General features: G+C 41.1%; 1 protein-coding gene and 1 pseudogene across 1 annotated transcript; one reads left to right on the forward strand and one right to left on the reverse strand.

Annotated features, from left to right (window-relative positions):
• The first annotated feature begins 3,500 nt into the window (after positions 1–3,500).
• On the forward strand, positions 3,501–34,501 carry LOC148162637 (uncharacterized). The gene is made up of 5 exons (XM_088017497.1): positions 3,501–3,582; positions 13,240–13,497; positions 16,701–16,738; positions 20,143–20,248; positions 32,216–34,501. The coding sequence occupies exons 1-4, from the start codon at positions 3,501–3,503 to the stop codon at positions 20,197–20,199; spliced, it is 435 nt and encodes a 144-aa protein (XP_087873623.1). The 3' UTR covers positions 20,200–20,248; positions 32,216–34,501.
• A 32,102-nt stretch (positions 34,502–66,603) lies between these two features.
• Positions 66,604–68,443, reverse strand: LOC114219386 (WW domain-binding protein 2 pseudogene; annotated as a pseudogene).
• Positions 68,444–72,089: the final 3,646 nt, after the last annotated feature.

Genomic DNA, 72,089 nt, shown 5'->3' on the forward strand with positions numbered 1-72,089 from the left:
TATTTAATCCTCATACTTGCTCTTTTCTGGAAGATTATGAAACTCTACATACCCTGAAAGTGAATCTTTTCTTTTTTTTTTTAAGATTTATTTATTTTAGAGAAAGTGTGCATTAAAGATTTATTTATTTATTTATTTTAGAGCGAGAGCTCATGTTTGAGGCGGGTGGGTGGCAGCTGGTGCAGAGGGAGAGGGAGAGAATCTCAAGCTGACTCCGTGCTGAACCGGACTTGGGGCTCAACCCTGGGATCATGACGTGAGCCAAAACCAAGAGTTGGATGCTCAACCAACTGAGCCACCTAGGCATCCCAAACTTTTTCTTTATTTTTTTAAATGTTTTATTTATTTATTCATGAGAGTCAGAGAGAGAGAGAGCGAGAGGAAGAGGCAGAGGGAGAGGCAGGCTGCCCCCCCTAGCAGGGAGCCCAGTGCGGGACTCGATCCCAGGACCCTGGGATCATGACCTGAGCTGAAGGCAGACGCTCAACAATCTGAGCCACCCAGGTGCCCCCCAAACTTTTTCTTTAAAAAGATAAATAGCAGTTGTTATTCCTTTTCTCCTCCTCTTCTTCTTCCTCCCTCTTTTTATAGAGTAGGTAGGGTTTTTTTGTTGTTGTTGATGTTGTTGTTTGTTTTTTTGTTTTGCATAACATCATCTAAATTTGTCTATCAAGACCTTTCGATAGACCAATACACGTGAGTAAAGGAATAATTTCTCATTGGTTTACACGAGACCTCTAGTAGAAAACCAATGAAATGAACACTTTTTGTTAGTTGTTGATAGACTTTTCTACATGCATAGGTAATTAGGCCATTTTTTAATTTAAAGTTTTTTCAGGATCTTCAACTATGATCTCATTTTGTCAATAATCAAATGTATTGGATTCCTGCTGTGTATCACGTCACTGTTGTTTATGAGGAATCATAAATTCTTAGCCAGATTCAATGTCTCATTTGATTTAACTACAAAAACTTCAAAATTTATTATGTGTGTGAGCATTATAATCATGTAAGTCTCTTTGGAAGATAAAACATAAGAAATAAAACTTAGAAAGTAGATTATAAAATAGATAAGAAAATGTGATGAAAAGAGAAGAAAATGAGCAAGGGTCGTATATCATAATAAATTAATCTTCACTAAATATCCCTAAGGTGCTTGACACTGTGATAGATGCTTAAAAGAGCATAAAGTCAGTGTGGTGGCTGATTTCCTGCATAATTGAATAAAGAAGATTAAAAATGATGGAGCATGTAGGAGCTTTATATCTGAAAATGTACCCTGAAATTCAATTCAACAGGTATTTATTGAGAGTCTTTTGATAAGGCATATTGCCAGGAACTGTGCCAGATAGATGAACAGGAATGTTCTCTACTCTTAGGGAATTTACAATCTAGTTAGATCAGCATTATCCAATATGTGAGTTAGGAGAAGGTGCCTCTAGGTTTACAGCCTGGTGAACAGTGCTTGGGCTAGTCTCCAGCCTCCATCCACCCTCCAGTGGGCACCTGTGTGCATTTCACAACATGCACACTCACGTGTGGAAGCCCCAGCCATAATTGAAACAAATGTTTCAGGGTGCATGGGTGGCTCAGTTGGTTAAGCGACTGCCTTCGGCTCAGGTCATGATCCTGGAGTCCCGGGATCGAGTCCCACATCGGGCTCCCTGCTCGGCAGGGAGTCTGCTTCTCCCTCTGACCCTCTTCCCTTTCATGCTCTCTATCTCTCATTCTCTCTCTCAAATAAATAAATAAAATCTTTAAAAAAAAGTTATAGATCTTTCATATATTTCATAAATATATGAAAGATCTATAACTAAAGTCCTGAGTATGTAGAGAAGTGGGTTCTGGCAAGATCTGACATTTGAGCCTCGGATAACTGGAAAGATGTGTAATAGTGAGGAAAAGGGGTCCCTTTTGGGGCACATGCCTAATGCAATGGCCAAGACTCAACCAAATACTGACAGCCCAATAGAGACACTCTGGAGAAGAGATTGGTGGAAAGCAAAAGTAACCTGGGAATTCTAAGAGCTGGAGAAGAGGGTCACAAACATCATGGAAGATCCTAAATGCCATGCTAAGCAGTCAGGCAATTTAGGGTTGATAGCAGAGACATTAGAAGTAAATTTTGTTCTTCAAATTTTCCTTATAAAATGTTTCATGGTAGTCTGACAAATTCCAACACTATTTGAATCTAAAGGTAATAAGTGGAAATTTTAACACATTTCTTGATATAATCTCAGTTCCCCAAAGTAACCACAACAATTTGGAGTGCAAGGTTCTGAACCCTGATAGAAAGTTGTTTAGCTATCCGTTAATCTCTGGGGGAGTGGCCTCCAAATTGTTCTGACCTGGTGCTTATTTAAGAAAGCACTGACACATATCAATTTATTTATTTATTAATTCAACACATGCCCTACTATTATTGGCTGGTATCCCCAGATGTAATAAACAAAGAAAAGTTCATCATTAAGGATAATGAATACAAATCTATATTTCAAATACCTTCTTGATAGTTTCATTAAAATTTGTTTGACTGTCACACTGGTCAAAACTTTAACTTCCTGAGATGTATGACTGAGGTGTTGTACCAAGAGGAAGAGAAGTGTTTGCTCTGCCATTTTCTTGTTTCCTTTCCTTATAAGGAGTGTCATTTGTACTTAAAAGCCCTGAGCAGAGACAGGCTGCCTGGGCTGGATTAAGAACTAGAAACTTAAACTCTCTATGGCCCAGGTTCCTCATGTTTAAAATGGGAATAGAAGGGGGCACCTGGGTGCCTCCATCGGTTAAGCCTTGGACTCTTGATCTCAGCTCAGGTTTTGATCTCAGGGTTGTGAGTTCAAGCCCTGCATTGGGTTCTCCACTGCGTGGAGCCTACTTAAAAAAAGGGGCGGGGTAGTAAAAATAATCCCTTCCTCATTGGGTTTTTGTGAAGGTTAAATGAATTAATAGAGACAATGCACTTAGCACAATGACTGGTGTGTAGTAAACGCCATGTAAGTATTCCATGTATCATTGGCATTATGTTCCAACTGTCGTTTTTTGGATAAGAATCTTTTAAAGCCACCTTTTTATTTTGTGAGGGCAAGTTAGTTAAAACCAGATAACGGAATCTGTAAATCTACTTCACCAAACCCTCAGTGACCCTGTCTTTCCTGCGGAAACACCTCTTACCCCTTTCCCTTAACGTGGCCTGGGTACAGTATGCACTGAGAGGCCATCAGACCTGCATGCCTGGTGTGGGTGCTGGTGTCAAGCCACATATACAATGTAAGTAAAGCTTAACTTTTCCTTTTTTTTTTTAATAAAAAGTGTGTGTGTGTATGTATTCTAATATTGTCTTCTCATACCTCAGTGGATTTCTAGGGTACTTGCTGTGATGTGCCCACCCCACCTGGGAGGCCCAAGTGCTGGAATGCACTGTTGGGAATCGAGCCACGGTCTGCCGTGGAGAACTGACTGACAGCTGTGGAAGCAGGACCTGAGCAAGCCTGAGCTGTGCGATGGAAAAGAAACCCCCGGGGGCGAGAAAGGGCAGGAAGAGCAAAGTAAACCTGGCTAGAGCCCATGAGTCGGATTTTAGCTGTAGGTGAATCCTGCTCTGAGGGCTCTTCCTGGGCAAGTCAGTGAGGTTGTGGGGTTACAGCTCCAGTGCATTCCCACAGTGTAGAGCTGTTCAGCCAGTGTGCACAGGGCACCGAGCGCCGCCCAGCACTGTGCTATGGGTCTGAGAGGAAGTGGTCACTTCTGCAAGGACTTTATAGTCTGACTGAGATGACTAACACCAATATCAAATTTCACTGATATGTCTATTTATTTGTCTATTAATTTGTAAGCATACATATGATTTATGAATAAATCTCATAGCACAGAATGCTATAACTTACAGAAGAAGGAACTACTTTGCGCTACTTGAGTCTTCAGAGGAATGGGCTCCTGAAGGAAGGAGATGCTGCCTGTGATGATAAGTGTTGAAAGAACAAACTTTCTCTGACTAGTGTTAAAAAAAGAAACAAAAAACATCTTCCTTTAACTGCTTACTAAAGATACCAGAGTTTGAATAGAGCCACTGCCAACACTAGTATGTAAATCCCATGAGGATGTTTGTCTGCTTATGTTCATTACTGTGTGCCTGATGCCTACAGTAATACTTGGCACACAGTGGTTCTCATTTGTCAGGTGAATTAATGATTAGAGAAACCAGGGGCACCTGGGTGGCTCAGTTGGTTAAGTGGCTGCCTTCAGCTCGGGTCATGATTCCAGGGTCCTGGGATTGAGCCCCACATCGGGCTCCCTGCTCAGCCAGGAGCCTGCTTCTCCCTCCCCAACACTTGTGCTCTCTTGCATTCTTTCTTTCTCTCTCTCTCTCAAGTAATAAATAAATAAAATCTTTAAAAAATGATGAGAGAAACCATATCTGTGAACTATTAGGTAGGAGACTTTGTAGTCTCCCTTTCAATCATAGAACGAGTACTATGGGGATTCCAGATGCAATCTAGTTCAAATTCTCCTTCTGAAAACCCAAGGCTCAAAGAGTCAAGTAATCCGCTCAAGGCAATCCAGGAAGCCAGGCCTAGAATGGGAGGTAGAGCTCCTATTTCCTAACTCCTCATTCACCCAGCGTTTTCTTCACTATCCAATGGCATCTTGCCAGAAGTACCAGATGGCCACAACTCATCTCTCACTCGTCAGACCTTCTCAAGTGCCAGGAATGAATCTGATTCCAGAAGGTTGAAAGAAATGGAGATGCTAGGGATTTTTCTCTCTAACTGCTGTATCTGTGTCTGGCTTCCCTGGGAACCCATTATTTTAGTTGTTACAGGTCCTTCTTCTTCAAGGAATGAGGAAGAAACGAAGTAGCAATAAATATGCAAATACAATTTAAAATATGTAATATAAACACATTCTCTATTTCCATTATTTCTCAACTACACTAATCAGGCTGAGTATCCCAATCACTGTAGCCCAATGTTCAAAAGAAATGTGACCGGAACATCTCAGAGTTCCTCATTGTTCGTAAGGGTACATTTTGAATACACAGATATTCATAAATACAATATGTATATGTATACATATAATATATGAATATTTACGAAATAAATGTATAATATGTAAATTAATACACTTTATGTGACATAAAGGATAGATAGATCCAACAACCCTGAATTTTAGGTTTTAGGCATAAAATCTGACTGCCATAACACGCCCTCGTCTTTGCATAAATGTTATTATCTCAAAATAAACTTTGCCACCCTTTCTAAATAAGAACATTCCTCAACCTTACTAAGCTTTTTCCCTTTTTAAACTTAAATTCATGTCTACTAGTTTGAAGTTTCAGGCCCTAGTTGTTTGTGAATTCTACCTCCTAAACACATCTCAGAACTGCCCAATTTTCTCCATCTCTACTGCCACAAGTTAGGCCAACCCAGTATCACCTCCTAGTTAAGACTAATGAAATAACTGCTTAATTCTATTTCCTCCCTCCAATACTTTTCCCACACAGCAGTTAGAATCATCTCTTAAGAAAAGAATCATATTGCTTTTTTGCTTACAGTCTTCCAATTCTTCCCATAGCTCATAAGGTAAAGACTTATGGTGTGTTCAAGGCCCCTCGGGATCTGGCTTCTGCCAGTTCACCAGCTTCCTCTTGGGCAAGCTCCTCCTGAATCTTTGCATTTCAGTCACATTCATTCAGTTCCTGAGAGTCATCATTGTTTCCCTTCCCCAGGGCCTTTGTACCTGTTGTTTCAACTTCCTGCAGTGTTCTCTAGTATGGTGCTTTCCTCCACTCCACACATATCCTTTGCCCAGTTATTTTCTACCTACCCCTCAGAGTTCAACTCAATCAGCACCCCCTCTGGGAAGCCTTTCTCCCTCTTTGGATAAGGCAGGTGCCTTGTCATACCCTCTCTCAGCAATTCACTTTCCTCTTTTTTAGCACTTAACATAATTGTAATTTAAAGAATTTAAAGTATTAGTTCTTCGACGTTTTTTCTAACCCAATAGAATACAAGTTCTATTAGAGCTGGCTTATTCATCACTGTGACAGCATTGGCAGGAATAAATCTCTCTTGAATGAATAAAGAAAACAAGAATAATTCCTTAAACCAAAGGGGTTTGTTACAAAAGGGAAAAGTCAATCAGGAGAGTGAGTTCACCTTTTTTAAGCAAACGTAAATATATACTGAGAAACAGTATGAGACACTGACCTAAATGAAAATCCACACACAGACACACATCCTCACACTCATATTCGGTACCTCTCAAAAAAAGGATAAAAGGAAAATATCTGCAGCTCTAATGAGACAAATCTTGCTAGAGCAGGAAGGAAGCAAGAGGTCTCAGATCAGGTGACTGGTAGTTGAGGGCTTGGTCACCAACTGAGGGAGTCACAGGCTTTTCCTAGCCAGGCGCACTGGGGCTCACCTCCTCTGGAGGGTCTTTCATGCTGCTTCTCAGTGAACTTGGCTGATGCCAGAGAGGCAAAGAGGCAGATAAAGCTTCCTGGGGCCCACAGGGTCCTCGGGCTAAAGACAGGTAAAAGGAAGCCTGAGGTTCTCTCTAGATTAGGTACATGGGTGGGGAAGGAGTGATTTCAGCAGCTGAGCCTCAATCAGAGGCCCAGGATTCGGCCTCAGAGTAGCACTGTGCTGTGGAGGAGGTGGCCGTGGACTTCAGGCAAACGCAACTTGTGGTGTCTTTGGTGGTTGTCAGTGCCCGGGGGCAGAGCAAGCAAAGTGCAGGAAACACCCTTCCCTCAACTCCTAGTAGTTCATCAAGAAGCTCAATGGATTAGTGAGGTAGAACCTTTAGCCCCAAGCTCCTCTGATGCTCTTGGTTTTCTAGAGCTTATAGCCATTACACTCAGGATGGTGGCTTTGGAGGACCTAATCTAATCCCACTGAAAATATTTCAAAAATTTATAGCTATATTATAAGCTATTATGTATATTTATTATCTATAGGATATTGGAAATTATATGATAGAAAAGTATATGGGTAATTATTTATTAGGAATTCACATCTAAAAAATACCAACTATCTTTTCTATGGTATTTGATGTCATTTTTTTTTAAAGATTTTTATTTATTTATTTGACAGAGAGAGACACAGTGAGAGAGGGAACACAAGCAGGGGGAGTAGGAGAGGGAGAAGGTTTCTCACCGAGCAAGGAGCCCGATGTGGGGCTCGATCCCAGGACCCCGGGATCATGACCTGAGCCAAAGGCAGCTGCTTAACGACTGAGGCACCCAGGCACCCCTGATGTCATTTTTTTAAACTTGTGATAGAAGAGGGTTCATCTGTTTGGGTAGATTTGTAACTCGACTTCGGGTTAACAGTGCATACTCATCCTGATTGTGCTAACATCTGCACAACTACACAAAATAAAAGATTGGTTACAGAGAAGATTCTTGACCAAAGACAAGTAGGTATTCATAGGAACGTGAGAATTTATTGTTTGTAAGTTAAAAATTAATTAAAGGATATCCACAATAGCTGATTTACCACAAAGCATCCCATCCTCCCCTCTATGCACCACCTTATGCATTTCAGTGTGGGGGGGGAGGGGTGCAGTGGAGCTGGTGGGAGCTGGAGAGCCCTCTCTAGGGGTTCAATGCAGGAAGATGAACAAAGAGGAAGGAAAGAAGACTAGATCTTGGAGAAACCACAAGATGCCTTTTGACAACTTGCAAAATGATTAGGAAGGATCTAAGCGGGGCTCAATTTTAGAGAGTATGGGTGGGAGCAGGGGGGAGGGCTAAATCAAGTAATATATTGCTCTGGATTATGTAATTTTGTAGGTTTTTGTTCTGTTTTATTTTTCATTTTTTGCTTTACTGATGTGACCTGAAAAAGACAAGCTAGCTAAACTTATATTCCCCGATGAGTATGGTTAGGCACGTAGGTGCTCTCTGCATGTTCACTGACTTGAAATCAATTAATCACAGAAAGTTGCTGTCTAGAATGTTTAAGCATATATTCAAAACAATAGCTCCTATTAACTGAACTACATGTTGCACATTATGCTACCTGCTTCACATTTAATCCTCATAACTAACCTCAGATGAATGTTTTTGAGTTCCTGTTTTATAGAGAAGGTTACTGAGGCTCAGAGAGGTTAAGTCACTTGTCTAAGTCACAGTCAGTAAAAGTGGCAAAGCCAAGGATCAAATCAAGAATTGACTGATTCCATAGCTTGTGTTCCACTTTCCCATGCTACTCTTTTTCTGTATTACTGAATAATCAGAACTAAGATACTTTTCCCACGTGACATTAACCCGATTTCCCGTGGAATCATTATTCATATGTATCTATTCTCTGCTAATGTGTGAATTCCTAGCGTAGGGAGAACTGTCTAATTCATTATTGTGTCCCAACTACTTAGCACAATGACTGATACATAATAAAAATAGCATTCATTGAGTATTAGGTGTTAAGCACAGTTCAAAGGGCTTTATGTATATTAACTTAATCCTCACAATAACTTTATAAGCTATACAGTATTATTATCTTTCTTCTACACATAAAGAAATAGAGCCACAAAGAGGTTAAGCAATTTGCCTAAGTTGTCATAGAGGCTTTTAGTGCTCATCCTTCTCCTCGGTGCCCTCTCTTTCTAAGCATGCAGGAGGGTAAGTTTCTTACCTTCTTGCAGTTAGGTTGTCTTGTGGCTAGTAAGGGTCAATAAGCTATGAGTAGAATTGATATGTGTCACTTCTGTGCTATGGATCACTTCTCTGCTGAAGCATTTAATTGCTGGTATGAGACCCTCCAGTGCTCAAAAAGCTGGCGTGGGCATTTACTGCTAAACGATGCGAGAGTCTCCATCATCCTGGATATGTGAGTGATTATGGGGGGCACAGCTCTCTCCCACAGAGTGGAAATGTAGCTTGAGTGAGAAATAAATCAAGGTGTTTTAAGTCACTGAGATTTTGGTTGTCATCTGTTACACATGCTATAGATGGAAATTTATAGCTTCTCCCCCAAATTCAATTAGTTGAAACCTAATCCCCAGTGTGATGATATTTGGAGGTAAGGGACTTTGGGCAGTGATTAGATCATGAGGGCAGATCCCTCTCATGAATGGATTGGCACCTTTATAAAAGAGACCCGGGGAGCTCCCTTGCCCTTCTCTCATGGAGGACACAGTAACACACTGGACAGTCTTGATATTTATAGTGAGATGAATGTATCCAGTCCCCCCAACATTCATCTTGACCTTGTCTTTTGAAGGTATTGAGCTGAATTAGCTTTCAGATCTCATTAAAATGGCAACATTTGGTTGTTTCAATTTAGTCATTTTTGACTGTGTATTTAAAATGACAGCACTATCAATCAAATGAAACTTTAATCAGAATTGGAATCTTCAATAACTAACAAAAGGCACAATTTGGTAATAAGAGACAGTTCTCCATAGGTGCTTTTGAATTTGTTTTCAAAATTGTAAATAATAAAAAAGGCTATCTAGCAACATATCAGAGAATAAAATTTAGGCAAAAGTAACTCATATTTCAACCACCTATTACTGCTACTTTCATTTTTACGTTATCTTTATTGGTTTCTTTTAGGTCATTATAATCAGAGTATGTCTTTTTAATTTTAATTTTTTACTTAATATTATGTCAAGTATTTTTCAAAATTTCTTAAAATAGGAGTTCATAGTTATGTAGTCAAAGCACCATAATTTAATTAATCAGTCTCATATTTTGGGATATCTATGTAGCTACCTTGCTTTTCCTTTTTAACTTATTAAAAACAGACTGACATGAGCAGGCTTACCATATAGTTTGTTAAAGAAAACAGATGACTTTAGTGAATGACATTGAAGCAGAGTCAACTTTATTTATTTGTTTGCAGTATATAGGACAGGTAAAAATATTTAATTAGAACTTATTGTCTTCTTTTTTAAAAATATTTTATTTATTTATTTGACAGAGAGACATAGCGAGAGAGGGAACACAAGCAGGGGGAGTGGGAGAGGGAGAAGCAGGCCTCTTGCCGAGCAGGGAGCCCTGGATCGATCCCAAGACCCTGGGATTATGACCTGAGCCGAAGGCAGACGCTTAACAGCTGAGCCACCCAGGCACCCCAAAACTTATTGTCTTCTATACTGACAAGTCATGAAAGGAGATATAGAGCTAGGATCAGACCCAGTTTTCCTGATACTAACTTGCAATTTGCATACTGTGTTCTCATGTCTTCTGGGTGACAGCATTTGTTATGTCAAAGTGTGTATTAGTCAGTGTGGACTGCCATAACAAAATACCATCGACTAGGTAGCTTAAATAATAGAAATTAATTTTTTCACAGTTCTGGAAGCTGGAAGGTTGAGATCAGGTGCCAGCACGGTCAGACTCTGGTGAGAGCTCTCTTCTTCGCTTGCCTTCTTGCTGTGTCCTCACATGGTAGAGAGAGAGAGATCTCTCTTCCTCTTCTTATAAGGGCACAGTCCTTTGGGATTAGGCCCTACCTTTATTACCTCATTTAACTTTAATTACTTCCTAAAGACCCTACACAGATACAGTCATATTGGGGGTTAGGGTTTCAAAATATTTTTTGAGGGGAGGGAATACAATTCAGCTCATAGCAAAGTGTCACTAAAGAGCCACAGTCTAATGGTCAAAGAGAATGGGACATGGTTCAAGGTTAACAGGTTTCTAAAATTTAATGGTTAGCTTTCCTGGGGGACCCCACCCACATTTTCTCTTTTCTTTTTACACTCATGTCAGGTTACCAAGTTTCCCTTTGAGCTTCAATACCAGGGAGCCCAGATCTCTGACCTTATCCCAGTGACTACAATGGCACCTATTATTAGAATAGTTGTAGTCTGCCTTTTTTTCTGTGATTATTTTCCCATTACTGCATTTGTCTTTTTGTTAGCCAATTCATATTTTTTTCAGGAAGATATAAAGTAGAAATTAAAGAAACAGACAATGATTCCAGCAGTCATGAGCTTTTGGTTTCCTTTTTTTTTTAAATATACTATTAGCTTATACTGGTAGCGTATGTATTTTTCACTGGAACATATTGTACTTAATAACAAAGAAACAGTGGCTGAACAATGTTTCTTCCTTCAGGGGCTTAATATTTTCCCCATATAATATGTATTACTCTGTGTCTGAGGATTTCCTCTCTTCTAACATTTAAATAACCTTAGGGACTGATTAAGTTTTATCCAACTTAAGACATTCATATCCTTTGAGTAGGAAGCCATTATGAATATAATCAATTTGCCAAAAGCGAATGTTGAACTAAGTTAAGTTGCAAGGTCCTGAGTATAATGAAAATATCTCCTTAACCATGACTTCAGTGGTTAAAATTTAATGCAACATTAACGGTGAAGTATGGCCCTTTTAATGGTCTCTGCTCCTGCTTTCTAAAAGCTAAGGGAGGATTTATGTTACAAACAGGACTCTATATTCATGGAAATATGCAGCTTGGTTTTTAAATATCTCCAGTACATAAAAAGGCCATTTGCTCTGTTTTATGTTTTCATGTATTTATTAGTTTGTAATAATAACCGTGACCTCTGGAGGCTGGACATTTTCTGGGAGCTAATGATCTGTCAGGGTTAGAGGCCCAAAGCTTCATGCTGAGGACATTAATCAGCCCACAAGCCTTTAACTTAACAGGCAACACCCTCTTCCATCAGTCACTGTGACACGGGTCCTGCAAGTCGGAGCATGAGGTTTGGAAAGCCTCCGCTTGTGGGCTGGCTTCGCTGAATACCACAACACACTGCTAATCATACATGTGTAAACCATTGTCAGAAAATTCACACTGCAGGGGACACATCTTCTATGATTCTCACTCTTCTAAAGCCTGGAGTCTGTATTTCAAAAGTTCAACGTTCAGAACATGGGACAGATCATCATTAACTACCTTTTCAAGCCACTGGCCAAGCAGCATTAAAAATACTGTAAAATGTTTTCATGTAATTGAACCCAATTAAAAATAAGTACTTTTAATAATTTTAAAACAATGGATTTTATAAAGAGGAGAATCACAAATGAGCCCAATATTTCATTAGTTTTGTTTACAACTGCATTATGATTAACTGAACTGTATTTAGAACAGGTGGTCTGCTGATAGCATTCCATACTCCTCCATCTCTCTCCCTGGAGTCTTTTCAGAACACTGATGCAGGAAAAAACCAAGGCTGCTCTCTCTGGTTCTAGCTCAACCCTCAGGGGCCTCTTTAGAGATCTCACTGTCAACAACCTCTCTGTGGCATGTTGACCACTTCCTCCCTCTAGATGCTGCTCACTTAGTCATTCAACAAGAATTTATTTGGCATCCACAATGCACCAGGCACTAGTCTCTCCACTTGGCTTCGGGGCCATCTCTCTTTCTTCTCACATCTCTCCTACTTTTCTCCACCTTTCCTGTTTCCTCTCTATCCTTGGTGTTATCCAGAGTTCTTTTTTTGTCCCTCTTTCTTCTTTTTCTCTCTTTTTTTTTTGCAGTGTTTTGAGGTACATTTTACATACCACAAAGACCACCCATTTGAAGCGTACAGCTTGATACATTTGGGTAAGTGTACATAGCTGTACAACCACCATCACGATAAAGTTTTGTAACATATCCATCATCCCCAAAAGTTCCTTCCTGCCCCATCTCTGGCCCAGGCAACCACTGGTCTGCTTATTGTCGCTATTGATTTGCCTTGTCTAGAATTTCATGTGCATGGAATTATTGTGTTTTCTTTTGTGTCTGGGTTCTTTCTCTTAGCACGATGTTTTTGGGATTCATCCATGTTCTGGAACATATCAGCAGTTGGCTCCTTTTTACTGCTCAGTAATATTCCATTGTATGGATATGCCACTTTCCCATTTATCCATCAGTCTTAAACTTTTTAATCAACCTGTACCTCAGTCTTCCAATTTGTAAAATGGGCACAATACTGGTAACTTACTTGGAACAGATCCTGGCACTTACTACGTTCTCTGTTAGCTCATATTATTACATTTAATTGTCCACTCTTGGGTGGTACGAATGCTTACCGCATGGGGGCTCAAACCGAGAGCATCTAGGACGGAATCTGACTTGCCAGTGGGTACTGCCCTAACGGTGGGGTCTCCGCGCCCCTCTGGGCGGGGCCTGGAAGCGGGAGCGGAGGGCGGAAGTGCGCAGTCCCGGAGGAGTGCGGGGCGGTGCGGGGAGGGAGAGGCACACGGCCTGGGAGGAAGGGGGTAAGGGCGGAAGGGTGGAAGAACCCGATGGCCGAGTGAGGAGGGAACAGGGCGGGCGCGCGCGCAGGCGGGGGCCTGGGGGCGTGGCCCGGGGCGTGCTGCGGGACGCGGCGCGGGCCTCTCGGTCTCCCGGCTCCGGCTCAGCCTCCACCGGCGTGGGCTGCTGCCCAGGTCCGCTTCCTCCGCGGGGCAGAAGGCACGGAGCCCAGGCCGCCTGCGGGTCCCCGCGCGTGCCGCGGGTGGAGTCCGAACCCCGCAGATCACCCGGGAGCGAGAGCTCCCCCCTCTTCCGGGGAAGGCCCGGCCGGGTAAGCGGGGGCGGGGCCTGGCCGCTGCAGCTGTGCTGCAGCTTTGCCCCACCCCTCTCTTCGGCCTGGTGCTGGGGCTTGTGAGCCCGGGCCGTGCTTGGAAGGCCTTCAGGAGCGAAAATCCAGGACAGCCAAGTTCTGCGCTTCGAATCCTCGCCCTCTGCCGGAGGAACTGTGGGAGACCAGCGCTCTGACCAGCTCTTTGATAGGCAGTTAGCCCCGAGGCGACATTATCTTTTGTACAGTGTGGTGGGCGTTGAGTTTTTAGACTTCTTTCTTAAAATATTAAGAGGATGAGCTAGAGTCACATCCACTTCTAGGCTGATTCTTCAAATTAACAGGAAGTGTTTAGATTTTAAAAACGACCTCCCTCGGAAGGAGCCCTGAGCCGGAAAATCAAGATAGTATACACGCTATCACGAGGGTCCCTCTGTTACCTCAAAGGGGTCAGTTAACTTTCTGGGCTTCCCTCATTTGGTCAGCTGTAGAACGAATGAGCTCCAGGGCTTTCAGTTCTGGATTCTATAAAAGTCTGGTATAGCTGAACAGCCTCAGTATGTGGGTCCTTACTGGTGGCTGCGAACAGTGACGAGGGCAAAGAGAATGCAAGGTGTTGGGGACTCTGATAGGTAGACAAGCCCTGTGCTCAGGACCTGCCAGTCTGCGGGAACTGGGGGAGTCCACCTCAGGGTCAGGGAGAATGAATAATACATGTGTAGTATCAGGGGATCTGGGCCGACGAAGGAGGAGAAGGCTGTGTTTTGAGAAGAGGCGAGAGCTCTCAGACCGGGAAGAGCGGGTACAGTGTACAAGAGCTAGGCTGGTGTGATGAGAGTGTCAATGGGACCAGTGATGCAAGCATATTAAATACTTCTGTGGTCCAAGGGAACAGACGTTAACACCTTTTCAGTGGGGTCAAGTCAAGCTCATCTTTCTGCAAGGGTCTTTAGCCCCAACCAGGTGCTCTGACATGGATGAGTAATTCAAGCCTGCCTCATCAAAAAGACCTGTGTGATTGTGATTTGCATGAAGAGGAGGGGATAAGGGGCAGAAGCTGGGTTTGTGGGATTCTTTCAGGGCTGTATCTTCTTCATTTGTTTTTCCAAAAATCCCTAGCAGAGAGCACTGCACACAGCTGCTTCTCGTTGGTGTGGTAACATCTAATTCCCAAATCACAGAATGAAAAGCATGGCGAACTCTCTTTCCCACCTTCCTGCCACCCACCCCCCAGTCTGATAATAATAGAAACCCTTTTCTTGTTCATTCTATCCTTGGTGCCTGCAGTTATTTTAATGGCAGATAAAGGCTTTCATTCCATATTTAGGCCATTCCTACAATATTTTCTTTCATTCTGGGCAAGAGGGACTCCCCGCAATATTGTCTTCCATACTTTTGAAGAGGGACTTTGTTGAACGGCAGCATGTCCAAGAGAGGTTGGGTAACATGGTTAGGAGTCTATAAATCATGTCATATGAAGAGCAGTTGGGTATATTTGAACTGCAGGGACATGGTACTCAGTGGGGGAGGTGACAGATGTCTTCAAATAAAGTGAAGGGCTGCCAGGAAGAGAAGGACTTGTTTTATATTTCTCAAGTGAGGAGAAACTGTAGGGAGCTAATTTTGTTTAGTATGACTGAAAACCTCTTAATGGTTAGAACAGTCCAGAAATGGAATGGGCTCTCCCCAGGAAGCCTTGATTTACAATCAGGGGAGGTGTTTACTCGGACTGGATTCCATGTGTGGAGATTATTATAGGAGAATTGATGCAGAGAGTGAAAAATTAAGGAAAAGAGACTTCTAAGGTCACTTCCAGACATCTGATATTATATGTTAAATTTTGGTTAAGAATATCTGACCTCATCCCACTCACACTGAAGCTTTTTTCTTGTTTCCAAGGCTGGAGAGTGGAGGGTTGGGGAGTATGACTGTCAGGTGGGAGGACTGATAAATTGTAATAGGGAGGTAGTAGACAAGGTGAGAAATAGCCCAAGAAAGGGGGCACTCCTAAAGGAAGACTGCCCTAGCCACTTCACAGTTTTTTTTTCTGGGGTCATTATGTTTAGCTTTGGAGAAGTGCCATGTGGTTAGTGAGTATACTGGTGCATAGCTTTTTCTCTCTTTCCTACTAGGTCCTTTCTGTAAACCATACTCTATTTCCTTGTTGCCAACCCTAATCAGTCAAAGTGGCAGATTTAAAGATGAAATGACGAGCAGTTTAAATTAACCAGTGGAATCTAGACCTGCGTTCTATTTTTGTTCCTTCCCTGTTGTTGTGTAGGTCTGTAGGTAGGTGTTTGATTCACATACCCAGTGTGCTTCTCTTGCCTTGGCTTTTAGGTGGTTTTGTCAGCCTTACTTGTTTTTGTTTTGATTGGAGCCCAGCTTCATAGTCTGGAGTTTATCTTCACATAATACAATGTACAAAAGACAAAGCTATCGTGCCTGCAACCACTGCCTAGTGGTCCAGATGTTTTCCCTCTTAGTTTACATTACAGCTGTATACGGCACATCACATAACATCCTTTTTCATTAAATTGTTGATAGGGGATGTGAAAACATTTTGAAAGCAGAAACAGCGTACAAGTGTAAATTACTATTCTAGATAATATGCTAGTCTTAGGGGGGACTTTATGTAGATATTTGCTAGTACCTTCCAGCAGAACATGGCTCTGTTGGTTTTATGACATGTTATTAGATGAATACAGCTGCTATTGTAAATTGGCATCTTTAATTTTTGGTGATTTGATGTGTCTGGTTTTAAAATGTTTCTTCTAGATGCGTGATCCCCAGTTGAAGTTTCATCTTTGATCCTCTGCTTTCTTACTCAAAACATCACATACCTCTTTGATACAGTTTATCAAACAGAAATATTCTCCTCTTTAAACTTCACTAAATTGGCAAGTTGGAAACAAACTTTTTTTTTCTGCTTAAAAATCAATTCACAACCTGTACTTTGTTTAGGGAGCACATGCTCAGGAAAGTAATCATTTCTACCTAAAGTACATCAAGTCACTGAATTATCTTACAGTGTTGCTAAACATATCCAATACTACTTGTATTGAAATCAAAGCATTGTAATATGTACTACCTGTAATATTACTAAAAGAATATTTATTGCATAGTTACTCTTAGATATAACCATCTTCGGTCTTACCACCTATTATGGACTTGCTCATATAGTGGCTTAATTTTTTTCTTTTCAGGGACCTATATCTTCCCTTCTCCAATGAACCTTCTTGAGGTATGACCATAGATAACACCTAGTGTTGGTTTGTGTGCAGATAGTGATGACTTAAATGTTTATTATGTGGAGGAATTGAGCTTACTCTTGTATGTCTTAAGTATCATCAGTTGTAACCAGATGAGCACCAGTTTGAAAACTCTGATGGTTATAAAGGAAAATTCAGAACACATCATTTTGGAGTATTTTGAAAAACATCTCATGTATTTTCATACCTTGTCTTATAGAAAGAATAAAATTCCTAAAAACAAACATTCTAAACATGACAAAAGGGTGTAGGCAATATCAAGTCAACCAAAGACGACACTTATCGGGATCAAGCCTTTTCTCTTTCATCTTCATTCTTGTCAATTATTGACAAAAGGAAAGAAGACAAAAACACATCTAAAAAGTCTTTGGCAAGACCCATTGTCAGACATAACTTATAAAAGATTTTACAGAAACCTTCTCTCTCCCCAGGAAAGTAAATCAAGATGAGACCAGGAGAGTTGTGTAAGTATATATGTGTGCTTGTCAAGATGAACACAGCAAACACCAGATAGCTAGTACTTCTAGAGAGAATTGCAATGAAGATCTTAAAACAGCTTCCTACTATTTTGATGATAGGATCCTAGCAGATTCCGAAAAACAGAAAAGGGCACACAAAGGCAATCATTGTTGGCCTTGTATTAGGAGTTGCCATCCCTGAAATAAACAGCTGTCCTCATAGCATAGAGCTTCCTTTGTCATCCAGTCCATCTGTGCTGGAATGAAAACATGTAACTCAGAAGATGAATTTTGGGTGGAGAGTCTGAAAGATAAGCGGGTTTCTCAAACGGCCACAGCAAGCACTAGAAAAATAGGCAATAGTTTTGATCATAGTCAAGAGATATTTCTGACTCAGAAGACTTTTTTTTTTTTTAAAGATTTTATTTATTTATTTGACAGAGACAGCCAGAGAGGGAACACAAGCAGGGGGAGAGTGAGAGGGGGAAGCAGGCTCCCCACGGAGCAGGGAGCCCGACACAGGGCTCGATCCCAGGACCCTGGGATTATGACCTGAGCCAAGGGCAGACGCTTAATTGACTGAGCCACCCAGGATCCCCAGAAGTCTTTTTTTTTTTTTTTAATTGAGACTTTTCCCCAGTTATCATAGTAGTCACTGCAGTTATTTGTCTTTAGCAAGTCCCAAACGTTTTAGGGACGGAAGTAGGGAAGGCAGAAGTAGGGAAGGGAGTCACCATTTTGTGATTCTGCAGAAGTTTAGCAGAGATCTTTAAGTGGAGAAAAGTTCAAGAGTGCAGCCACTTCACTCAGAGCAACTTAAGATCCTCTAAGAGAATCAGAAGTCACGTGGGCACCCAAGAGGGGTCCAGTCAGATTTCTTGCGTTCTTCAGCCATAGCTACTTCCTTGCTCTTCAGAAAGAAAGTAGATTTGGAGGAAAGCCTCTGGATTCGAGTTGGACTGGAGGAAGCAGGACTTGATTAAAAGGGGCTGAGTGTATTTTGTAACATGTTGGATGCTTGTGATGGAGTATGCAGGACTCCTAAAAATGTTTTGGAGACCGTGGGCCTTATAGAAAATAATCATGAAGACTCAGGTATAATGACTTAATGGCAAGATGGAATTAATCATTTTTCTTAAAAGTGACCATGATACAAACATTCCTAGAAAGCTGTTAGTGAAAATAACTAAGACAAAAGTTTAAGCCTAGAAATTGTGCAGGAATATGAGCAAATCCAAATTTAAAGCAGAGTTTTTTTGTTTTTATGTTTCGGTGTTCTTTTTTTTATTAAGAAAATTAAAAATCTAGGGGTGGCTGGGTGGCTCAGTCCGTTAAGTCTCTGATTCTTGATTTCGGCTCAGGTCATGATCTCAGGGTCATTAGATCAAGCTGTGAGTCAGCTCTGTGCTGGGTGTGGAGCCTGATGCCTGCTTAAGATTCTCTCTCCCTCTCCCTCTGCCCCTTCCTGCCTGCTATCTCTCTCTCTCTCTCAAAAAAGAATAAAAAAAAGAAAAAATTTTAGCATGATACACACACGTGCACACATACATACATACGTGAATTTGAATTTTAGCATTTTTTTTATTGCTGTAAATTGAAGAAAATGGGCTGGAGAAGTGGGGCAACAGTAATTTCTTGGGATGTTAACATCGAGTTACCAACAAATACATAAAGCAAGTTATTTGACCTCCATTTTGAGTAAGAATACGAAATAGTAGTGTTAGTTGTGCACCTTTCCAGAAAAAAAAGTTTAAAAAAAATGTAGTTATCCTCAGTGGAACTATATTTATAGGAAACAGCTGAATAGTAAAAAATTTGGTCACTGACGGTTTATAAAGAGGGATTTTTGGCAAATGTAAAAGTGACCATATTTTAATTTTTTCCCCCAGAAGTTTTGATGTCTTGTAAACAGACTTTGTTTAGGTTTCCTTACCATATGAGAAATACTTATTTAAACAAAACCTAGAGTTTGATCCTTAGCTATTAAATTAAAACTGTGCTTATTCAAAAACACTCAGTATAGAAATATGAGTACTTTTGTGCAAATAGGTGACTGCTTAAATTCCCAATTACATCACCTAGTCTTTTTTTGCTATTGTTTAAGCAGTAAAATTTATATTACTCCAAATACTATTTTTAAGGTTCAAAGCTTATTATTTGGGAACTCGGGATCTTAAATATTATTTGTATGTTGTTCCTGTGTTGTAATAAAGTCACGCTATATAATATTTTATAGATACTTTTGACCAGTGTGAGAATAGATATGACATCATAGTATATGGTGCAACCGTTGAAAGGTTATTTGTACTTTTAAAATACTGTTTTTATGTTTCCCACAATATACAATATTTTTCTCAGTTTGCATGTATAAATGCTGAGACAATTTAGAGGCGTGTGCAAATGTTCCTTGTCTGAGCTTACTGAAAACTGACTTAAGTGTTTTCAATTTGTAGAATATATTACTTGCCTGATGTTTTTGGTTCTTCATACAATTTAGAAGCAACTCTCTGGTTATGCTAACTATTAATTTACAAAAATTGGCAAATGACTTTAGTTGTCATACCTCATTTGAAATCAAGCTGGTGAAAGAAATAAACTTGTAGATCCTGCCTTTTTCTTTACAGTCATTCCAAGATCGAAATACTTCGTATGTCTGGATTTCTACTTATACACAGAATCTTTGATCCCTTTGATATATGTAAAAATTCAATGGCTGCAATCAGTGTAGAGCATTTTAGAAGGGGGTACTTGGTTATGTGTGTTTGTGCCATAAACACTGTGAACAGTAGCATCAAGACACTCTATGCATAGTTAGTTGACCAGCGCCACCCCCCCCAAAAAAAGTAATGCTACACTCTTCAAAGCCCCTCTTCCCTTTGTGAGATGATTAGGTCTTATCCTTCTCTTTTGTTTTGCAGGCAGGGGCCATCCACATAACTGCCACAAGGAATCTTCAATATGCAAGGACAAGATAAACACCTGTTCCTCATCAGGCCCTGGGACACCCTCTGGCTATATACTCAGGTGAGTGGTCATTGGGATTGCCCGATCTGGAGCACTGCTGCAATGATGCCCTGATTGCATTCCCCTATCTGGAGATTGGAATGAGGACTTTGAAGCTTTTCCTCCAATCATTCCCAGAGACTTGCTGAATGGCCTGGCTTCAGGGACATGCTGGAGCCTCCTAGTGGTGGCCTCTGGGCATGGGAATGCTCATAACAACAGGGTGAATGGGACCTGCCAAGTTCAAAGTACTTTGGCAAGAGTTACTATCACTGCAGAGGGGTTTAGGCACCTACCCAGCATCTCGTAGACTGAAACATGAAGGATAATGACATATTCTGACCTTTCAGGGTGTGGTGGGAGTGATGAGAAAAGGGCTTTGGTGCCAGTGGATGGTGTAGCCTGGAGTGTTCCACAGGAACAAAAAAGCAGGATTGCTGTGCATAATGACAACCTTTGACAGGATGAGAATGGGACTCAGGTGAATCAGGTCTCCTGGCGATTTTGGTGATTTGAATCTACTTTCAAGGTTTTGCTGCCCTGAGCTCTGTGGATTTCAAATGGTTTAATAGTCACTTTGGCTAATACATTAATTTACTTAGAGACTTTACAAAGTAAGCCAGTCACTACCTGCTAAGCACCTAACATATGCTATGTAGTGTGTAAGCGCTGTGGCAAATTCTGAGACGAATCACAGTTCCTACCCTGTAGGAGCTCATAGTTTGGTGGGGGATATAAGACATGTAGACCAATCACTGGAACAGAGGGTGGGAGGTGGTAATGATTCAAGATGACTAGAAATAGACAATAAAGCGAGTTCAGAGGCGATTTGGGGGCTGGTTCAGGCAGGAAAGGGGCTTCGAAGAGTGTAGCATTACTACAAGTGGGCAACTTAGTTCTGGAGTAGAATGAACACAACTGGACTATAAACTGATTATAAAAAGGGGCCAGGGGCAGAGAGAATAAAAAATGCTATCATGTTTCTAAGCATGGGTAGCAGAGGAGATTGTGGAATCAACGGGGGGTGCAGAAGGCGAAGCATATTTGGAGGGATATGGGAGGGGTTCAGTTTTGGACAAGAGGAGTTCAAGGTGGAAATTCAGACTTGGAGTATGGGAGGGGAAATGGCTCTGGAGATACAGAATACAGGCTCATTTGCATTGGAAAGAAAACCAAGCAGCAGAATTCTGTAAGGGTTCAGAGGACAGGTAGGGAGAGATCTGTTCTCTGTGGAGAAAGAGTGAGAGACAATATGGGAGTGAGCCTGTGTTCAGGAGTCAGACAGGCCTGAGTTTGAATTTCAGCTCTGCCACATACTGTTTGTGGCTGTGGGCAAGTTACCGAGCCTCTCTAAGCCTCAGTTTCCTCATCTACAAAATGAGAGAGAAAATAGCATTTTTCTCAGAGTAGATGTGAGGATTCAGTAAGATGGTATATGTAAAATATTTAGGATGACGCCTGGCATATGCTCAATATAAAAGCGAATTATTTCAAAAAATATATTACCAGTAATAATAGAAATGACTGTGGACAGAAACTTGGGGGTACTGACATTTTGGAGGGTTGGAGGAAGAGAAATCAGAGAAGATGAGAAAAATCAACCGAAGAGGATCAACGACTATGGTTTTGCAGTGTTAGGAGAGAATTTTACAAGGTTGTGGTGACCACCGTTATCAGTTAAAGTGATAAGTTAATGTGGATGAGTGTAGATCAAATACCATTACATTTGGGGAATATGTTAGTTTGTTAGGGCTTCCATAACAAAGTACCACAGATTGGGTGATTTAAACAACAGGCAGGTATTGTCTCACACTTCTGGAGGCTAGGAGTCCGAGATCAAGGTGTCAGCAGAGTTGGTTCCTTCAGAGAGTATGAGGATGAATATGTTCCATGCCTCTCCCCTAGCTTATGGTGGTTTGCTGGCCATCTTGGCATTCCTTGGCATGTTCCGATCCCTGCCTTTGTAAATCACATGGCACTCTCCTTGTATGTATGTCTGTGCCAAATTTCCTCTTCGTAATAAGGACACCAGTCATATTGGATTGGGGGCCCTCCCTACTCCAGTATGACTTCATCTTAACTAATTTTATCTGCAGTGGCTCTATTTCCAAATTTCCAAATAATGTCACATACTGAGGTACTGGGGTTAGGACCTCAACATATGAATTTTGTTGGGATGCAATTAAACTCAGAACAGGGAAGGTAGATGGAAGAATCGTTTAGGCACAGATCAGATTATACAGACAGCAAGAAAATAAGAAAGTGGAATTCTAAGATGGAAGTAAAACAGAGGAACATGGGACAAATTGAAGTATACTGACCATGAGGGCAGAGAAGATGTTTAAAATGAGGAGAAAGCAAGATGGATGGATGAATAATAGTCTGAGTCTATATCTAAGTCCAGAGGATGGTCTTTTCTGTACCCTTCTGCCAGGCCCTATGCTCTTTTCTTTTGTTTTTGCCTGAATTATATGGAGAATTGGTTTATCTCTCCAGTTTTCTCATGAAAAAAACAGTTGTTAGGAAATTGTCATCAAGAGAGAAAGAAAGGAACACATGCAAGCGGCCCTAATTGATATTGTACTATAGAAATATAATGAGGGAGGGAGGAAGGGAGTCCTCCTTTGGATACAACCAGAGTGTATCTATCTGTAGAATTTCAGGATTTCTTAAAAAAAATTTTTTTTTGAAAAGAAGATATGTAGCTTAGAATGAAGAACATTTCCTTTGAGAAAAAGCTTTAAAGATAGTAATAATCTTAATTAAATAGTGTTTCATATTCAGAAGGGAACAAAATTGTAAATGTACATACAACTTTCTCAACCATATGTTCTTTTTAATGATATTAATATATCCCTAGAGATAATAGTAAAGCTTCTTCCTAATTAGGTAGTATTTTATTAAACTGAAAGAAATCTCATGTTAGTTTGAGTACCATTTTCAAGAATTAAGTAACATTTATAGTCTTAGATAAAGAGGATTTTGCTTTCTTCCATGGAAATTATTGGTGCTGGTTAAAAACCAATTTTAGAATGAAGGAAAACAAGAGGTCTGCTTGCTAATTGAAGACAATTCAAATTCTCCCAAGATTTTGCAAAGCATGAATATATTATTGCTGATTCTATTTGTGCCAAGATAGCTATTTTAAGGAAAAATTAGGATAATGTAAACTTCATAAAAATCTGATTTCTGCAGTTGACTAATCTCTTTGATCGAATCAGTCAAAATGATTTACATTTATAGATTCAGCCTAAATTAACCTTAAGGGTATATAGTATGGAACAAGGTCATGAGCCCTGGGGCTGGAAATAGAAAGACTAGAGTTCAAACCCTGGTTCTATGATTAAAGAAAAAACTGGGAGAACAGAAAGTATTTAAGATTGAAATGACAGAGATTAAACTAATTGTAAGGAATACTACATGTACCTCTATGGCAGTATGTTTGAAAACAGAAAAAAAAAAGGGTTGATTTCCCCCCAAAATATAATCCCCCAAGGGAATAAGCTGATGTGGAAAATATGAATGTACTAGTTACTGTACAACATGTTGGAAAGGTGATTAAAAGGCTATGATTGAAGAAGACAACAGGCCCAGACAGAGTCACAATTGTTTTTCTCATTTTTAAAAGGACAGTTCAAATGTTTATAATTAGGTCATAGACAGTGATCACATATGAATATAGGTGCAACATTTCTAAATAAAACATTAACAAATAGATTCTAATAATGTATTTAGGAGTAGTAAAACAAGTATAGTTTATTTCAAGAATACAACTACTGGAAACCTATCAACATGATCCATTCATCAATAAATTAAGGGGGAAAAATATATCAACATATCAGTTTGAAAGACATCTGACTAAATTAGGGACTATTCCTAAGAAAAACTTCCCCCCGAATAAAGATTATCTACCAAAATGAACAGCAAATATTATCCTAAATGGTAAAATAGTAAAACCATTGGGTTTAATTCAAAGCAAGAACTAGACAAAATGCCTATCCTCAACATTATTATTTAACATTGTCTTGGAGATTTGTGCAAATATAATGAATAAGTAAAATAATTGGTAAAAAAATACTGAGAAAGAGGAGAAAAATAAGCTCTTTTTCTGACCATGTGACTATATGCATGGAAAATCCAGGAGGCCAGGGCACCTGGGTGGCTCAGGCAGTTAAGCGTGTGCCTTCAGCTCAGGTCCTGATCTGGGATCGAGCCCCACATTGGGCTCCCTGCTCAGTGGAGAGTCTGCTTCTTCCCCTTCCTCTGCCTCCCCTGCCCCTCACCGCTCTCTTTCACTCTGCTCTCTCTCTCAAAAAAATAAAATCTTTAAAAAAAAATTCAGGAAGCCATAGTAAAAACTTCTTAGAGTTAATAAGGTAACTTGGGTAGATTTCTAGATGCGAGATAAATATATTAATATCAGCAGTTTTTATCTACAAAAATAAAGAGCTACAAATGGAAATGTTAGCAACTGCTTAATAACAAAATTATAAAATAGGAATAAATTTAATATGGAACAAATAAATCATTAGGAGTTATATGTCTTATAGAAGGTTATAAAACAAGATATAAGCAAATAAAAACACCATGTTTTTGGATGGGAAGACAAGTTAAAATGGTCAGTTCTTCTAAAATTAATATGTAAAGTTAATGTGATTCTTATTAGGATCCCAGTGGGTTTGGGGTGGGGAGAATACAGAAGCATCAATGCCCAAAGATGCCTCAGAAAAATATAAGAAGACTAGTGAGAGAGGGTTTATAAGATGTCAGAGCATACTATAAATTAAATATTACATTGACATAAGAATAGGTAACTAGATCAGTAAAACAGAATAAAGATTCTGGAGATAGATCCTGGACTATATAAGCATCTTCTACATTAGAAAGTTGGTAGTTTAGCTCAGTGGGAAAGGATATATTCTATAATGAATGGTCTTGGCAAAACTGGCTATCTATTTGGAAGAAAAACTTGGACCCTTGTCTTACGTTTATTCAAAAAAATTAAGTATAAGGACTAAATATAAAAAATTATACAATAATGTCTTGCAAGATAATCTGGGAGGCTACATTCCCAGATTTCCTAAGAATTGGGAATGCTGGGGAAATACCCCTTTAACCAGAAGTTTAATCATATTTATTTATATAAAAACCCACACTTCTGTATGGCAGAGTTCATCAGCAGAGTCAATAGACAAATGACTGATTTGGAAAAAAAATGATTGTCATGCAGATGATAGGTATATAATTTGTAGTGAAAATATACCAAGAACTCTTACAAATGGAAGCAAAAGACAAACTACCCAGTAAAAAATGGCCAAGTCATATAAACAGGCATTTTGTGGAAGAGCAAAGCTTTTTGCCAGCAAACATATGAAGAGGTGCCCAAATTCATTAGAAGTTAGAGAAATGCAAATTAAAGTAATAATGAGATTAATCCTTACCTCTACCAGACTGGTGGAAAGAAGGAGTAATGATGACTGCTGGTGGGTTATAGAGAAAGAGGTACTAGCATACTTTGCTAAAGGAAAGGTGAATTATTTCAGTCCTTCTGCAAAGTAATCTGGCAACTCCTTTTAAAAATAAAAATATATCTTTCCTTCAACCTGGCAATTCCTCTCATTGACTTTTTTCCCCTAAAGATTTATTTATTTAAGAGAGAGAGAAAGCTTGAGCAGGGGGATGGGCAGAAGGAGAGGGAGACAAGCAGACTCCCCGATGAGTGGGGAGCCTGAATTGGGGCTGGATCCCAGGACCCTGAGATCATGACCTGAGCCAAAATCAAGAGTCAGAAGCTCACCAACTGAGCCACCCAGGCACCCCTCATTGATTTTTTTTTTTATACAAATGAACCCATTCTGATTTGAAAGGATCTTTTATTTATTTATTATTGTTTTTTAAAATTTTATTATGTTAGTCACCATACATCAGTTTTTGATGTAGTGATCCACGATTCATTGTTGAAAGGATCTTTTAAATATATATATATTTTTTATTAAAGATTTTTATTTATTTGAGAGAGAATGAGAGAAAGAGAGCACAAGCAGGGGGAGGGGCAGAGGGAGAAGCAGCCTCCCTGCTGAGCAGGGAGCCTGATGCGGGACTTGATACTGGGACTCCAGGATCATGACCTGAGCCGAAGGCAGTCACTTAACCAACTGAGCCACCCAGGCACCCTTAAATATATTGCTAAATGAGAAAAACAAGATGCCAGGAAATGTATATAATATGATTCGGTTTTTATAAGACAAAGAATGAAAAGGCTTTGCCAATGTGAATATGAGTATGTGAGATTATAATATGGAGAAATACATAGAAATATATAGAAGAATACTAGGCTATCAGCATGGGTTTTCTATGGTATTGGAGAGAGGGCAGATAGTTAAGCCAATATAATTTTTCAGCAATTTCCTATACAACACATTTACTTATTTTTTCCAATTAAAATTTTTATTTTACTGAAAAATTTTTATTAAGGTGGATTTTTTCCATCAACATTTTTTTTCCATCAACATTTTTTGACAAAGACTTGATAATTAGCATTTTCTTCCTATCTAGCTGGACTGACTATAACTTATGTTATTGTGAATTTTCTTTTTGGCCTTATTTTTAACAAGTATGATTTGCTTGGTAGTTACTAATTATTATTACATGAAGGTATAAATCAATCTTACTCTATGTAGCCGTCTTATTCTGTGCAAGTCTTTGTGATTGGGATTTAGGGAGAAAGTAATCTGAAAATCCACATTTTAAGGTGAAACCTGATATTTAAGCATTGGTGGTTAATTTGAATTTTATGAACCACAGTGTGGGCCAACATTATGTAGGTTCAGTGAAACGTGTCTGCAGGCTGCATACTATTTTTTGACTTCTGGTGCAGGTCAGCTCTTGGCTGTCCTAATGTTTCTAATGCTGGAAATGTGTGACCTACTAGGAAAATGTCATCCTCTGTCTGAAAAGTCCCTCCTGTCATGGAAATATGGCTGTAACCCCAGGACCCGATAAGTCAGGTATGCCCATGTTTCAGATCTGAACCATGGCAACGGAGATAAGTGTGCTGGGGAGGGATGGTATAGATGCACCCCATATGGTCCCTCATGTTTCAGTGCATCCCTTGGAAATAGCAGCATGGGATGCTGGCTCTCCAGCAGCAGGTGGCAGCATTAGAACAGAGATTGGTCATGTTAGGGCCTGTGGTACTCCCAATGTCTTCCTCATTTATATATGAATTAGGGAAGGAACAGATTACTCCAGATCAGTTTTAGATGGAAGAAAATTATTTGCCATACCCTTTCAATTAAAAAAAGTATTTAAGCCCCTACTATGTGCCACCCACTGTGCTGTGCATTTTGTTTCTAAATTCATTTTTATTAAATTTATTTTTTTGAGTATACTTGCCACACGAGGTTATGTTAGCTTTAGGTGTACAACACAGTGATTTGTCGAGTTGACACATTATGATATATTCACCACAAGTGTTGTGCTGTTTATTTTAACAGTCGTGTTGTTTAATCTTCACAACCTGTGATGCAGACAACTATTTCTCTTATTTTAAAGATGAGGAAATTGAGTTTTCGAAGGCTAAAGGAATCTGCCTGAGGCTGTCCTGTTTCTGATAGGCAGAGTTGGGTCTGGAGCTGCTAGATCTTTAACTGTTTTCCTGGAATCATACCTGTCATAGCAGCCTACAATTGAGTTTCTGTCTCAGTTCTCCTGACGTTCTGCCTGATTAATGTTGTTGAGAAACTCGGGCTGTACTTAGGGACAGAAGAAGCCCGCATGGCAGAGGACATTCGCCCCAGATACTGGTCAGGTGGTGGTGCCCTAGAGCTGGTGATTGAGGGAAGATGGATGCTATTGCCGAGGAAAACCATGCTTTCAGTCTGGAGAATGGATGTGGAAATTTGATGCATTTTTCCTTTTTTGTATAATAATTCCTGTGACAAGAACAGATTACCTTTTTCCTGATTTCTTACTATTCAAAGTATTGGCATAGAAAATAAGTTATATAAGAAGTTTAATGCTTCTTGTGATAAATGTGAGGGGCTGACCATTTGGTAATTAAAGTTGCAGGATGTTTGCATGACAGACCTATCCTTGGCTATTTCATACTGTGTCAGACTCTATTTGATTAAGAATGACTAATCTCATGATTTTATATAAATGGCTCAAATCTGTTAAGACAGTTTGCTAAATAAATGAGATTAGCCAGCAAATTTCACAGTTTCTTCCAGTAAGGCCAGTGTTGGGTAGAGAGCAGATTCAAGACTATTCTCTGCCTGTGTGATCTTGTGTAAGTAGCTCATTCTTTATCTGTAAAAGAGGGGATGGACTGGATGACACCAGAAGTTTCTTCCTGCTCTGCTAGCCTCTGATTTTCTAGAGTCCTGTGGATCTGTATGTGAACAGAACCAACCCCCTTCCGTGCAGAGGAGTTCCGGAGGGGGCCACAGAGATTAGATAAGCCCTTGTATCTTCATAGAAATGATCCCAAGTCACTGGCAAGTTAGGAACCAACTAAAAAGGATATAATTATATGGCACCAAAAGAGCATGGGTTTGGAGTCAGTCCTGATCCAAATCTTGGCTGCACTGATGATTAACTGTATAATCTTGGGCAAGTCACTATGACTCCCTGAATCTCAGTTTTCTTGGTGGATACCTTAAGATTTGCTCTGGGTTTTTAAGAGTCAGAGTTTATCTTGTGTTTGACACATGATAGTTGCCCAGTAAATGGTAACTCTTTTCACTAGTGATTGTACGGGTTGAATTATGTCACTTGAAAATTCATATGTTGAAGTCCTAACTCTTAGTACCTCAGAACGTGATCTTATTTGGAAGAGGTAATCTTATTTCAGGGGTAATCAATTAAAATGAGGTCATTAAGAGATTGTCTTTTTTACATTGGATATTCTTTCCTGCTTTGTCAAAGATTAGTTGACCATATAATTGAAGCTCCACTTCTGGGTTCTCTGTTCTGCTCCATTGATCTGTGTGTCTGTTTTCGTGCCAATACCATACTGTCTTGATGATGACAGCTTTGTAATACAGCTTGAAGTCCAGGAATTGTGATGCCTCCAGCTTTGGTTTTCTTTTTCAACATTACTTTGGCTATTTGGGGGTCTTTTCTGGTTCCATACAAATTTTAGAATTCTTTGATCTAGCTCTGTGAAAAATGCTGGTGTTATTTTGATAGGGATTGCATTGAATGTGTAGATTGCTTTGGGTAGTATAGACATTTTAACAATCTCTGTTCTTCCGATCCATGAACGTGGAATGTTTTTCCACTTCTTTGTGTCTTCCTCAATTTCTTTCATAAATGATCTGTAGTTTTCAGAGTACAAATCATTTACCTTTTTGGTTAGGTTTATTCCTAGGTATCTTACGGTTTTTGGTGCAATTGTAAATGGGATTGATTCCTTGATTTCGCTCTCTTTTTTTTTTTAAGGTTTATTTTGCTCTTTTATAGCTCCTTTTAAAACAATTTGTTTCAGGGGTACAGGTCTGTGATTCCTCAGTCTTACATAACACCTAGTGCTCATCAGAACACATACCCTCCCCAATGTCCATCACCCAGCCACCTTATCCCCCACCTCCCTCTCCTCCAGCAACCCTCAGTTTGTTTCCCAAGATTAAGAGTCTCTTATGGTTTGTCACCCTCTCTGGTTTCATGTTGTTTCATTTTTTTCTCTCTTCCCCTATGATCCTCTGCCTTGTTTCTTGAATTCCGCATATCAGTGAGATCATATGATAATTGTCTTTCTCTGATTGACTTATTTCGCTTAGCATAATACCCTCTAGTTCCATCCACATCATTGCAAATGTCAAGATTGCATTTTTTTAATGGCACCTGCACCCCAGTGTTTATAGCAGCAGTGTCCACAATAGCCAAACAAAGAAAGAGCCCAGATATCCATTTACAGATGAATGGATAAAGAAGATGCAGTATAAATATATATATACAATGGAATATTACACAGCCATCCTTGATTTCTCTTTCTGCTGCTTCATTATTGGTGTATAGAAATGCAGCAGACTTCTGGGCATTGATTTGGATATAGGATATATCCTGTGACTTTGCCAAATTCTTGTATTAGTTCTAGCAATTTTTTGGTGAAGTCTTTCGGGTTTTCTACATAGAATATCATGTCATCTGTTAAGCCTGAAAGTTTGACTTCTTCCTTGCCGATTGGATGCTTTTTATTTCTTTTAGTTGTCTGATTGCTGGGGCTAGGACTTCTAGTACTATGTTGAACAATAGTGGTGAGAGTAGACCTCCCTGTTGTGTTCCTGACCTTCGGGGAAAAGCTCTCAGTTTTTCCCCATTGAGGATGATAATAGCTGTGGGTCTTTTATATATGGCCTTTATGATGTTGAGATATGTTTCTTCTAGCCCTACTTTTTTGAGGGTTTTTATCAAAGGATGTTGTATTTTGTCAAATGCTTTTTTTGCATCTATTGAGAGGATCATATGGTTTTTATCCTTTCTTTTATTAATGTGTATCACATTGATTGATTTGCAGTTGTTGAACCACCCCTGCAGCCCGGGAATAAATCCCACTTGTCATGGTGAATAATCCTTCTAATGTACTGTTGGATCTGATTAGCTAGTATATTGTTGAGAATTTTTGCATCCATGTTCATCAGGGATATTGGTCTGTAATTTTCCTTTTTAATGGGTCTTTGGTTTTGGAATCAAGGTAAATCTGGCCTCATAGAAATACTGATTTGAAGGGACATATGCACCGCAATGTTTTTAGCAGCAATGTCTACAATAGCCAACATATGGAAAGAACCAGATGTTCATTGACTGATGAATGGATAAAGAAGATGTGGTGTGCACACACACACACACACACACACACACACACACACACACACACAGAGAGGAATATTACTCAGCCATCAAAAAGAATGACATCTTGCCATTTGCAATGACGTGGATGGAACTGAAGAAATTATGCTAGGCGAGATAAGTCAGAGAAAGACAAATACCGTATGATTTTCACTCATATGTGGAATTTAAGAAACAAAACAGATGAGCATAGATGAAGAGAAGGAAAAATAAGGTAAAATAAAAACAGACAGGGAGGCAAACCATAAGAGAATCTTAACTATAGGGAACAAACTGAGGTTTGTTGGAGGGGAGGTAGGTAGGGGGAGGGCACTTGATGTAATGAGCACTGGGTGTTATATGCAACTGATGAATCACTAAATTCTATCCCTGAAACTAATATGTTAACTAACTTGAATGTAAATAAAATCTAAAAAGAAAATTGTCAACTCCCAAGACCGCACTAGCAGTTTTCAGATAATGGTTGTTTACTGTTTTTTTATATTTTTCTTATTTTACTTATAGTTATAAACATAAACATATAATATAAAAAAATGAGGTCATTAAGGTGGGCCCAATCAAATATGGTGCCCTTACAAAAAGGGGGATTTGAACACAGAAACATACACAGAGGGAAGATGATGTGGATAAATAAAGGGAGAAGATAGCCATCTAGGCCAATGAGAGAGGCCTGGAACAAATCCTTCCCTCACAGCTCTCCCAAGGAACCAACCCTGCTGACACCTTGATCTTGGACTTCCAGCCTCCAGAACCGAGAGATAATATGTTTCTGTTGCTTAACCTACCTAGTCTGTGGTGCTTTAATCTTACAGTCCTAGCAAACTAATATAGCTGTTTTTGCTCAGATTGCTATTCTACTGTCACCTTGCCCCACTCTGAATGCACCTTGTGTAGCACCTATACAAGAACAGGTCTTGTTGTGGCTTTATGTTCAATGCCTCAGCTGTTTCCAAGTGGTCAGCCGGCCTTTGGGATGGTATTAAAATAGTTCACATTCATTGGTACCATTTTATATACCAGGAAATTGAGGCACAGATATGTTTTGCAACATACCTCAAGGTCACATACCTATGAACTCGTAGATTTGGATGGACCCAGACACTCTAACCCCAGAATCCTTGCCCTTAATTCTCACAGTGACATCTTAACCACCATGCAGAGGAGCTTGGAGATGACTGGAGTTGAAAGAAGAGAAATGAATGGCCATTTCTTATTAGCAGGACAGAACTGACAGCTCTGTGTCCTCAGTACTGGCTTCCATGTATCTCTCTCATCACATCACTGGAACATGCTAGACAATGGTGCCCACTGCCTGCAGATCACTCAGCTTGCTAAGGAGTTCCATTGGCCGGAGTCCAGAGCTGTTGCTCTCATTTTAGGTCCTGGTCCCTTCATCTTTCAGGCTTTCCCAGAGCTGCCATTGATGAATTTTTGGGCTTCTGTCCAAGGATCTGATGCAGAAAAGCACTATGGAGAGGCAGAATGTCATAGCGGTTAAGGGTGCAGGCTCTATGTCAGATGCCTGGGTTTGGATACTGGCTCTATATGTGACTTAGTTAGCCTCAGATATTCATCTATGAAGTGTGGATAACAGTAGTACTTATTTCATAGTGTTGTTTTGGTGAGGAATACTAATTAACACATGCTCACTTTTTTTTTAAATTTAGTTTTATTGTGTTATGTTAGTTACCATACATTACATCATTAGTTTTTGATGTAGTGTTCCATGATTCATTGTTGGCATATAACACCCAGTGCTCCATTCAATACGTGCCCTCCTTAATACCCATCACCAGGCTAACCCATCCTCCCACCCTCCTCCCCTCCAACACCCTGTTTGTTTCTCAGAGTCCATAGTCTCTCATGGTTTGTCCGCCCCTCCAATTTCTGCCCCCTTCATTTTTCCCTTCCTACTATCTTTTTTTTTTTTTAACATAATAACACATGCTCACTTCTTAGATCAACACTTGGTGAGTACTTAATACATGTTGGCTGTTATAACATGTCAGTGGGATGGACTATAGTACTCTAGCGGTAACTACCTAGGAAAGCATCTCTTCCAGGAAAAAGACTGAACTATATCCAGTCTATAGTAATAAATTCGTAAAATTTCAATAACCTGTCATCCATATTGCAATAGAAATACAGAGCTTGATGTATATGCAAGTTATTTCAGAATTGTGCAATTTAGTAGAAAATGTTTATAGCACATAATAAATATTTGTTGAATGAATAAATGAAATGTGAGGTGAGGCCCTGGTGCTGTGGGAAGGAGGGGAATGCAGGCTGGCAGAGGGTTGCCTGGGCAACTATGATAAAAAAGCAGTAAATTGTCCAATTCTAGAGGATGAGGTGAATTCTGATCCAAGACAACGGGTGGAGAAGTGAGAGGGCAGTGGGCATCTCAAGGCCCTTACCATGGCCATCAGTGGTGGAGATGTTGGGGCTAAGGCTGGGCCAAGCAAGAGGCAGCAGGCCTGGGAGCAGGGGCAGAGAGGAGTTCCATTCCAGGCTGGGGAAAGCCAGGGAGAACAGAAGCCTGTCAGACAGGCAGAAGGACTGTTCTGTGGGAATTAGAGATGGTCTCTGTCTCTTGCTGACTCACTGGATCTCTGGAGAAAGGCCTGGGGGCAGCAGAAGTACTGCAGACCCTGATGGCCACATGAGCTAAGCCTGATTCCTGAACACTGAGGACAAGTCTTTACTTCTGGCAGCCGGGAGGTGCTAGAAACCCGGGCTGAGAGAGTGTCAAGGACTGGATTCCAGCTTCCATGTTGCAAGGCACCGGGACAATGCTGAAGCCCAGTGAGAATGAGCGCTCCCATTCTGAACCTGAAACTTGCAATATTACCTGAACTTTTAAAGTGGAATCAATTGAGGGCTTTCCAGAAGCAACAGAAAGATTTTATTGCATTTGTCATTAAGAAGGTAAATTGTTATAATCTTTTTGGAGAGTGATTTTGCAACATTATCAGAATTTAAAGGATGTTAATTGCAGTGTTGTTTGTAACAGTGAAAAAGTGGAAATGATCTAAATGCCATCAACAGAGGGCTGGTTAAATAAGTAATAGTGCTTCTGTACTATGGAATAATATATTTCAATCAAAGATGATGAAGTAAACATGTACAGACATGGAAAAGTTACCACATTATATCATATGGAAAAAGTGTGCTTCAGAAGAATGAATCAGTAATATTCTATGTGTGTGTAAAAAAAAGAATTATATGTATATAATACGTGTGTTTGAGAAATGCGTGGAACATACCTGAAAGGACACAAACCAAATGAATAGTGGCTAATTCCAGAAAAAGGGCTTGAAGGGAGATGGGAGGAAAAGGAAAGGGAAGAGAGTATTTCACTTTAAACTTAATAGATTTCTGTACTATTTGCTTATATTGTTCTGTTTTACAAGTATTTATTACATGCTGTTTTTAAAACAATGTAAAAAAGAATCTCAAAATAAAACTAAAGTTTGTTACCTTGGTATTTGGGGTTTTATATTTTCTTGTGTGTCTTCAGATTTGGAACAGATTGCTTGTTGTTGTTTTTTCCATTTGACCTCAAACTTTCTTTTTTATTTTCAAAGATTTTATTTTTTTTGACAGAGAGATGGACAGAGCCAGAGAGCGTAAGTGGAGGGAATGACAGAGGGAGAGGGAGAAACAGGCTCTGCACTGAGCAGGGAGCCTGACATGGGGCTCGATTCCAGGGCCCTGGAATCATGACCTGAGCCGAAGGCAGATGCTTAACCATCTGAGCCACCCAGGCACCCCCATCTTTTTTTTTTTTTAATTATGTTCAGTTAGCCAGCATATAGTACATCATAAGTTTTTGTTGTAGTGTTCAATGATTCATTAGTTGCATATATCACCCAGTTGTTGTTTTTTTAAAAAAATGATATTATGTGGCTTTTTAAAGACCATAGGGGCCTGTGGAGAGGCTGGCAGTGGGGTTGCGGTCACCCGGAGGCCAGAGAGGGTAGGCATAGGACACTGCCAAGGGAGGTTATGGGCAGGAGAGAAACTTCCTCTCTGAAGGCCATTCACTGGGTACCATGCAGGCCATCAAATGAGCACTTGTTGGGCACTAGGCATTATATTTAGCACCGTGTTGGACAGTGTCGCTGGGCACAGCTCAGCACTTCAAGGGGAATTTTGCAGAGCATGGCCTAGAACTTGACAGATACTACCTTTGGGATGGCTGAGGTCATTTCACTGGCTTTGCCCTGGTTGTAGCACGTTATACCCCACTGGGCTCAGGGCAGTCACTGGGCACTGGATGGAATTCTGTGTGTGCCACTCCATTGAACACTCCATAGAACTCTTACTGGACTCCACACAGAATGTAACTTTCAGCATCATAGTGGGCATCATGCAAAGCTCTGAGCTGATCCCCAGGAAACACATCTTACTGGGTACCCCAACAATGGGTATGAACGAGGAGATGAAGAGTTTGATTTTTGCTAAGAACAGAGGCTGTGCTAGGAGGAAACAGAGTTATAGACTCACCAGGGCAACCATGTCCCCTCTGCCAGGGCTCCCTGAACTGACCGTGGCCATAAGGAAGGTAGACCAGAGACTGGGGAAGGGCAAGGGAACAGTTGAGCCCACTTGCCAACTCCTTCTCACTACAAGAAAGGCTCCAAGGGTTTGAAAGGGTCAGTTTGCTGTGTGAAACTCCAAATAAACAAACAGAAGCCCCCATCACTAATACAGATACTTCTGAGAGTAGTGCAAGTTGAAGGCAAACATTTCCGAAAGAGCCTGGAAGGAGAATGAAGCTCTGAGAGAAGTTCCGTGTCCAAGTTCACTGCTGCTTGGATGGCAGCCCTTTGTCTGCCTTCATAAGCCCCCATTTTCATGGCACCTATAATTTCCCACATAAAAGGCAGTAAAACCAAATATATTTTTTTAAGATTTTATTTATTTATTTAATAGAGAGACAGTGAGATAGGGGGAGTGGGAGAGGGAGAAGCAGGCTTCCCAGTGAGCAGGGAGCCTGATGTGGGGCTCGATCCCAGGACTGTGGGATCATGACCTGAGCTGAAAGCAGACGCTTAACTGACTGAGCCATCCAGGTGCCCCAAACCAAAGTAAATACCTCCTGTGACCCCTCGGATCTTTCATGAGAGTTTCTGTACCCTCAATGCCAAGAATAAAGCCCAGTTGAGATGGGATGCTGGGTAGCTGGCTAGGCACCTCCATTAGCTAAGAGATTATTCCATACATTTCAGATTCACAGAGATTCGAAGTTGCTACTAAGCAGCCAAGAAATGACCACATGTAGAGTTATTTGAGAATGACCAAAAGAATTTTGTGTCTTCTTAACTTAGGAGGATCCACAGCAGGGGTGGGCTTCACTCCTCATAAATGCTCTCAGGGGCATTTTGGACAATCTTGGGGAAGCTCCTTCTGTTGTGATTCAGAAACAGATGTATGTGCCTGGGAACTCTCACTCTCAGCTAAACAGTGATACACCTTTATTGAAAGTCTTCCCTTGAGTTGAGAAGAGAATGTTGGCTCATCATGCTGCTAGACTTAACTCAGGCACCTCACTGTCCCCCAAATATACTGAGGGAACCCTCTTGAAATTCCCTTCTCTCCCCAGGCCCTGGAAAACATTAGGTTTTTTGTCAATAGTTTTACTTATTCTGGATGTTACACATAAATGGAGTCATACAATATGTGACCTTTTGTGCCTGGCTTCTTTCACTTAGCTTAATGTTTTTTTTTTTTAGGTTCATCCACTTGGTACTAATAGCTTTTTAGGGACACTGTGTGGTGTGAAAAGAATTTAGTCTTTGCAGTCGGACAGATCTGGGTTATAGTTCTGGTCCAGGCACTTAATAGCCATGTCCTAGGAAACTTATTTACTCTTTCTGAGCTTCAGTCCTCATTCATGAAATGAGGATAATAATCCCTACCTCAAATGTAGTTGTGAGGATTAACAGATCATGTATACAAAATCACTTGGTGTTGTAGCTGGCACGGAGTAGGCTCTCCCTAATTGTCAGAAGAAAAGAAATTAAGTTAAATGTGAGAATATGTGGTGCAGAGCATGCTAATTCCTTGCCTTTGCCCCCTCTTTCATGCCCTTCTTGTATGAGCCTCATTACACAGTGGCAGCTTTTTTCTCTGAATTCCTACAACCTCCCTTCCCCTTACCTAAAAAATTTGCCTTGCCACAGAAGCATACACTTCTGTGTCCCTTTGTCAAGTAGGTTCTTTTCTTTTTTTTTCAGTGTGTGTATTTTATCCCCCACCCCCTGCCCCAGCTGGACTTCATCTTTTCATGAGGTGAGAGGCTGTTTTCTTCTTCTAGGGAACATATGTTCCAAATTCTCTAGGCCAGTCCCACTTGTAAATATTCTGTTAAGTAGTCCTTATAAACCACTGGGATATCACAGAGCATCCAGTAGTTTGGCATCCTAGCCACGTCTCCGAGATGGTCCTGGCAGGCAAAAGTGGTACAAACTCCTTCTTCAGCCTCGGTTTGGACAATATGATCCCTTTCAACGTTTGGTGAAAGCGTCTGTTGACCAGAAATGCCACATCTGTCCCCTAACACCCACACAGAAATGGAACTGGCAGCAGGCGAGCCTCCATCCTAATTATCTGGCCGTAATTGAAAGGTGCAAGTTGGCATTCTCAGGAAGGTGCTTCCTCAAAGGCACTTGCTGCAGAAGCTAAACTCCAAATTAAAATTGATTCACATTCTCATAGATGCATCAGCTATTAGAGAGTAGGTTCTGGAATGGAGTGTGTTACCAGAGAATGAGGTCAGATACGGGCAGGGAAAATGTCTTTCAGAGTTTCAGCATATTAGACTCAGCTGAATTTATATGTTGGGTTTTTACTACAAATAAAATATAATAATGTTCCAGGACCCATTTAATGACTTTGACCCTGTCTTTTTTTTTTTTTATAGGAAGTTAGTACTTAGAGAAGGAATAAAAACAGAAACCAAGAGTCAGAAACATTTATGAAGGTGACAAATTTCTAGAGCAGTTCTTAACCGTTTTTTGGGTCACAGGTCCCCTTAAGGATGTGATAAAAGCTGTAGGCCCTCTGTAACAGAAAGGTGCCTGTGTGCACAGACAAAACATTCTTTATATAATTTTGGGGAGACTTGCAGACTCCGTTGTAACCCACCTAGGGCCACCAGGTTAAGACTTCTACTAAAATGAGAGCCATTTGTCTTTAACACTAAGGCCACAAAGATGAATAAGACATGGTTCCTGCCCTCAAGGGATTTGCACTCTGGTGAGGGGGATCAAACATATATCAGCCAGTGATATTTCAGCTAGTCAGTTGCAGAAACCTACTGATTCTTTCTGTGCCTTCTCTCCTTTTGCTTTGTACTACCCTTGCCCTGGTTTTGTCTCTCAGCCCTAGGGCAGGAACGGTAGCTTGTAAGTGGTAGCATGTTAGTTTCTTCATCCTTCATGTGGGTGAGCAGTGATCCTTCTAAACCTTACTCATCTGAGGAAGAATTTGCTCACTGCTGCCATGGTGTTTTTCTAACCCTTCCAGAATAAAGACCCAATTCCTTACAGCAGCACTCAAGGCATTGTGATTGGATGCCATTATACATTTCAGCTTCATGTTCTCTACAGCCTGGTCTGAATCCTACTCTTTATTAGTACCAGACCCCTCATTTTTCCCTAAGTAAAGCATTTTCAAGCTTCCCTGACTGGCTCATTTTCACCCCCATCCTGGAATACTATTTCCCTTATTATCTATTAAATCCTTCTTATCCTCAAAGAACCAGATCAAATACCTCCTCTGCAAAACTGGCCTCAATTCACCAACTCAGAATGAATGAGGGCTTTTTTGAACCTGTGTTTAGCACTCACTCTATCCTACCTTATAGGAATGTAATGGCCCATGCCTGATTCCTTCAAATGACCACAATATTTTGAGGCAGAGGTGGCATCAGATTTATCTCTGGGGTGTGGAATCCCTACCAGAGGGGTGGTCCTTGACATCACTAAAGATAGATTTTGTTAAAAGAGGAGGTGTCGCGTGGTTGAAGGAAAGGGGCATAACAAAATCCCATGGATGAGAGTTCAAAATGAAAGTTGCTCAGCTCTTGAAGACAAGCCCCAGGAGGGAAGAGGATGGTGATTCTGGGTCCAAGAGGTGGGGGACCCCAGAACAGATCTCATTCCCAAACTGGGCTTCCAACTGAAAGATGTACTGTAAAGGAACTGTTCTGGGCTGGGTTGAAGCAGAAGACCTTCAACCTCAGCCTCTTCAGGAGAGGGCACTTGGGCAGCATGGACAGCACTTTGCCACTCTGGAGGTCCACCTCTGCCAAGCCTCTGGGCTCACCCCATGCCCAGAGCTAGAACTTTCCTTCGTCATGGCTTCCACATACATGTAGTGTCTGGAAATTGGAAAAGATTAGCATGAGGGTCCTGTGGGTTGGGCTTGGCCCTTTAGGTTAGCTTTGGGTGGAGAGGACACACCTGAAAATGCACAGCTGCTACTGGAGCTGAGGACTCGAAAGCACTTTTGTGGTTTGAAAGCAACACCCCAACGGGAAGTTGTGCTCAGTCACTGCTGCCCCTCCCTAAAGTTAGAACAATGAGCCAGAGCCAAGGTGGTCTAGACTTCTAAGCTCTAAGTACTGCTAGGCACATTACCAGAAGGATATTGTTATGGAATTTATGCTATTGTTGTCAGACCTCAAACAGGATGGAGGCTACATCTGTATCTGCCACATCTGTATCTCTAGCACTGGGGACCTTGTCCACAGTGGAGCATAATAAATACTCGAAGAATTGAAACCCAAGTGCTTCTTAGTTGGCTCTGAATATTGATTCTGCTATGCAAATATTTCTTCCCATTCTCCACAATACCAAACGCCACTGTTTTGGTCCCTCTCCAAGGTCTCTGTCTCTAAGCTCTTAATTAGAAAAGGGAAGCAGTAATTATTAAAATTATTAAAATATGGAATATTGCAAAGGAGCAGATTAGAAGTCTTCATGCTAATCCAAACAAATCGTGCTAATATTACTTTGATTCTAGCAGACTCAAACCCACAGAGGAAGATAAAAGCTAGGGCTTGTTTCCTAAGTGGTGAGTTTAGCCTATTCGCTAAGCCAGGATTCATCAGGCATTCACTGGGAGCTGCAAAGGAGAAGCAGGAGGAGATGAAGAAAGATGTGAACACGATAGAAAAGATGAGGTGGGTAGGGAGGACAGCTGTGTCAAGAGAGTCAACCTGATAGCTGTGATTCATCAAGCTCTAGCCACGAGCTCTTTCCTCTGCTGGGAGCTATAGGGTACAAGGAGTACCTTTTCCACAAAATGACTTCAGTGACTGCATTTATGAAGATGACTGCTCAGATCCTCTGCCCCATTCAGACACATCTGCTGGTCTGATTCCTACTGGACAGGGCCACTTGTTAGAAAAACATACACCAGCCAGTATGGTCCCCAGAGCTCCAACAGAGTTACACTTTGGATGCATCTTTGGGAAGCTGCCTTGGCCTGGAATGTCCCTACATGCATCTCAAATTCAACACATGCTACACTGAGCTGAAAACTTACTCCCTTGCCTGTTCTTCCTACTGGGACTCCTTCTCAGTCAGTGGAGCCATCACCTACTGAGTCCTCCAGGCTGAACTTGAGAGCTTGCTTAGGTGCCCCTCCTTAGCCTTTCACCAATGTCTTCTGGTGGTTGAGAATCGATGATGTGCCCTCAGAAATGGCTCTCATACTCTTCTTCCTCTCTACCTTCAGCACCACTGCTGTAGTTTGGATCTTTATCATCTTTTCCCATACAGCTTCTCCAATCTTTTCTGCCCCTTTTCAAGCTACCACATTTTAGGCAGCCCACACTGGAGACACTGTTCCTGTCTCCATGCCTTTGTCCATGATCATTCCTCTCTCTCCCTTGACCACCTCTCAAACTCCTCCCCATCCTCCAAGGCCCAGCCCATTTGTCACCCTCTCTGGCTGTCCAGTGTTGGTCCTCACCGAGCTTTGAGCACTGTGCCGTCAGAGTACTGTCACGGTGGACAGGTCTGTCTCCCTTGAGGGTCAGGGACTGTGCATTCCACAGTTAGCTATCCTGTGGGCCTTGCAGAGTGCTTGCTTGCACATGGTAGCCCTCTGTACACCTCTCCTGACAGAACATTGGTTCTGGAGGGTGATTAATCCTGTAGATGCATGCTGCTGTGAAAGACCAAACCACCAGTTTGAAAGCAAAAAGCTTGGGAGAGGTGATTTGAGGAATTCCATTGTGATGTCTAAGGAGGCAAGAAGCACAGGTCTGAAGGGAAGGAGAGGAAAATGAAGAAGTTGCATTTGAGTCTGTCTGCTGGTTAGGACTTTATTGTATTTCATAAAAAGATACTGGTAGTGCTAAAAAAATCATTATCATAGTCAGGACTTGAAAGACTTGAAATAAACATTTCAATTTAGAATAACTGCCACTTAATTGAACACCTTGTCTGTCCAGACTATTTTTACCTATTTTATATTTAAGCCTAACAACTCTACTTGTTAGGTATATTTACCCCTATTAGTTGAAAAAATTGAGGCTCAGAGAGGTTCAGTAATTCACCCATGATCACACAGGTATAAAGGGAATAGAATAAGGATTTTTTAAGACTTAGATTACAGATCTGATTCTAACACCTGACTCTTTACACAAACCCATATTTACCCTGGAAAGTGGAAATATGCTCCAGGATCTATGTATGAATTCATCACATCTTCAACTTTTTCTCTTATCAGAAATATCATAGGATTAACAATAGCTGATAAAATGGACCGAGGTTTGTGTCAGTTTCCCCTCCTTCACTTCCCTTGCTTCTAGTTGGTACCCAAATAGGAAAGAAAAAAACAACAAAGTGGAAAAGAAAATAGGCACAAAAGGAGTGGGCTGACTGAGGGAAGGAAGAGAAGCAAAATGCCCAAGGAATCCACAGATGGCTAACTGTATCTCCTTCAACATGCTTTTCAAAGATAGTATTCTACTTAGTCCTCATAACAGTACTGGGAATATATAATAGTAATCCCATTTGCTAAGTGAGGAAGAGGAATCTTAAGAAGCTTAAAAGATTTAACTTAGTTGGAACAACTAATGAAGGACAGGGCCAGAATTGAAACCCAGGTGCTCATTCTCCCAAACCAACTTTTGTTCCACCCACCAGGTGCACCAATACTCCGGCTCACAGCACAGTGTACGCCAACCAGTTATGTTGGAATATATGAATGGTAATAACTAGTCTTTATTGCACTTACCCTGTGACAGGGACTCTACAAAATGCTTTGCATAAATTGTCTCTTTTAATTTTTGTCACAACTCTATGATGCCAGAACTGTTAATAGTCCCACTTTACAGAGAAAGAAACTGAGGCGCAGAGAGATTTAAGTCACTTGCTTAAGTGGCAGAGCCAGGGTTTAAGCCTGGTTCAGATGACTGCCAAGGCTTTGCTCTTGAAAATGGGTAACACCCTTTTGTGTCTTCTAATCATGGAGCATCTTCCAGTGATCTCCCCTCTCAGAGAAGGCCAGTGCTATCTTCCTTTAGGGCTGGGCTCAGTTGCGTACAATCTTATATAGCAGGACTCCTCGAAAGTCTTTTCTCCAGATTGGGAAAGAAGTGACAACAGTCCACTTGGAAGATGGAAGAGAAAGATAAGAAACAGTGCACAGAATCATAGGGGAAGGGAGGGAAAACTGAATGGGAAGTCATCAGAGAGGGAGACAAACCCTGAGAGACTCTTAACTATAAAAAACAAACTGAGGGCACCTGGGTGCCTCAGTTGGTTAAGCAACTGCCTTCGGCTCAGGTCATGATCCTGGAGTCCCTGGATCGAGTCCTGCATCGGGCTCCCTGCTCGGCGGGGAGTCTGCTTCTCCCTCTGACCCTCCCCCGTCTCATGTACTCTCTCTCTCTCTCATTCTCTCTGTCTCAAATAAATAAATGAAATCTTAAAAAAAACAAAAAACAAAAAACAAACAAACTGAGGGTTGCTGGAGGGGAGGTGGGTGATGAGCATTAAGCAGGGCACGTGATGCAATGAGCACTGTGTGTTTTATGCAACTGATGAATTATTGAAGTCTACATCTGAAACTAATGATGCACTATATGTTGGCTAATTGAATTTAAATAAAAAAAAGCAAAAAGGGGAAAAAAAGGAAAGATGGTTGGTGGTTGGTTTTTCTTTAGTCAGAGCTAATTAATATCACCTTTTGTAAGCCTGGGGCTAAGTGGTAGATATTTCCTTGTATTTCATTTGAATTGTTCACTGAGCAGAATTCTGAGATGAGACTTTATGCAAGCAATGACCCATGCAAAATTGCAGGTTCTGTTTTCATCCTGTTCGTGGGTTCTACTAGCTCAGGATAATCCTTTTGTGGGTTTTTTTTTCCCGATTATTTTTACTTATTTAATTTTTAATTTTTATTTTTTTAGTTTTCTGTTTTGTTTCTTTTTTTAAATTTTATTTTATTATGTTATGTTAGTCACCATACATTACATCATTAGTTTTTGATGCAGTGTTCCATGATTCATTGTTTGTGCATAACACCCAGTGCTCCATGCAGTACGTGCCCTCTTTAATACCCATCACCGGGCTAACCCATCCCCCCACCCCCTCCCCTCTAGAACCCTCAGTTTGTTTCTCAGAGTCCATCGTCTCTCATGGTTCATCTCTCCCTCCGATTTCACCCCCCTTCATTTTTCCCTTCCTTCTCCTCATGTCCTCCATGCTATTCCATATGTTCCACAAATAAGTGAAACCATATGATAATTGTCTTTCTCTGACTTATCTCACTTAGCATAATCTCCTCCAGTCCCATCCATGTTGATGCAAAAGTTGGGTATTCATCCTTTCTGATGGCTGAGTTATTTATTCCACTGTATATATGAACCACATCTTCTTTATCCATTCATCTGTTGAAGGGCATCTCGGCTCCTTCCACAGTTTGGCTATTGTGGATATTGCTGCTATGAACATTGGGGTGCACATGGCTCTTCTTTTCACTACATCTGTGTCTTTGGGGTAAATACCCAGTAGTGCAATTGCTGGGATAGGGTAGCTCTATTTTTAATTTTTTGAGGCACCTCCACACTGTTTTCCAAAGTGGCTGTACCAACTTGCATTCCCACCAACAGTGTGAGAGGGTTCCCCTTTCTCCACAACCTCTCAACATTTGTTGTTTCTTGCCTTGTCAATTTTTGCCATTCTAACTGGTGTAAGGTGGTATCTAAGTGTGGTTTTGATTTGAATTTCCCTGATGGCTAATGATGATGAACATTTTTTCATGTGTCTGTTAGCCATTTGTATGTCTTCTTTGGAGAAGTGTCTGTTCATGTCTTCTGCCCATTTTTTGACTTGATTATTTGTTTTTGGGTGTTGAGTTTGAGAAGTTCTTTTTTTTTAAGATTTTATTTATTTATTTGACAGAGAGAGACAGAGTGAGAGAGGGAACACAAGCGGGGGAGTGGGAGATGGAGAAGCAGGCTTCCCGCTGAGCAGGGAGCCCAATGTGGTGCTCGATCCCAGGACTCTGGGATCATGACCTGAGCTGAAGGCAGACACTTAATGACTGGGCCACCCAGGCGGCCCTTGTTTGAGAAGTTCTTTATAGATCTTGGATACCAGCCCTTTATCTGTAGTGTCATTTGTAAGTCCTGATTATTTTTAAATTTTTAAATTTAAATTTAATTAGCCAAGGCATAGTACATCATTACTTTTTGATATAATAGGGTTTTTTAAAAAAAATATTTATTTGAGGGGAGGGGGAGAATACAGAGGCAAAGGGGGAGGGAGAAGCAGACTCCCCACTGAGCAGAGCGCCCAATGTGGGACTTGATTCCAGGAGCCTGGGATCCATGACCTGAGCCAAAGGCAGATGCTTAACCGACTGAGCCATCCAGGTGCCCCTTTTTAGGGTTTTTATTTCTGTTTTCAGAAAAATTCCTGGGAGGGAATTTGAAGAGATGTAGTGAATGTGGTGATGACTATCCCCAGTCATGGGACCTCTAAGTTTTTGCCCCTCCAACCTCACCCCACCTTCATTTTTTAGCTTTTCCTGGGCCACAGCTTCTTGAACTTTCAATCCCCTTGTCTGCCTAGGTCTTATCGAATAGTTCTCTCACCTGCCAAATTGGGCTGGGGCCGGGGGTGGGGGAGATGGCAGCAAATAGTAATAATAATAGCAACACAACAGCTGCTCTAACCCTGATGTGTGTTGGGTTTCTTACCCTTAAGATAAGATTGGCTCTAGCCCCATTCCATCTCAGTAGATATCCAGTAGACTCCCCAAGATTTTCGGGCATTCCCTGGGTGGGGTATGGGCTCGCGGTTTCATGGCCCCCTGTGCTCTAAGATCCTGTGTTTGCAGAATCGGCTGCTTCTGAGACACTAGTCATTTTATTTAATTATGCCTGGTAGCTGCACTGGTATCTGTCTTTCTATGTAAATGTGGTGGCTAAGTAGTTAAATCAGTCAAAATTGATGTACCAAATAGTGTCTAACCTCATGTTGTCTTGTGTCTACCTGAATCTTGAGCCTGCTGCTCCTGCCTTCAAAATAACACATTATATTTATTGAGGCTTTATGATGGGTTAGGCACTGGATTGATCACTTAACCTATGTGATCACGTTTAACCCTCAAAGTGGTCCACCAAGATAAGAGTTTTAATTACCATTTTGCAGATGAGGAAATAGTAATTGAAATCACATGGCAAAGAGGTATAGGAACTAGTACTGGAAAGACTGCCTAATTCCAAAGTTTTAGCTCTTGCATTCCCCATACTGCTTTGAGGGCTGAGTTTGCTGTATTCTGACTTAGGTCCTGGGGTGGAGGCAGATGTTCTGTTTGGTTCCATCTCTTCTCATGTCTGAATATTCTGGTAGGTGCTGGGGCATGGTTGTCAATGAAATCTAAGGACTTTGTTCTTTAGCTAGAGAACAGAGCTCTTTATCCCTTTCTTCGGAGTCTTCCAACCTCTTCCTGAGTTCTGTCCATCACAATGTGCCCTTCTAGAAGCCCACCGATCTTTACGACACCCCCTCCTTGGGTATGACTGCTGCCATAGATGATTACTGTGAAGGTAAGGTGACCTTCACATCATTGCCAAACCATGATCTTAGTCTGTTGGTGTATTTTAATGTATTTAGTGTATTTTATGCCAATTAACACAGTCTCTATCTCATATTCTTGACAATATATGCCTGACTTACTGAAAAGGTGTATCTCAGTTCAAATGTTAGTCTTTCTCAAGAAGGCCTTCTTCTACCATCCAAAATAAAGGTGAACCCCTCTACTGCCTGGTTACTCTAACATATTTAGGTGATTCATTCATTCAATTCATTATATGATTCATTAAATCATATATTTATTCCAAATTGAAATTATCTGTATGATTCCATTTATATGAAATGTCCAGAAAAGGTGAATTTATACAGATAGAAAATAGATTCGTGTTGGACTGAGGCTGGGGTGGGACCTGGGATTGACTGTAAATGGGCATGGAGGATTTTATTGTGTGGATTAAAATGTTCTAAAACTGATTTATGGTGATTGTTGTATCACTCAGTAAATCTACTAAAACTTATTGCATTGCACACTTAAAGTGGGTGATTTTTGTGATATGTAAAATATACCTCAATAAAGCTGTTGGGAAAAAGAAAATACCCTGTTCAACTAGTTCACCTTATAACTGTCTGGCATTCTTTGATCAGGGTGTAAGCCTCTGAGGGCAGGGCCCTTGTCTGTCTTATTCACCACTCCGTCCCCAGCAACTGGATCAGCATCTGGCACCTAGTAAGAGCTCAGCACATATTCAGGGAATGAGTGAATAAACAAACTAGCAATCTTCACCATATTTCAAGTACTCAAATGCCATTGTTCGAGCCTGTGGAAGGAGATAGGCTTAAAACAGAATCAATAACAAACTTCAGATCTACAAGTCATATGTCAAAGATAAAGAGGTGGAACTGGCAAAACTCCCATTCTCAATGGGTATGCCAGATTGTCTGCTGTTAACTTCGCATCTTTTCTGTCTGCTTCTACATGATCTTTTTTTTTTTTAATTTTATTATGTTATGTTAGTCACCATACAATACATCATTAGTTTTTGATGTGGTGATCCACGATCCATTGTTTTCGTATAACACCCAGTGCTCCATGCAGTACATGCCCTCCTCAATACCCATCACCAGGCTAACCAATCCTCCCTGCCCCCTTCCCTTCTGCATGATCTTCATCATTGCATCATTTCTACAGAGAAGTCTGCAAATATATTTCCCTGAATTCCTCACCAGGATGGCTCTGGGTTAGATTCTGTAAACCTGCATGAAAACTGAAGGGTGGTTGGGTAGAAGTCATTATTCTCTGGCACAATTGTAGGCAGATGGGAAGGAGGCAAAGGTAAGGTTTGCAGAACCTTCCAAGTGAGTTCTTGTGAACCACCTACTACAGAGAGCTAAGATTGTAGTTTCTGTCCAATTCTTGAGCTTCGTAGCACCTCTGGGCAATCTCTCATTTCACTTGATTTGAGCTGTGGACAGTGGAGATTGGTGGCAGCCATTTTCCTGGTCACTTCTTGATTTCATGAACTCTGGCAGCTGCTACCGTGATCTCTGCTCAGATCCTTCTGTTGGTTATATGAGAGTCTATATTAGGGAATAGACTCTCCAATATCCAATGTATGGATCACTATTAAAACCTTCCCTATTTGGAAAACCTGGAGGAGTCTCTTTTCCTGGTTGAACTCTAACTGATACAATGGGTATAGAATATAATCTTTAAAAACCCAGAGGTGGATGATGGTGGAAGGAGAAAAGGGTAGAGACTCTGGGTCCTTTTTTAGATTCCAGTTGGCCACAAAAGGCACACATCCATCATTTACCCCTGGAAACCTTGGATCTTGAATGAAAAAGTCTCCTTCCCTTTTCCCATTATGACCTCTGTCCTCTCTTTCTTCTGTTTTCTGTGTTATGGTTTTTGTGAGTGGTTCCTTTCCTCCTTTCTCTCCTTGCCAACTCCCAGAAGCCATCAACATACCTTTCCCCAGAGCACTGATTTATGGAACTTGGCCAGCTCTCTTGCCTTTGCAGTCTTGATAAAATCTTCCAGTTGCCTGGTTACCCTGAGGGAGCATAGCTCATGCCAGGCAAGATTCCCCAAAGCAGGACACATTCAGCCTACTCACCAAACTCCCCAGATCTTGTGCCAGACTCTTAAGGAGTCAAGAACTTAGATTTGCTGCCTAGAAAAAGATATTGGACAACCTGTTCTTTACCTTCCAATAACAACAACAACAAAATCAGGCCAAGATCATCTTTTAATATGTATTCTGCCAAAATGTACTGCTTTGGTTTAATTCGAGTCTTAACTACCCTTGGTAGTTTCTGAAGCCTTCATAGAAATTGGTCAGGGAGAACTATAGGTTTTTCACTGTTGGTGGATTAGCGTCACTCAGGTTCTCTTATCTGCAATCCAGAACCTCGTAAAGCCCTTAGCCATTTCTGACTAGACGTAGCTTACATTAGTAGCCTGACACCCATCACTGGGGGGCCTGGAGTTAAGTCACACTCCCAGACTTGATGTTTGAGTGGCAAGGATGAGCTCTGCCTGTATGAGGGGCTATCCAGTCCTGGTACTTTCTGACTTAGTATTAGACTTTGCCAGAATTGGGCATTTGCCTCAACCTCTGCCCTGTAGTCATCTGGCTCTCCTGCCTTGTATTATCATCTCTCTCCATCACTGGGGCCTGACTTAAAGTCTATCTCTATGGTTGGGATTTACACCCAGTTCAGTTTCTCCCCTCCCTGTTGGGGATGGTGATGGAGAGGTACTGATATCTCCTTCTTGAATCACCCCTTCCCAAGTGACTTGCTTAAGTCCTGCCAAGAATGTATGGATCACTAGAATTGCCATCACCTATATATGCATGTCCCTCAATGCCAACTTCTTCCATATCAGTACTCCATCACCCCCTGTCCTCTCTCCTCCACTATCATATTCCACCAATGGCCTTGCCTAACTCAGTGCAGAACCTGTTAGCCTCTGAGTCTTGGACCATCTGGTAGCTCTTGTTAGAACCGGCCTCTTCATTTGAACTGAGATTCAGTGAGCACTCAAGGATCCTTTGCTAGGTGCTAGTAAGTCACATTTCCTACATCCAGGGGCTCACAGCATTACCAGCAGTACTTCTCTGCCAGCTGTCTGGCCCACATTACTGAGAGTCTACCATGCATTGCATCCAAGTTTCCATTCCAGTAGGGTAGAATTTCTCATAGCTGGAGGGAAGATCAAAGGCAATGAAGAATGAAATCTTTTTGTTAGTTCAGGCAAAATCAACACTGGGGTCTGAATTCTCCAGGTAATAATATTTTCATTTGCCTGGGAGAAATCTATGGAGCCTTAGAATGCCTTCCTGTTCACAGAGGCAAAGGGAGTTTTCAGATCTCTGGAGAGTCCTAGTCTCATGGAAATAAAAATGCAACAATGATAATATAAGATCCATTACAGGTGTACGGATAACTTAGGGAGAGCCTTGAAAGCTGACTTTTTGATGGTTTGTTGCTTTAGGCAAAACTAGTGCCACACCTAACAGTGATGGTAATAATAATGATAATGCTGGAAAGGAATTCAGAAGAAAGGCCTTCACTGTGCTACTGAGATGTGTCAGTCACTGTGGAAATGAAAACATCAGCTACTAGAAGGATTCCCTGCTACAAATCTTGAATACCCTGGGCATGGATAGGATAGTTTGTTTCTTGTAAAGGATATGAGAGATATTTTTTAACCACCTCTGGCTTCAATTTTTCTCTTTTCTCTGAAAAGCTATAAGCTTTTCATGCTATAAGCTGCCTTTCTTTATAGAACTATGAAAATCTCCTTCAGATGCAGTCAAATTTTATTGCCAAAGGCAGAGGATAAATTGGGGGAAAACACATCTCTGTATTCACTAAAACCTGCATTCATACAATGGATTCTACTGTTTATAACTATTTACTCCACCAGCTCTGGAAATGGGTAGAAGTGTAGGGGTATGTATCAGGAGATGCTGCCACATGGAAACAAAACAAGGAGTGCATATGTCCAGCCTTTGTTCTCTGGTGCTGAGCTCCCTCAGTTTCCCCACGGGGACCGATCAGCCTGATGATGTGTGGGAGTGCCACTGATGGACATATGCACAAAGTATCCTGGAAACCTCTAAAGGAAGGCATGCTAATTTGGACTGATCTTATCATAAGCTTAAAAAAAAATGGCAGAAAATACTGGGTCCAGTGGACTCATACTTATTTTAAACTAACAGTATTTTATCAACATATCTTTGCAAACAGTGACTTTCAGTTCCACAGGCCCCCATGGGCATTGCTAAGGAGGTTTATTGGTAGAAACTCTCCGATTTCATCTTCACTCTGGATACCAGTTTCATACTTAAAGTCTGTAAGCAGCAAAGAGGGTCTTCCTCCATGGAGTGTCTTGTATGCACCTAATAATCCAAGACTGTCGGTAAATGAACAATACAGTTCTCAAAACAGAGATGTGGTGGGCTAGAACTTGCTCAGATAGTATTTTAAGGACCTGAATAAAGGGAATCCATTAATTTATTCTAAGAAAATATGTTACTTTAGAAGAATTACTAATACTTTTTCCAGTCACATATCCTTAATGCCAAGTAGCTAGCAGAACTTCTTGGACATGTAATAGTCATGTTCCTCAGAGAAACTCAATTGCTATTTGGAATTCTATGGCTATTCTGTCTCTCATCATTTATTCATGAATGCTTTTGGCAGCAGGAACTTTCCTTATAATGTAAGAATTTAGGTTTCGATAAAAAGAACACATATAAATCTGGAAAACAACTTGGGAGTCTTTTTCCTTGGGAAAATTCATTTACAGTGAGCCCCCTAGAAAGGGCAATTCTGTCTGGAGAAGGTCTAGAGCCAGAAAAACTCATAGTGAAGCAGAATGGTGGCTTGACTAACTGACCAATGTCCTTTACATTGGAACTTCCTTTCCCTGCAGACCATCTGGTAGCTCTTTAGGACTTGAAAAGCTCAAAGTTCCCTCTAACATTGCCGTCTTCATTTATCATCCTTGGGGTCCAGTCCACCCAGAGGGAGGACCCAGGCTTTCTGGATCCTGTATGCACCCTGACCACCAGCTCAGGTGCTGGACTTGCCTTAGCAACAATAGCAATAATGACAACCAGTAGTAATTGCTAACATTTATGAAGCATCTACTATGTGCCAGGTATTGGGAGAGGTGCTTTTCAAACTTATTTAATTCTCACAATGATAATATGAATTAGGTATTGTTTTTATCCAAACTCTACAAGAGAGGATATGGAGGCACAGAGGGATAAAACAATTAACAATTAACCTTGGGATTCAAACTATTTGAACCTGGTCTTTTTTTTAATTTTTAAATTTAAATTCAATTAATTAACATATAGTATATTATTAGTTTCATAGGTAGAGTTCAGTGATTCATCAGTTGCACATAAAACGCAGTGCTCATTACATCACGTGCCTTCCTTAATGTCCATCGCCCAGTTACCCCATCCCCTCACCCACCTCCCCTCCAGCAACCCTCAGTTTGTTTCCTATAGTTAAGAGTCTCTCATGGTTTGTCTCCTCTCTGATTACTCCCCATTCAGTTTTCCCTCCCTTTCCCTATGATCCTCTGTTTTATTTCTTAATTTCCACCTATGAGTGAAATCATATGATAATTGTCTTTCTCTGATTGACTTGCTTCGCTTAGCATAATAATACCCTCTAGTTCCATCCACATTGTTGCAAATGGTTAAGACTTCATTTTTTTGATAGCTGAGTAATATTCCATTATATATACACACCACATCTTGCTTATCCTCATCTGTTGATGGACATCTGGGCTCTTTCCATAGTTTGGCTATTGTAGACATTGCTGCTATAAACACTGGGGTGCAGGTGCCCCTTCGGATCACTCTGTTTGTATCCTTTGGGTCAATACCTTGTAGTGCAATTGGCAGGTCATAGGATAGCTCTGTTTTTCACTTTTTGAGGAACCTCCATACTGTTTTCCAGAGTGTCTGTACCAGCTTGCATTCCCACCAGCAGTGTAAAAGGGTTTCCCTTTCTCCTCATCCTCACCAACATTTGTTGTTTCCTGACTTGTTAATTTTAGCCATTCTGACTGGTGTGAGTGAACCTGAGTCTTAACCACTATACACTATTTTCTCTGAAATTTTGGCATGATTTGGAAAGGCAATTTTTAAAAAGTTTACCTTTTTTCTGTTACAAAATTTATATTCGTTATTAAAAAATTGAAAGCCAGAGAAACAGAAAGTAGGGGGAAAATATGGGCTACTATAACAGAAATATCATAGCCCGAGTGGCTTAAACAGGAAACATTTATTTCTCACAGTTCTGGAAGCCAGAAAGTCTAAGATCAAGGCATTGGTTGATTTAGTGTCTGGTGAGAGCCTGCTTCCTGGCTCATAGACAGCTGTGCTCTCACTATGTCCTCACATGGCAGGAGTGAGCGAGCTCTCTGGGCTCTCTTTTAAAAGGGCACTAATCCCATTCATGAGAGGAATCTGCCCTTATGATCTAAACACCTACTAAAGGCCCTACCTTCTAGTAGCAATACCTGGGGGGTTAGGATCTCAACATACGGATTTGGGTGGAGGAACACGAACATTCAGCCACTGATAATGTCTCATAGTCTTACCACTCCGATAACCCATGGTTAGTATTTAGGTATATTTCTACCCAGCCTTTTCCCTACATAGAATTCTATTTCCAGTTCTCACATAGTTGTGATCATTCTCTACTGAAGACTCTGCAGACTGCATTTCCCCATGTTATAGATGTCATAAATGTCACTTATAACGGCTACGTATTACTGACCTAATGAATACAACATGATTTTCTTGACTCTTCCCCTCTTTTTGAACATTTAGAACCTTTTCTTCTTATGTTTTATAGTGTTATGAATTATTTCCTTTAGGAAAGATAGTCTTAGCTGTCTAGAGTCAAAGGGGAATACCCACAGAGAAGACGAGGAGAGAAAAAGAAGCTATCTTTATGGTACTTCCTACTTTCCGTAAGAGACAATCCCACAGGAAGCACAGGGAAGGGCTGGGAAGCCACGAGCCTGTGGCAACATCACTCACTCACCTTGACCTGTTGCTCTCTACCACTGCCTGCTTTCTCTCACTCCTCAGGCTCAAGCACGTGAGGGCTGGAGAGAGGTCTGCTAGAGTTTTGACAATTTCACGTGGCATCATGACATGGACAATGTTTTCAAAAAGTAAAGTTTAATTGACTAGAAAACAATGTCACCTATAGTGCCAGGGGGGTAGTTTATGGGGAAGCTTAGGGCGGAATAAGGAGTTTTCTGGCTCTGGTTACCAGCTATATCATTTTCAGTAAGCCGGCCTTTCTGGGCCTCAGTTTCCTTATTTGAATATGGTAGGGCAAGGGCTAATATCCCAGCACATATCTCAGTTGGAGACTCCCCCGGTCAGGGTCACATGAAGCCTACTGGAAACGCCAAGACACCATTTGCTGTGTGGGACAAGGCATTCTCCTAGGGCCTGCCAGAGCCCACTTGAGTCTAGGACCTACTTGAATGGTGCCTCTGTTGACTTGCTTTAAGACCCAGAACAAAGAGTTGGTGTTAGGTAGAGATTCTAAAAAGGCACTAAACCCATACCATAGAAAAGAGAAGTGTTCTAAGTGCAAGCTTTTCCCCAGATTCAGTACTAGAAATCCCCATGCTTCCTGTCCATCTCCCTGCTTGGGATTGGTCCTGCATGTCTATGTGTCTTCTATAGTCTCCCTCAGGAATAAGACGCTGGCCACACAGAGGTCCCGTTCTGCTCCTTCCATTTGGCTCCCTATTTTGGTTTTGACATTATGACTGTATCTCCTACAACTACCTTTTAGCTTCTTTCTCTGATTTCTTGCCCTCTACAGCACATGATCATCTGGAGTTTTGTGTATTACACATACTTAAAAGCCCTTTTATTTATGTCAGGTTCCTGGACCCCACAGTGTGTTAGGAAGAGCACTGGGCTGGGAGTCAGAAGAACTGTGTTCTAGTCTTGGCTCTGCTGCTTACCGGTAAGTTTCTCAACCTTTTTGGTCTTCCCACATAAGACTTTAAGGAAGTAAGAGTGGGTTACTGGAGACAATTTCCCTGGTCCCAGAATTCTGGTATTTGGTGAGCAGGGATGAATTCTGAGCTTGTTAGAGAAAGAGAATCTTATAAGAAATCACAAGGCAGGGAGAGAAGGAGAGGATGGGCCAGTACGGGACTGCACCTCTACCACACTCCAATGCTGGAGAAGTTTGGAGCAACACAGGAGAGTGGTAGTCTCATATAACCCCCCCTAAGTGAGCAGTCTCCTTCCTGACATCCCACACAGGGCTGTAACTCACTCAAAATTGTATTGAGGCTATAAACTGCAAAGAGCTCCTCTTGAAGAATTTATGAGGGGTCTGAAAGCTGTATATTTGCTCTAGAGACATCTATTGTTTGTTTATAATGTGTGCATGTTTAATTTGCAATAAAACTGGGAGGCACTATACAAATAGGCAGCTCATCTACCCTCAAGTGCTGTCTCAGAAGAAGGAAGATGGAAGAGGGGGCATTCAGGGTAAATTGATCTCTTTGGCCTATAAGTGGAAAGATTTTTAGTGTTTGCTTCATACTTAAAGGGCTGTCCTATTGTGCCTGTGGGATGGGTGGTCCTCTTCCTGGGGGTTTCTGAATGTCTTCTTATTCCCAATATTCCCTTACCAGGTAGGGTTCCACACCCCTGAATCCTCCCCTAGGTGATTCCTCCCTAGATGTTGGGTCTACGGGTAAGTGACGGGGACTCAGACCAGTGATCCTAAGGATACTTCAGGTCCTGCTGGGTACCTGAGAACAAAAACTGGGGAAATGGGAGTTTGGATAAAACTGGTACCACCCTGGTAGGGGAAGGAAGCCTGAGTAGGATTCTGAGGACCACAGGCTGTCCAGGTCAGGGGGTGAGAGAAGGGAGAGGCAGCCCAGGGAAGGAGCGGAAGCCACCGAAATTTGCCAAGAGCCTCATACGCTAGGTTTGGTGCAAGTGATTTAAATATGGGACCTCTTTTGATGTACTTAGAAACTCTGGGAGACTGGGATTATTATTTTCATTTTACACACAGGGAAGCTGAGGCACAGAGAGGGTCAAGTTCACACAGTGGACTTGTAAGTGGTGGAATCAAGCTGACTCTAAAAGTCATTGCTTTGAGTGAATGTGACATATGGCCTTATTGTGATTGGTCTTATGAGAAGACCAGCTTCTTTGTGCATCAGGATGAGAGACTCAACTTTTATCCCTAGGAAGGGCTCCTAGATGCTGTGTTAGAAAGCTAGAACCTTGGGAAAGAGTGTAGAATCTTCATGTCTTCATTAATAGGAACGCTTGATGCTTCTCAGAGTGTGGTTCTACTAAACTCTTTTATAAAAGGGCACAGTACTCAGGTTCAGTTATATTTGTCAAAGACCTAAAGGGGACTGTGAGCCCCTGTGTAATGGTATTGGGCATCTGTGTCCTACATTCAGTTCCATTTCAGTGAGAAAATATGTTTCCCACTTAGAATCTAAGCACTATGACATCGAGGACCTTCTCTACTTTTCACCCTTGGTTTCCTAGCATCTAGCACATGTAATACTGCAGAATGAAGGAAGAAAGGCCAAAGACATCGTTCTTTTTCATTTTTTTAAAGATTTTATTTACTTATTTTGAGAGAGAGAGAGAGAGAGTTTGTGAGCGAATGGGTGTAGGACGGAGGGAGAGGGAGAGAGAAAATCTCAAGCAGACTCCATGCTGAGTGTGGAGTCTGATGTGGGGCTTGATCTCACAATCGTGAGATCATGACCTGAGATGAAATCAAAGAGTTGGTTCTTTAACCAACTGAGCCACCCAGGTACCCCTGAAGACATAGTTCTTTTGGAAGCTGCAGATTTCTTATGCTATGCATGGCTCAATGATTTCTTCCTTAGGCTTTGATGCTGGGCCTGGAGATGCCACATTTTATAGATCATTTGCCACACTAGAAATTCTTATTTCAAAATTACATTATAGACCCTCAGACTTTCTCTGGGGTCAGCTGGAATAATCCCCTTCGTAGTGCCTGGGGTAGGGGGCTGAAACCCCTCCCTACCAGGACCTATGTCCTTCACTGGTTCATTCCCACAGCAAACCTGTATAGATCTCATGTCTATTGTCCCTGCATCTGGGAGAGCCTCACAAGACGAGATGCAGTTGAATTAGAACATTTGGAAGCACTGGGGTCCCCAGGAAGGAGTGGCTCACTCTTATGGGGGTGTCCAGGAAGACTGAGCAAAGGAAGGTTTAGCCTGTTTAGTTCCTATAGGGGTCCTCCTGCCTAAGATTCAGTGGGACTGTGGGTGATGATTTATTCCGCTGGCTGCCCACCATCATGAGTCTGAATGATAGTATTTACCAAGGAGGCATTTTCTTCCTGACCATCCACTTTCCTTACAGCTTTCTCTTTCAAGCCACCAAAATTTATCTCTTTGATATAGAGCAGTGATAGCATCTACCTTGATACCCTGCAGTTCCCAACACTAACAGTTTCAAAGTTCTCTTATCTGTCTGTTCTCTGCTCTGCAACCCCAACTCCTATGATCCTCTGGTGGCAGGGATAGTCCACACCCACAAGGCTGATGGAAAGGATTAGGTACCCTCTTCAGATTGCCTTTGTATCATGGCTTCCCCAGATAGCCCTAGATGGTACAATAGATTAGCAAGAGTAGACACAGAAACAAAACCTCAAGAGGTTTTCCAGGAAAACGTTGTCCAAGAAAGCTACCCAGGCAAAGTCCCTTGCCTCAAACTTTGAACTGGCAGTTGTTTGCCTTATGGAATGAGCTAGTCACAAAAAGCTATCTGCTCTGTGAGCAAATGTTGGTTGTCCACTTTCCCTAGCCTTGGCAGGTTGGTGATGCACTTGGCCATTGCAGTTTTTTAATTCTTTTTATTATTTATTTATTTATTTATTTGTTTTTGTTTTTTTAAATTTTTTATTTAAATTCAATTTAATTTATTACAGTTGTTTTTAAAAAGCAACGTAGTAAAATACATGTAACATAAAATTTACTATCTTCACTGTTTTAAATGTACAATTCAGTACTGTCAATTACATTCACATTGTTATACAACCAATCTCCAGAACTCTTTTCATCTTGCAAAACTGAAACTTTATCCTTTAAACAACAGCCCTCGATTACCACCTCTTCCCGGCCTCTGACAACCACCATTTACTTTGTTTCTATGAATTTGACTGTTATAGGTACCTTATATAAGAGGAATCATACAGCATTTGTCTTTTGGTGTTGGCTTAGCATTATGTCCTCAAGGTTCATTCATACTGTAGTATGTACCAGAATCTCATTCCTTGTTAAGGTGGAGTGATGTTTCATCCTGTGTGGTGTGTGTGTGTGTGTGTGTGTGTGTGTGTGTTCATGTGCCGCATTTATTACTTCATCTGCTGATAGACATTTGGCTTCTTTCTACCTTTTGGCTATTGTGGGTAATGCTGCTATGAATATGAGTGTGTAAATATCTCTTTGAGAATTTGCTTTCAATTCTTTTGGAACCAGTCCTTCCACCAGACTCTTCTGCTTGTCCTTCAATTCAGGGACCTTCTTGTCTCTCTTTTCTGGCCTCATGAGGGGGGCATTTGCTTTCTCTTGGTGTCACATAGGACCTCAGCCTGGCCTTCTTCCTATGTACCTTTTATCTTCTAGAGCAAAACGCCATCCTGGTGTACCCAGAGGAGAGCCAGGAGAGCTTTCCTTGAATCCAAGTCTGCTGTAGACCCACATTGAGGAGGAATCTCAGCTCATCCTGGTTGATTCTTGGGGAGCTGGGAACAAAATTGCCTTGTGATGTGGTTGTCTGGGAATTGGGAATCTCCTTGAAATGTTTTAGGAGCAGCTGTTGTGACTGAGTGAATAATTAGATTCTCTGCAAGCCAGTTGGAACCCTATTATCCCAGGCTGGGCCCAACTTGGAAAGACTCAATGGTTTGAATTAGAATCCCAGAGGACTGGATTCTTGTCAACACCCTATCAGGTTTTATTACTGCACATCTCACTCTAGCACCAAACTCTTTCTCTCCCAGTGTCTGCATCAGCCTCTGCTTCCAGGAGGGGCTGGGCACAGGCTAGAGCCATGAGCCATTTTTCCATTCCAGTGGACCTCAGGTGGCTGGTGGTACTTCTGCCACTGCTTTTGGAGAGCTTGCTACTCTCACCACCTCTTGTCTTGGGCTGCTGGTGCATTCATTAATTGATCAATTAATTAAATGAAATTGGTTGCATATCTATCCAATGCCAGATCTCATGTATTCATAAGGTTTCTTTGATTACAAGTATCAGAATCCAATTCAAGCTATTTTACATGCAAAGAGTGTGTTTGTCATAAAGATGGAGGGAAGTTTTATAGAACCAAAGGATAAGAATGCAACCAGGCCTCAGGAGGGGACTGGAAAAATCAGGCAATATCTGAAAAGCCATCATGAACCCAGAGGTGCTCTCATCTGGCCCCTAGTCTCTGCTTGAACATCTGTTTCATTCTTATTTCTTCGAAGTCTGGCTTTCTTTGCATCTCAGTTCATGTGATAGGTGCAAGAAGCTGCTCATAGCTCCCAAATCATCTGTGCAAAAGAGCAGCCCACGCTGATGTTGGGTCTATCAGTCTCAGTTGCAACAGGAGAGAGAATCTGACTCATTGAGTTTGAATTAGTATCTACCTTTTGTCTAATAAACAATGGCCAAAGGACTAGGGCTGTGAAGTACAAACCCTTAGAGGGTCACTCCTGGGAATAACAGGTCAATTTAAATGGTCACCGTGAATTGAAAGATCTCTACTGCTTGCTGCCAGGTTTGTGGATTACAGAGGTAAGAACAGTAGAGCCCCGGCCTTCAAGTAGCCCACAGTTAAGGAGAGACAAATAAGTGTGCATTAAATACAATGAAACAAAACAGTAGTTGCCAACTGGGAATGGATGATTTTGTTCCCTTGGAGACAGTTGGGAATATTCGGAAACATTTTTGGCTGTCAAAACTGGGGGAGAGGGAGTTGCTGCTGGCATTAATGGGTTGAGGCCAGGGATATTGCCAAATACTCTACGATACATAGGACAGCCACCACAAAAAAAGACTTATCTGGCCTCAGATGTCAATGGAGCAGAGGTTGAGAAACTCTGAAATAAAATCACACACACACATCCCAGTGTCATCCTATGTGAAAAGTCATTACCTCCATTCTCATCTCTGAGCACAGAGCTGGGGTCTGGAGAAGGACTGTGTGGGGGAATGCAACTGTTCTTAGCCCTGCCTGCTTGTTAGAGTTCCTCAGGAAACTGTGGGCTGCCCAACATATACCTGGAGGCAAGCCCCAGTCCCATACCTTTTAGTCTAATTGGTAATGGCTTTTTTTTGGCAATGTAAGAAGCCTGGGATATCTACTCAGGAGAACTGGATTAGACCGTCCATAGAGTTCTTTGACTTTAGCAAGACCCTTCTCTTTACAAGGTCTTCACTTTCAGATCTGGAAAGTGGAAACCATCAACTTTCTTGGATCGTTTAAAGTCTCCAGAGAGGTAGTGGATGTGAAAGTGGTCTGCAAACCTAAAGCTCTAGAAAGGTATTATCACTAATATTAGAGCTGGCTCTTGACCACACACTCTTCAGGTTTTCATTGTGTGCAAGAGATGAAAGCCTAGAAACTGGATGACTCACCCCAGAGGATGGTGTGCTGCTAACTCTGAGCATATTTAAGAAAGAGGAGAGAGCCCATGTCCCAGGATTTTAATTAGGTAGGGACTCCACAGTCACAGAGCTACAACATCTTCTCCCTTTAAATGCAAAGTACTTATTTCAGGAAAAACTAGGGAGAGTGTTCAGAAAAGAATCTCTTAAATAGCCTGTGAATGAGGGCAGCAGCAGAGACCTTGGCAATGAATGAAATCCACGGGGTTCCGTTTTTAAAGCACACAGAGCCATGACAGCGTTTCATCAGCAAAATGGTGCTGCTTAAGGTCCCGGACCCCTTGAGTCGGGTGAAGGCTCATGCTTTCCCTTGGGAAATGTCTGTCAGAAGCATTCATTTTATTCCACAGATACGTCTTCAGAAGTAAAGAGATTTCACATGAAATGAAAACAAAGTATATTTCTGACAGACAGGTAAATGCCCCTTCGCAAAGGCAGTAATAACATGTTTGTCAGGGAGGCGAGGAATCTCAAACTTATTTTTGATACAGATTCAATTGCTCTTTTAATCTGAAATAACCACTCCATAACTGTATGAAACAGAGCAGCCTAAGGATAATTGCCAAAATAGGGAAGAGGCAAACCCATTGTTTTCTATCTTGAAAGGATTTTGTCTGCCTTTCAAAAGAGGAATATGGAAGAACAGCTCACAGCTAGTGTAATGCCTCCTCGGCTTCTCCCTGATGCAGACATGCTCTGGAGCCAGCCATCTATCACACCTCCAGGAGAATGGAAGGTACTCTTTTGTAATCACCACTATTCTCCTCAAAGTACACAGATTGAAACATCAAAAATTCATAGAATAATATATGTCAAAGATGGAAAAGATGCACTGGGGTCATGGATCCTGTCTCCAGTGGTCCAGATGGCAGAGGTAATGATCATCCTTGACCCAGACAGCACCTCACGCTTGCTTCAGAGTGCTTTGCACATCAATTTTTAGATGGAGGATGTTTACTCTTCCACAGCTTGTCTCTGGTATTTGAGGCTGTACTTACTCAAACAATTCCCCTTTCCTCCTCTCCAGATATTTCTTCTAGGGCCTTGAGACTCATGGATGAGCAGAAACAAGTCCAGGTCAATACTAGGACCATGTGAGCACATGGGAGATTTAGTCCATGGTCAGGGTAATGGGTGAAGACCAACAGCAGGAAATCACTAGGAGATTCTGACAGCTGTAGTAGGGAGATCCCCAGAGGGTCCAGATGTTTAGACTAGGAAATGCAACACTGCAATTACTTTCAAGTGTTCTTTGACCATTACTATATATTCCTGAAGTCTAATCTATGCTAGACCCTGTGCTAGGCTGGTCCTTGGGATATAGAGATGAATGAGACAGAAAAGGGACTAAAAGACCTAGTCCCTCCTTATAGGAGCTCACAGTTCTATGAAACTAATAAACAGGGAGTTTTAAAATAATTGGACATACAGTGACAGAAAGATGTATGATGCATCATGGAGCACAGGGAAGTGGCATCTGATCCAGCCTGAAAATGGGGGTGCAGTCATTAGACCCAAGTTAGGAAAAGTGGGCAAGCACTTAAAGACCAATATGAGGAGAGGAAAAAAAAGGAGGAAGAACCTCAACTACTTATAGGAGGGTGCCTTAGAAGGGGAAGGGGATCGTATTGTATCCTTTTATGTTGGCAAGGATATAGAGAAAAGGGAACTCTTGTGCCCTCTTGGTGGGAATGAAAACCGGTGCGTTCCCACCGGGTATGCTGTGGAAAACAGTATGGAAGTTCCTCAAAAAGTTAAAAATAGAACTACCCTATGATCCGGTAATCGCATTTCAGAGTATTAAAGACTACAAAAAGACTAATTCAAAGGGATACATGCACCCCTATGTTTCTAGTAGCATTATTTACAGTTGTCGAGCTATGGAAGCAGCCCAAATGCTTATCGGTTGATAAATGGATAAAGAAGACATTTATATACCTGCACACCATGGAGTATTATTCAACCATAAAGAGAGTGAAATCTTGCCATTTGCAACAACGTGGTTGGAACTAGAGGGAATTATGCTAAACAAGATAAGTCAGTCAGAGAAAGACAAATACCATGTGATTTCACTCATATGTGGAATTTAAGAAACAAAACAAATGAGCAAAGGAAAAAAGAGAGAATTCAAGAAAGATACTTTAATTATAGAGAACAAACTGATGGTTGCCAGAGGGGAGGTGGGTGGGGGGATGTGTTAAATAGCCGAGGGGGATTAAGGAGTGCACTTGCTGTGATGAGCACTGGGTGTTGTATGAAAGTGTTGAATTACTATATTGTACACGTGAAACTAATATAACACTGTATATTAACTAACTAGAATTAAAGTAAAAACTTAAAAATTCAAAAAAAATTGGTTTGGAATAATACTTGGTTAGCCTGTTCCCTTTTCTATTTCTACTAATATAGGAAAAAGGAAAATCTCTCTACTTGAAGAGAGAGAAAAGTTGGGAGTGAAGGAAGAGAGTGTGTGCAGGTGAGGGTCATTGGGAAAGACTCCTCCGTTTCAGTTCTATAAAGGGTCTATCATCTCTAGAAAATATGGGGGATCTAAGAGTTAATGGAATGCTAGGAGATGACAGTTTTTTAGTAATTCCCATGCTGCCATGGGATGGGAAAGGGAATTAAAATATGGGTATTAGAGGCAGGGATGGCCTTAGACAACTCGCTGAGTTCCTGCTGCCCCAAGAAGTATGGGGGAGCATTTCCATTTTCTTATACTCCTAAGATGGACATGGGAGTAGGTTGAGAGCATGTCAGAGATCCAGAAGATCCAGAAGGTGCCTCTTAGTCAGAACCAGAAAAAGCACTTTTCAAACATTTGTTCATTCATGCCTACTCACATGCACTTTGGTAAAGCGAATCACATGACAGAACCCAAGTTGGGGGCCCAGTGGAGGTGGGCTGGGAATATTCTTTGGCTTTTTAGTAGAAGAAATTGAAATGTCACAGTAAAAGGGAATGGGTCCAGGGAGGATGAGGAATAGGAGCTATTAATACAATCAACCACAGCAGGTAAGTGAGAAGATGATCGGGATGGAGCACTTGGTGAGCCATTTTTAAGTGACTGCTATATCAACTTATGTTGGACCACTTCAGAGCCAGGCTTAGAGCTCAGTATGGGGCAGAAATGTTTCAGGAAAAGAATGGAATAGAATAAAAAGATGATGATGGATGTACACATGGCCAAGTATTTGGCTTACTCTTGAATTGCTTAATACCTTGGGATAACTGCAGGCATGATGCCCCCAGTTTGAAGTGTGGCATAAAGCTTCTTAAAAAGTGGATTCATGGGGCATCTGGGTGGCTTAGTCATTAAGCGTCTGCCTTTGGCTCGGATCATGATCTCAGGGTCCTGGGATCGAGCCCCGCATTGGGCTCCCTGCTCGGCGGGAAGCCTGCTTCTCCCTCTCCCACTCCCCCTGCTTGTGTTCCTGCTCTCTCTCTCTCCCTCTCTCTCTGTCAAATACATAAATAAAATCTTTAAAAAAAAAGTGGATTCATGTTTACCACCATAGGTAATTTAAGATACTAGATGTCACTAAGTTTTCTAAATCCATTTCTCTTGTATGGCTGATGAGTGGTCAGCCAATCTATTGAAAACTGCATTAAGGTACTTTTGGGTTCTTAAAGATATATAGGCTATTGATATTTGTATGCTATTCTATTGGTTAAATTTGTTGCTGGGAAATATTGTCTTTGATCAACACACTAAGTAGAATCAATGTAGTGGTCAGCATGTTAGGAGACTGGAATTCCATAGTAGCCTTCTGTCAAGCCTCATTCCTTTCATCCTTCTGTTGGCTTAGGCCCATTGCATTTATTAGCCAATCCTGACAGCAAGAATGAACTTTGTATTGTATCCACCCCACTCTGGATGGAGTTTATTAGTTACCTGTTGCAGAACTGCTATTCCAGGGAGATTGTTTCCTGGTAAGCACCTAAGCAATAGCATTTCCCATCCCAGTGCTCTTAACAATTGTCTAGTGAGAGCCTTTCATTTTTAGACCTGTTCACTGTCTGGGCAGTGGGGTGTCACACAGCAAGTAAAGGGATTTAGAGATGTATTTTCAAGACTTATTTCTAAGCAGCCCCACTCCCGTATCCACACCTCCTCTATCTTTGCGTGTTTGTAATCCAACCTCTTACATCCCTGAAATGTCTTTTCCTTCCACCTCGTTTCTTTCAGCATTTGACCAAGCATGTCTTTTCCTGGCTCTCAGCTAGTCTCCTTCTGATTGATTCAGGCATGGCCTGGATAGACTTGGCATATTGGCCTTTTTTCCAGGGCCCTCACTTATGAAATACTGCATGAGCTTCCCTATATTGATGAGCCCTTGTGTATGTCTATGTGTGTATTGCTTCTCTGACTCCAGCCATAGAAAGATGACAGTCAGAAGACATTGAGGCTTCCAACTCTATCTAGGGCTCTGATTCGAGCCCCAGTCCAGGCAACAAAATTAATGAAAACATCTTCAGTAATTAATGAAAACATCTTCAGTTCTGTCAGTTTCTCTCCGCTGGGGATTGGATAGATCTGTCCTCCTGTGATTGGCTGGGGTCCTGCTGTGAAAGAACTGATTGGCCACAACTTGATGCTGCTGCTACCTGCATGTCAGGTGTCACCTACCATCAGAATTTCCTCCCATCAATTTTCTCAATTCCCCAACTAGAGTCTCTTTGAGTTCTATGCTTTAGATAATCCAGATATGTCAACTAGACCAACCACTATAGCCAGGTTACTTCCCCAATGTCCAGCCAGATTAGTCCTAGCTTTGTCTGCCTCTGCTCTGTTTGTGTTGCTAATGTTCCTCACTCTGCCCCTCCTGGAGAGATGACACTTGGTAGAGGGATGATCAGGCTGAGACCATGACATTATCCCTTTCCTGATTTATACTCATGATTCTATCAACAACAGTAGTGCAAAGCTTGAGCAGATGCCTCAGGGAAAGAATCAGAGCTGCAGGTGGAGAGGAAATCTGAAAATAAAAGATTGCAAAATATTTTCTTAAAAATCCCAGTCTACAGAGATGATCACTCTGTAACATTTACTGAAATGTCAGTGTTCTCTAAAGCTTTCGAATACCCATCCTGGTGATTAAGAAATCAATAATTAACATGCAAATCTGAAAGCTCTAGGCAAATTGAATATTAATTACTGACTTCATAAGTGGAGGCTGCTCAGCAGTATGAAAATAGTTCAGGATAATTAGGATTTAACAACCTTCAGACATAAAGAAAATAAATACAGGGTTCTTGATGAATGACTTTATTTTTATTTCATTATTGTATTATAAACATTCCTGGTTTTTCAAAGACCAAAGAGAGACAGAGAAAGGATGGTTTTGAATATTTAGTGTATATCAGAGTGACAAGTCCCTTCCCCCTCCTCCACTGAAATCCTTTGGGAATTGTCGGATAGAGTTAAGTTCTATAGTTTAAGATTGCAAGGTGACCTGTGTCAGTTGGGAATCCAGACTAAAATAATGACTGAGATGGATGGTTAAAACAAGTCACAATTTCAGATCATCTCATTGCTCTGTAATGTCTGTTTTGAATGCTTACCTGGGTACTACTTCCTTCATTTTAAAATACTTTTCAGATTCTGCTCTCATTATTTCAGCCACTGTATTTTAGGGACCTTCTAACTTCACTTCCTGGTCTGGTATCTTGGTTTCCTTTCCTGGCTCGACCAGCTCTTGGTTCCTGGCACTCACTCTTGATCAGGTCTTCATTTCCGGGCACCTGGCTCCCTGCATGGTTGGTATTTCCTGACATCCTCTCCGGGGCAATCTATATCTAAAAGTTTCTGCCCCTTTTGTGTCTAGTATTTGCTGATCGTCACTGCTTCATATTTAACTTTTTAATAAAATTTTTGTTGAAAGGTAACATTCATTAAAAAATCACGTAAATTTTAAGTAAGTTCAGTGAATTTCCCCAAGGGAACACACCCATGTAACCACTAACCAAGTTAAGTAATAGAACATTAGCAGCACCCCCAGATACCCAAAGCCACCTTCTAGTCATTATTCCCTCTTTCCTTCTTTTTTTTTAAATTTTATTTTATTTTATTATGTTATGTTAATCACCATACAGTACATCATTAGTTTTTGATGTAGTGTTCCATGATTCGTTGTTTGCGTATAACACCCAGTGCTCCATGCAGTACGTGCCCTCCTTAATACCCATGACCAGGCTAACCCATCCCCCCACCCCCTCTAAAACCCTCAGTTCCTCAGAGTCCACAGTCTCTCATGGTTCATCTCTCCCTCTGATTTCCCCCCCTTCATTTTTCCCTTCCTTCTCCTAATGTCCTCCATGCTATTCCTTATGTTCTACAAATAAGTGAAACCATATGATAATTGACTTTCTCTGCTTGACTTATTTCACTTAGCATAATCTCCTCCAGTCCAATTCGTGTTGATGCATAAGTTGGGTATTCATCCTTTCTGATGGCTGAGTAATATTCCATTGTATATATGGACCACAACTTATTCCCTCTTTCCTTTTTATTTTTATTTTTCTCTTTAAATTTTTTATTGTTATGTTAATCACCATACATTGCATCATTAGTTTTTGATGTAGTGTTCCATGATTCATTGTTTGTGTATAACACCCAGTGCCCTCTTTCCTTTTTAAAGATAAATAGGACTTTGAATTTTTTTTTTTCCCAGTCACTTCATTTTTACTACTTCACATTTTCAGCAAACAAATCAAGGTGCAAACAGGGTTTATTTCACATTAATATATTAATTGGGTTTTTTGTTGTTGTTGTTTTGTCAAATAAATAGGGAATTCTCTTTAAATAACCATCTCCTCACTTCACGGCCAGTCCAGAAGCAAATGAGAGCAAATTTTAGTGCATCCAGGGGGCATATCACCAATTAGGCATGAAGCTTAAAGGGAAGAGAGCAGGGTGAGGGGCTGGTGAGAGGTCATGGTCAGCACACAGGCTCAGGTCAGGGGCCTCTGTTCCAGCCCACCCCGAAGCCCCCAAACGGTATGATGGAATGAACATGCATTCTCCAGTCTGAGAAGCCTCCTCTAGAGGGAAAGGAGAGAAGGTAGAGGGAAACAAAAGCCAAAAATACCTGGAGGGAAGCAGCCGCCCAGCCCAGTGCCGCCCACCACTTGGAAGCTCAAGTTAAAGCTCCAAAAGTCAAAGTGGTGGCAACAGGTGACCAAGGAGAGGACAGGGAGGTGAAGGTGAGCGTGACCTGGCTGGAGGCTGGCTGGGATTGGAATGTGGGCTGACCATCCGGTGAGAAGGTGGCCTTCCATGGGGAGGCAGAGACCAGAGCGGAGGGAATGTGAGGGGGGCCCGGTGGGGGCCCTCAGGAAGACGCGAGGCTGTCTGAGGGAGGTCACAAGGCTGAATATAAATTGGATTCCAAAACGAGGGAGCTGGACTGCGGTAGAGGAGGTGGCCAGAATCCTTCCATGGGCATGAAGCTACTAGAGCAAGACAGGAGCGAGATGGATGCCCACGCTCCTGAGCAGAGCCCCAGACACGGTGAGAGGGAAGCGCATCCAAGCGGCGCCGTGGGCTCCGAGCTAGCTTGAGAAGCGGGGAGGCACAGCTCCCAAGTCAAGGGGGCCCCCCTTCCCTCAACACCAGTCCCTGCTAAGTGTTTTACAATCAGACCTGGAGGAAGAACAAGGCCCTTCCGTCACCCCCCTAGCCCCAGCCTCAGCCCCAAGGGGAAGGGAAGGGAAGAGTGACAAGGGATGGGAGGCAGGGGCAGGAGGGGTCTACTGGGTCTTCTTATCTTCTGGGGGGTAGTAAGGAGGTGGCGGAGGCTGGTTCGTGGGCATGTAGACGTTGTGTGGGTTGCCCGGGTTGTAATAGGCGCTGGCCGCTGCTTCTGCAGCCTTGGCTTCAGCTGCAGGAGTGGAGGGGACATCAGGGCCGCTGACTGGAGTTTCCATGGGCCCAGGATAGGGTGGTGGTGGAGGCTGCACATATCCCATGGCCCCGTCCATCATGGGAGGTCCTGGATAGAACTCAGGTGGGGGCGGTGGATAGGGGTAGCCAGGAGGGCAGGGGTACATTCCATTGGCGACGGGCGGGGGAAAGACATAGGCCCCGCTGGGCATGTGAGAATACCCATAGGCTCCATTGGGGGCTTCGCCTCGGGAGGCTTGAGATACCACCTGTAGCATCCGCTGTCCAAACTCGATGGCCCCCCCTGCCGTAAAGGTCAACTTGTATGACGCAGAGCCTTCCCAGCCACCTCCTGCTTCAGCCTGCACCGTTCCTTTGATGTAATTTGCTCCAAACACGGGCTGCTTGATCTCACAGTCCTTCATCAGATAAAACGGCATCATGAAGGACTGCATGGCATCCTTGCCTTTGGACAGAAAGATGACCCGGTACGGGGTAAGGTAGACGGTGCCTTTCTTGGTCCCTTTGAAGGCCTCGGGCACGTTCTTCATGTCACTGAATGTAAGTTCCACATGATCATAAGTCATCAGGATGCTCTCGGTGTTGTTGACGATCACTCCGCCGCCCTCCGAGTGATTCTTGTTGAGCGCCATAGTCTCTCCAGGACTTTGAATTTAATAGTATAGATTTTTAAACCTGTTCTTGCACTCTAACTGTATAAATAGAATTACCCAACATTCTTTGTGCCTTGCTTCTTTCATTCAGTTTTATGTTGTGAGATTCAGCAATGACATTGCATATAGCGAGAGTTCACTCATTATCATTGCTGTATTCTACTGTAGGATATATACAATTTATTTGTCTATTCTATTATTGATGGGCATTTAGATTGTTTCTACCTTTTGATGAAATTGCTAAATCATGGATTATGAATACAGTTAAATTTCATAGACACTGCCAAAGAGTTTTCTATAGTGGTTGTACGAATTTACACTTCCTGCAGCAGAATCTGGAAGTTCTAATTGTTCTATTTCCTTGATAACAACAGAAGCAATTCCACTTCTGGGTATTTATCTGAAGAAAATGAAAACACTAATTCAAAAAGATATATGCACCCCATGTTCATTGTGGCATTATTTACAATAGCCAAGATATGGAAACAGCCTAAGCATTCATCAGTGGATGAATGTATAAAAAATTGTGATACATATATATGCATACACACACACACACACACACACACATCCACACAATGGAATAATATTTGGCCATAAAAAAGAGTGAAACCTTGCCATTTGCAACAACATGGATGAACTTCAAGGGCATTATACTAAGTACAATAAGTCAGACAAAGATAAATGCCATATGATCTCTCTAATATGTAGAATCTAAAAACAAGACAAAGCAAAACAAAATGTCAAGCTCATAGATACAGAAAACAGACTGGTGGTTGTAAGAGGCAGGGAAAGGGGTGGGAGAAATGGGTGCACTATTTTTTTTAGCTTAAATAAATTGAATAAAAAAATTAAAAAAAGAATATAAAACACCCTTGAAAGCAATAAAAAAACCAAATCAGTTGAGATACATTTCTTGTTCATGGTTAAAAGGCACAATATTAAGATGTCAGTTCTTCTTAAATTTAAATATCCACCAATCCCAGTAAAAATCTCAGCAAGCTACTTTGTAGGTATCAACAAATTTAGTTTAAACATTGAGTACTCTAGACAATACTGATGAAGAACAAGTTGATGAACTTAAACTTTCCAATTTCAAGATTTATCATAAAGCTACAATAATCAAGAGACCATGATATTTTAAAACAAATAGAAACATAGGTAAATGGAATAGAATGGAGAGTCCATGAATAGACCTATGCAAATATAGTCAACTTGACCTTGGTCAAAGGAATAAAGGCACATCAACACAGAAAACATAATCTTTTAGTCTTTAGTCATCATCAATAAATGATGAAGTTACAAATGGATGATCATAAAGAAATAAGTGAACAAAAACACAAACTTTGCACCTTAGGCACAAATTCACTCAAAATCATTCATCACCTTAAATATAAAATGCAAAACTATAAAAATTATAGAGAGAAACTTAGGAGAACATCTACATAAGTTAGAGTTTGATGGTTAGTTTTCATGTGCAACACAAAAAGTATGATCCATGAAAGAAAAAAATTGATAATGTGGACTTTATTAAATTTAAAATGTCTATTCTGGGAAAGACAAAGTTTAAAGAATGTAAAGACAAGCCCTTTACTATGAGAATATATTTTCAAAGCATATCTAAAGAAAGATTTGCATGCAAAATATTCAAAGAACTAATAAAATTCCACAATAAGAAAACAAACTCGCCAAATCAAAATAAATTGGGCAGTATGAGTGGACAACTTACCAATCATATGTATGTGAAATAAGCATGAAAAATTGCTCAACATTGGGGAATTATTAGAAAAGTGTATACATTGTACATTAGGGAAAAGTACATTAAAACACCAATGAGATACCTTTCCCATGTGTTAAAATAGCTAAACACCAAAAACTGATAATACTAGTTGCCAGTTAGGATGTGGTACAACAGGAAATCTCATTCATTGTTGATGGGAATACAATGGGTACAACCTCTTGAGAAGACACCTTGCCAGATTCTTGTGAAGCTGAGCATAATGTCATCATATGGTGCAGCATTTGTCCCCCTATGTATTTACCCAACTGATGTGAAAACATATGTCCACACAAAAACCACTAAGAACATATACAAAGCATATTTATTGCCAAATAAATATTCCAGGCAAAATCTGGAGGGAATCAAGATGTCCTTTAATAGGTAAATGGCAACTAAGTGAGACAACAGTAATTAAAGACACTTGAGGCCCACTTGAGGCTGCAGGAACAGGGTGAAGAAACACACAACTTTAGACAGAGGCTAAATAAAGAGTAAATAAAGACACTGGTTTTCTAGGTGGAGTAGAGGCACACAGAATGTAGACGAAGTTGAGCTGATATAGGCCGAAGCACAGGGGATAGACAGACTTGCGGGCTGGAATGGAGATACATGGAGTAAGACTTTTAAGGTCTGGTATCATATACAAGCATGGGAACTAGGCATTCAAGGAAAGGTAAAAGCTACAGTAGTTGCTTCACATGGATTTTACAGACGGGAAATGGAGACTCATGTGAGCTGGAATGGGCTGCAGGAACAAAGGAAAAACACAAAACATTGTACTGCTACATCCTAGGAGGATGGGCAGATCTGCTTTAATCAATGTGCTCCCCATCTCCCTGGGCCAGGTTGATACATTAAAACCTGCTGGATCCATGTTGCAGGAGTTCTTTCTGTCATTCTTGCTCCTTTCTGGTTTTAGAAAACCTGACCTAACAGCAGTAAAGACTGAATTACTGGTGCCATGTATTTGTACAATGCATGTTATATAGACTAATAAAGGCCTAATAAGTAAGCACATGGAAAAATCAGTTTTTCAATACACTAACAATGAACTATCCAAAAAGGAAATTAAGAAAACAATCCCATTTACAATAGCATGAAAAAGAATAAAATACTTAGGACTAAACTTAATCAAGAAGGTGAAGGACTTGTATACTGAAAACTCTAAAGCATTAATGAAAGAAATTAAAGAGGATACAAATAAATGGAAAGACATCTTGTGTTTATGAATCAGAAGAATTAATATTGTAAAAATGTCTGTATTACCCAAAGTGATCTACGGATTCAATGCAATCCCTATCAAAATGCCAATGACATTTTTTACAGAAATAGAAAAAACAGTCCTAAAATTAGTATGGAACCATGAAAGACCCTGAATAGCTAAAGTACTTTTGAGCAAGAAGAATAAAACTGAAAAAAATGAAAAAATTTAAAAATATATCACAAAGGTACAGTGATTAAAAAGTATGGTACTGGCATAGACATATAGAGCAATGGAACAAAATAGCACGACATAAACCCATGCATATATAGTCAGCTGATCTTTGACAAGGGTGCCAAGAATACACAATAGGGAAGGGATAGTCTCTTTAATAAATGGTCTTGGTTAAACTGGATATCTACATGCAAAAGAATGAAATTGGATCCTTATCTTACATCATACACAAAAATCAATACAAAATGGATTAAAGACTTACTTGTAAGTTCTGAAGCCATAAAACTCCCAGAAGGAAACATAGGGAAAAACTTCTTGACATTGGCCTTAGCAATGATTTCTTTTTTAAAAAAAATTTTTATTGTTACGTTAATCACCATACATTACATCATTAGTTTTTGATGTAGTGTTCCATGATTCATTGT

The sequence above is a fragment of the Eumetopias jubatus genome, unplaced genomic scaffold (genome assembly GCF_037043125.1).
Source record: "Eumetopias jubatus isolate StellerSeaLion01/CBP00866 unplaced genomic scaffold, mEumJub1_p1.0 scaffold_13, whole genome shotgun sequence".
Classification (NCBI taxonomy): domain Eukaryota; kingdom Metazoa; phylum Chordata; class Mammalia; order Carnivora; family Otariidae; genus Eumetopias; species Eumetopias jubatus.

Coding starts and splice junctions, on each gene's coding strand:
- LOC148162637 (XM_088017497.1), top strand. CDS start 3,501: ATGGAAAAGAAACCCCCGGGGGCGAGAAAGGGCAGGAAGAGCAAAGTA. Junction 3,583..13,239: donor CCATGAGTCGGATTTTAGCT/GTAGGTGAATCC, acceptor AGGAGGGAACAG/GGCGGGCGCGCGCGCAGGCG. Junction 16,739..20,142: donor CTCCAATGAACCTTCTTGAG/GTATGACCATAG, acceptor TTTGTTTTGCAG/GCAGGGGCCATCCACATAAC.